Raw genomic sequence first — 63,006 nt, 5'->3', positions numbered from 1 at the left:
GTCAGGCTGGTCTTGAACTCCTGACCTCAGGTGATCTACCCGTCTCAGCCTCCCAAATTGCTGGGATTACAGGTGTAAGCCACCAAGCCCGGCTTTATTTTTTCTTTCTAGTTAACAATTATTTCCTTCATTTTGTTTTTATTATAGCATGTTTGCTTATTTTACAGCAAGCAGAAAAAACGCTTTGATCCAAACATTGATGTTTTAAAGGCTGTACACAATATTTCCTAAAAAAACACAAAAAAGTACTTTTTAGACGCTTCTATAAGAAAGAAAATACAAAGTTTAACCCCACAATTTTTCTCTTTGCTGTAACTTGAAACTACTGCTACGGTTTTAAATAGACTTTTTGTCGTTTAAACCATATGTCCAGGAAAATCTTAAAAAATTATAGAAATGTGAATATAAATGACTGCATAGTAGAACTTGAACATTAACTGCAAACAGTAAAGAAACGAAAGTTAGAAACACTATCAAATATATAAATGTTCTAGAACCAATCCTTTATAAACACATTCCACAAATAATATTTAAAAGCCACATTTTTGTTCTTTACAGGCAAAGTCCAGATCACTAAAACCAAAATTGAAGAAAGTAATCCTTTAAAAGGAATTGTTTTCCTAAGATAATTCTTACTTAAATACGTAAGCAAGCATCTGAGATTTTAAAAGATGCTAGCTTTCTATTCTGAAACAAGGTTGGACATGTCAGGTTGCTCTTGCCCCCAAAACAATCTTTCAGAGAAATACTAGAAATTATAAACGATACATTTGAATGAAGGGTATAATCAATGGGGGTATTACTCCATTTTTAGTAGGTACTACATTAATAATCAGAAACTCAGAGATGTGACTATTGCTGAAATTTGACTAATTTTTCCACAATTACTTTGAATTTCATGGCACCACAGAATCACCTAGAATGAAAGTGCTGTCTTTCATCCTGCCTCACATTAAATAAACTGAGGTGTGAAGGGTAAGCTTCCCTCATAAAAAAGTAGGCCAATTTTTATACAAACGCACACGCCACATACTGCAAGTATCAAAATTTAGTACATTTTATTTTTTACTTTTTTTTAAGAGGAAGTATCACTCTGTCACCCAGGGTGGAGTGCAGTGGTGTGATCTCAGCTCACTGTAACCTCTGCCTTCTGAGTTCAAGTGATTCTCCTGCCTCAACCTCCCAAGTAGCTGGGATTATAGGCATGTGCTACCTATGCCTGCTAATTTTTGTATTTTTAGTAGAGACAGGGTTTCACCATGTTGGCCAGGCTGGTCTTGAACCCCTGACCTTAGGTATCTACCCACCTTGGCCTCCCAAAGTGCTGGAATTACAGCTGTGAGCCACTGTGCCCGGCCTAAAATTCAATACTTTTACATATGCATGCAAAACCTACTTCGAAACAATATACTTGCTTCTAACAGCAGTATGAAAACAAAGCAATGGTCAATAGTGCTCCTTCAATTTTAGAATAACTGCATAAGAACATTCTTTTCCTCTTAAAATTATTTCTGCCATCACTGACCTGCTCAAATTTTAAGGTAACATTTTCTCATGTTTTCTATGTCTGAATCTTCACCGAAACCAAAAGAAGCAGTGAAGACTCCACGTTTCAGTCAAAACTCAATCTCCCTGAAAATATTGCATAATTCAGTTGGCTTCATTCCCTAAAACAGTGGGGTTACCAAAAGAACTATTCCCCATTGCCTGATAAACAATTATCACAGGCCTAGACACCTTGTCAAGACATACAGGCCCACCCTGAACCTAAATGTGTCTGAGCAGTAGTGTTCTGCTGTGGCTACAACTTCACTTTTGTATCATTCTATCTTATTAGCAAGCTACATTTCTAAGTTCACAGTTCTATCAAATAAGAATATGAAAGTTTATTTTTAATAAGACAATGTTAGGCCGGGCATGGTGGCTCCCACCTGTAATCCCAACACTTTGGAAAACCAAAGCGGGAGATTTGCCTGAGCCCAGGATTTTGAGACCAGTGTGGGCAACATGGTGAGACCCCATCTCTACAAAAAATTTTAAAATGAGCCAAGAACGGTGGTGTGCACCTGTAGTCAAGCTACTTGAGAGGTTGTGGTGGGAGGATCACTTGAGCCCAAAAATTAGAGGTTGCAATGCCCTGTGATTGCATCACTGCACTCCAGCCTGGGTGACAGAGCAAGACCCTGTCTTAAAAAAAAAAGACAATGTTGCAAATTATGGTCAACCAACATCTTTTAACCACAAACTTCAAACAGGAAAAAAAGAATCTTTACAAAAATATATAGAGACACCACAAATTGGTGGCTACCAATAACATTAAACAAACTGGACTCTTAAAAGTGGCTTCTCCACAGCATATCATTAGAATGATAACCATTGCCTGGTACAGTGTTTTTAAAGCGTCATTACAACATTGTATTCCTGATTTTTTTTTCCTTTGTGAGACAGTGTCTAACTTTGTCACCCAGGCTGGAGTGCAGTGGTATGATCTCAGCTCACTGTAGCCTTGATCTCCTGGGCTCAAGCAATACTCCCACAGCCCCCCAAGTAGCTGGGACTACAGGCGTGCACCACCATGCCTGGCTAATTTTTATATTTTTTGTAGAGATGGTGTTTTGCCACGTTGCCCAGGCTGGTCTCAAACTCCTGAGCTCGAGTGATCCTCCCGCCTCAGCCTCCCAGACTGCTGGAATTAAAGGTGTGAGTCACTGCACTCAGCCAGGAATCTGTTTTAGAAGTGCCTCTAGTTTTAGTGTGAGATGCAGACCTAGCCTTCATTTCTTCCTTGGGCTGCCTTGAATTAGATGTAGATCTTGAAAAAGACGGATTTTGGTGTTTGAATCCACCACTGTTGGAATGGCTTCTGCTACTCCATGGTTTTCCAGGTGGTCGATTTCTAGGACTGTAAGATCTTCTATAATTGTAATCAAAACACTGACTACTTGAACTCCTTTCATAACTTTGGCTTCTAGACCTTCTGTATCTGTTACAACCATCACGGCGTGAAGAACTGTACGCATTCCTCTGTTCCTTGGCTTTCATCTGATTTGGTGTCTTCTGATCCCCCTAAGCAAACTGTATTTCAACTTCACGACCACAAATCTATTTCCTGTCCAGATTATGTAAAGCAGCTTCAGCATCACCAACTTCCTCAAACTGAACATAAGCAAATCCTCTTGGATGACGAGTGTGGAAATCAAGTAGAACATAAACATCTCCTGTAGGACCATCATGACCAAATCCATCCTGTCCATTTGCAGACCTGGTGTCATTGGCCAGATTCCTGATGGACAGAGACATGTTTTGGAGGAGTGTGCAGGTAATGGGACATTATGGTGGCGTGAGTCCAGGCCTGAGTCCCTAACAGACCAGGCAAACTGTCTCTGGCTCTGCTGTTAGAAATTTGTATTTCAAACAAGTTCTTAGGTGATGCTGATGCTGATGGTCTGGGTACCACTGGTCTACAGAAATGACCACAGCCTGAATGAAGGCGAGCTGAAGGCAGTGAGGCCACCGCTGCCCTTGTCAACCTTCCTCACAGGTAGAGACAAGGCTCTTGGCTGAAGACCAATGATCTCTCCCCATAGCCTGCCACATGCCTGAAATTCACCCTCAGTGCTGGACTCCTTAAACATGGCTTTGCAACTGCCTCTAGAAACTAGAAAGTGTTAGCAAATGGTGAGCAGGGATGGGGAAGAGCAAGGGTTTGTGATCCCACCTACCAGCCTCACTGCCAAGGGCACAGGCTTGGAAGCCTCAGGCTCCAATGTCAGGGAGAGCTGAGCTGGATTCCCTGGGCAGCCACTTGCTGGCTTTTGATCTCAAATCTCAAGAAAAAAGACTTTGTTATTTCTAATTCTCTTGGTGCCTTCTAAGAAGGGTGGGTCTTCGTAGCAGAAGGCTCTTGTCTGCTGGGCTCAGCGCTGGTCGTGGGTGTGTAAGTGTGGAGGAGCTGGTAGCAGGAGCTGGGGAGTGGGAGGCTGCTGCGGAAAGGAAGGAGGAGGAAGCTGTGGCCAGTGAGAAAGCACTGGGGAGACCTACAAGAAGGAAGCTGTGAGCTGTGTGGGGTGTAGCCCACACTGTTCCTCTGGCCCTGCATGCTGCCATCATCCTTTATAGGGCAGGTCTCGGGAGGCTGAGTCCACATCCTGGTGGGTGTGAGGAAGGTCTGGTACAGAGGCCATGTGCCTGGTAGGGCAGAGTTGCAAGTAGATATCAGGACCTTCTCCATCCCCTGCTGCCCCAGGACTCCTTCCCCACATGCATCCACTTTCCTTTATTTTTTTGAGATGGAGTCTCACTCTGTTGCTCAACTCACTGCAAGCTCTGCCTCCTGGGTTCAAACGATTCTCCCGCCTCAGCCTCCTGAGTAGCTGGGATGACAGGACTGTGCCACGATGCCTGACTAATTTTTATATTTTCAGTAGAGATGGGGTTTTACCATGTTGGCCAGGCTGGTCTTGAACTCCTCACCTCAAGTGATCCACCTGCCTTAGCCTCCCAAAATGCTGGGATTACAGGCATGAGCCACCACATCCTGCCTCTTTATTTTTTAAATATGCATTTTTATAAGGGATTCCTGAAAAACAGAAGCAGTGACACACCAAGGGATGTGACGTTAATGAAAGGATTTCCCGCACAGCACAGGCCGCGAGAGTCAGTGTCCTTCAGGGTGGGCCAAGTTATATCCATACACATTCAGGCCACTTGCTTCTGCAGAAAGGCCTGTTGTGATACCAGGTTTCTGGACCTGCCCATGTTGGCCTTGGAATTCCAGCCTCTAGCTTGCAGGCTGTAGGGAGAAGGGAGCAAGCTCTGCGCAGCTCTGCAAAGTTCCAGCATAGCCTGCCTGTGCTTGGTGCTACTGGCTGGGGCTGGCACGGGGGAGCCTCTGAGCTCCCTCCTTTTTAGCGCGTCTCATGAACCATTTGCCTTTAGGGGTAATTCTGGAGCCTCCTTTACCTGTGTGAGTTAGTGCCTATAAAGGGCCGTTAAGAACTGTAAGAACTGTGTGGAGACAACAGGCCTCAGAGGGTCCAGCCCTCACCCTATCACTGGCCACTTGGGTGATCTTGAACGAGTTCCTCAATGTCACTGAGCTCCAGTCCCTTGCTCTGTAAAATAGGGTGATGAGGGTGCTGACTGCAGATGGCCATGAGGATGAAGTGAATGTGTGTGAAGCGCAAGGCCCAGTGGATGCTCCCTTGCGTCCTTACTATAGGCTCATCCAATTGGACTCAATTCTAAATTCTAAAAAACTCCGTGGGTTATGCCATTCAGCTAAGCTCAGGGAATCTTACCGTGGGATTTCTGGGGCACCTGAAGATTAATTCATTCATTCATCCAGCCAGCGAATGTATACTGAGTGCTGACAGCATGTCAGACAATAAGCTAGTAAATACCTAAGAACAGAAGCTTCTCTGGGAGAGCTACTCATGCAGTAGGACCTTGAGGCTCTGGCGGACCTCCCTGGAGACTAAGCTGCTGGGTGAGGTGAGAATGAGGCAGGCAGTGGGCACTGCCAGTGGATGGAAGCCCTTTTCCACCCCAGGCAAAGTGGCAGAAGACCAAGGAGGAACTGCCAGGTTGAAGGGCTCATAGTGAGACCAGGGGGAGTCTGAGGCTGCAGGGAGTGGCCAGCCTTTTCGGGCCATTAGTGCTCGGCTGCTCTTCATCCAGGTGGGAGGGTGGGAGGATGCTGGGCTCTACAGGAGCTGTTCTCTGCACACATGACCCGCTGGAGTCATCCCAGTGCACTGCAAGCTTTGGAAATCAGGGCTTTGGAGTCAGGCCTGGATGTAAACCCTGTTACCCTGCTCTGCCTCGAGAAAGTCAGTTTAGCTTCTGAGCCTTAGTTTCTCCATATGTAAAATGGTGGTAATTGCATCTTTTTATTTACTCTGCAGGAGAACCAAATGAGATAGTAAGAGGAAGTGTTTTCAAGATGATAGCACCTTATGCCAGTGTCTACCACGTGGCAGTCTCTAGCAACAGCCTCGTCCTCGAATGGTTTTTACACTTTAAAACAGAAACAAAATCCTCACATGTAACAGCAACATGGAACAATAAGCTTTCAGCCTCTTTATGATGAGGCAAAGATCCTAACAGACAGATGCGGGAGTTGGCGGAAAGGAGCTGAAGACTGGAGCAGCTGGGCTGCAATGTGTAGGAACATCTGGCTCATATCCTCAGCTGGACAGTGGGTCCGAATGGTTCCAATGAGTGCCCCAAATGCAGTGGCTGCACAGATGGTCCAGTGGGCAGCTGCTGCCTTATAGATGGGCTCAAGTTACAGCTTCAAGACAGCAGTGGCCACATTGCAGATGGTGATGACCTGTCTGCTCTTTCCACCTCCTGCTTAGGGTGCTTGGTGCCTTCCTGTTCACTCAGTTTTCTCACCCAATCTTTTCAATAGAACCTTTACCCGCGAAGCACAGCCAATGACCAAGGACACCTTAGAGCAAGGGTTAGTAAGCCACAGCCTTTGTACCAACGCGGCCCGAACCAAAGAATGGTTTTTGCATTTTTAAATGGTTGAAAAAAAACTCAGTAGAAGAACATTTTGTGACATATGGAAATCATATGAAACTCCAATGTCAGTGTCCATCAGTAATGTTTCATTCAGTTGTATGGTCTATGGCTGCTTTCGTGCTACCAAGGCAGGTTGCATACTTGCGACAGACTGTATGGCCTGCAAAACCTAAAATATTATCTGGTCCTTTGCAGAAAAGGTTGTCTGATCCCTGAGTTAAAGATACTTTCCTTCTAGGAGTTGCAATTTAATTCATATTCATGCAGTAAGCAAAACAGATGAAGCTCTAATGGTGGAATTTCAGGCGTTTATCTATGACAGGCTGACCTTCTAGGGGAGAGTATGAGGAAAATTAGAGCCAAGCAACCAAGAGGCAGCAGGATATAAAACAGAAATTTAAGTAGGCAGTAGGAATCCTGCTTTCCAATTCCACCTTCAACTAATGAATGTGATTTTGACCAAAGAGGCTTTTCATGTCCCAACCACTTTCCTTACTCAAAATCTCCCCTGCTGCCCTTAAAAAGGAAGACAATTACCAGTAGATAAGGCACTAAAAGAAAAGAAAAAAAAAAAAGACCTTAGCTGTGAAATGCTTTGAGACCTAAAAAAAAGACATTCAAATCAAAATTAGGAGGGGGAAAAAAAAGATTAGGCAATTCTAGAGCATTCTGATAAGGTGGTATCTGATATTTCCTTTTTTGATATCTGAAATATCTGATATTTATTCCCTTTTTAAAAACATTTTTTTTTGAGATAGGGTCTTCCTTTGTCACCCAGGCTGGAGTGCAGTGGCACGAACCTCTACCTCTACCTCCCAAGCTCAAGCGATCCTCTTGCCTCAGCCCCACAAGTAGCTGAGACTACAGGCATGCGCCGCCATGTCCGGCTAATTTTTGTATGTTTTGTAGAGATGGGGTTTGCCATGTTGCCCAGGCTGGTCTCAAACACCTGGGCTCAATACATCCACCCGCCTCAGCCTCCCAAACTGTTGGGATCACAGGTGTGGGCCACCATGCCCAGCCTTTCTTCCTTTTAAAGAAGGGAAACAAAATGTCTGTAGGTGTAGTGACCCTACGCTCCTCAAAACCCTTGGCTTGACCCCAAGTCTATTGTAGACCCTTGACATTTGTGCAACTGACACACAGTCATTCCCAGAAGGTCCCTGACCTGTATATTTGTTAACCTAGGCACAAATCTGAGTTACTCAGCCGCTACTGAGTGAACCCAGTGGATGTAGTGGATGGCCCAGTACCGACGACCCAGGATGGCTGGCTGTTCTTTCCTGGTTATGACAGACATAGTAACTAATAAAGTGATTTAAAACATTCTTTGTAAATAAATGCTCTGTATTCATGATGCTGACCCTCTCAAATGTCTAAGGAGGGACTCTCCATGAGTGACATGTTTTATGTTAAAAGTATTTATTTGCAATCAGGGACTTTGGTCTGTGGTAGCCATTTCTAAAAGTTGTCTAACATGTCTTTAAATACCATGCCCGGAAGTGGCCTCCTTTTATGGAAGTCTCAGTTTCTGGTTCCTGGAAGTTGCTGATTCCAACAGCACCTGATGCCTACAAGTCATCTGAGGGACGTGTGGCCAAGAATGGATGACAGCCACATTTTATTCGGACACCAACGCAAGTTGCAGTCTGAACTGCAGCCACACCCTGCAATGGCCCCAAAGCATGCAACAGAAACAGAATTTGCACTTGGTATGTTTATTTCTGTTGCTCTTAAAAATGCAAACCCACACTACAGCCCATGCCAAAGACGGTTGGAACAAATTGCATCACCTGGATTTTTGGGTTTGTAATAGCTAGCCTATGTTGGTGTGCAAATTGGCCAGTTGTGTGTTATTTTAAACCCTTCCTGCTCCCTTTTCCCATTTCTTGCCAAGGGCACACAAAGCTGCCCAGAAGGAAGGAATTCAATCAGCATCAGAAGAATGCATTGAAGTCCTGTTTCCTAAACCCCAGGGGAGAGCTGAGTGGGAGGGAAGGACCCAGCTAGTTGAGGACAGAGTCCTTTTTATGAGTCTGTTTCCCCAGGCCTAATGCTGCGCCCAGCTGATGAATGTTAGTGGGAGGGAACAATGGAGGAGGGTGGCTGGATGGCAACAGAGAGGCCTGGGAAGGGCCTGGGGATGAGGAGGGGGTGGAAGCACTTCCTGAGGATCCATCCGGGCCCAGAGTTTTCAGCCGCCACCTCCAGAGCTCCGCCTGCCTGCTTGGCTAGGTCCAGTTGGCCCTGGCAGAAGGTCATCACCCTGTCCTTGCCAGCACTCCATCCCTGGCCATAAGTCTTACCTGGCCAAGCTACTGTCTGTATTGAACGCTCCAGTCAAGTATCTAGACTGCTGGGCTGATAGTCACCTTTTTTCTCTGATGTTTCTCCCTGGTCAGTCTCAGAATTAATACATATTTTCTCTGCTAGTTCCCTCTCTTCTGAAATGGCACGCAGATTCTGTCTAGTCTAAACTCACCCAGGGAATGGGCTGGGCTGGGCCGGATGCCCTGCATGCTGACACCTCCGTGTGGCCAGCCCACGCCCTGGGCTGTTTGCCAACCTGCCTCCCATTTTTGCACAGTGCCATACCTCAGGTGCCCTCTCATGTCAGCTAGTCGGAATGGAGTGTCCTCCTCTAGGACCCAGCGATAGTTTAGAGGTTGAAGTCCATCTTAAGGCCTCTAGGGTGTCAAAGCATAGGACATCTCATGGAGGCATTGGTGTGGGATCAAGTCCACCCTAAAAAAAGTCCTATGCTGTATTATATCTGCTAAGGGGCAAGGCTACACCCCCCCCCACCCCAGTAGCAGGATATCATATGTAAGCCCCTAGCACAGTGTCACCTGCATGTTCTAGTGGCTAGGTAATGTAGAGTAACAAATACTTGAGTGACCAGGGCAGTCCAATTACTATGAACAACACAGGGGCAGGTGTTTTTTTATGAATGAAATATTTCCCACCCAGGGGACTTTATCATTGTTAATATAAACAGTGAATTTAGAGAGCTTTTTTATTTTTTATATGGAGTGACAAATCAATCGTGGAGCTTTGCTGGATCAAACCAGGTGACACCAAATCTCTACAGAGGTCCACTGGGGTTAGCTCCAAATGGTCTTAGCACTGCCCTTAGCACACCCTTACAGACTGGATCCAGATCTGGCAAAGAGGACCCAGGACTCATTAGGTGTCTTTCTACCTTGTTAATGGAGTAAACTAAGGATGTCCCTCTAAGCCCTTTCAGGACTAAGCCAAGAGGAGTCTCTCAAAGCCCTGCAAGACAGCATTCCCACAACCCTTTCTAAGGCCTGAAGGTGATGGTTCTGAAGTCCTCTGGTTCCTTCCTGGAACAAGGGTCAAATGAGAAAACCACAGAAAAATGGGACTTCCTAGAAAAGTGTAGGCATCCTAAGTTTTCAAATAAAATCTTACTTGAAGCCTAAGAAAATGGATTCAGGCAGCTTAGTTCTTGTGTGTTCCACACACAACCTATCTTTCACCAAATAGAGTCTGAGGCAACCTGATGGTGCTTCCAGGAATGGGCAGAGTGTGAGGTGGGAAGTGCAGCAGACCTGGGCCTGGATGACTGTAAAGCAGGCCCTCAGGGCACACTGGTCTTGTTGCGTGGCAGCAAGATCTCTAGAGAGAATCTGGGAAGTGCAAGGGACAGCTTTGTAAAGCGGTACTCAGGCTTAGGAACCCTGACTGTGGCATTTAACTGCAATGTAAGCTGCTGGAGGTAAGGAAGCAGAACACCACAGGGGTAAGAACATGCACATCAGAATGCCACTCCCTGGCCGAATGTCATTGTGTGACCCTGGGCAAGTTCATTCATCTCTGAGATGAGGCTCTCAACTCTAGGAGGGGGTACTACTTAAACTACTCTATTTACTCCTTAGAGTTTAAGGATTAAATGTTATTGTAGATAAAACATTTAGGAGCATGCTTAAATCAAGTACTCAACCTAGAACTTGCTTAAGCTGACTGGCTAATGAGGGTGTGCCTTTCAATGTCAGAAGGCATTTTTGATGGTCACAACTGTGTGCGTACTATTGACAGCTAGTGGGGCAGCAGGGATGCTGGTAAACACCCCACAATGCACAGGACAGCCCCATACCCTTATCTGTGCCTTAACTAGCTCAAGCCCTTCTTGGTCATGACAGTGAGGATATGAATTAATCCTATCACATTAAAAAGAGCTACTGAAATCTTTTGATTGGCATGCCCAGGAATCAGAGAACCAGAGTTAAATGAAAAATGCTCACATTTGCAAGTAACTGAGGCATTTTCCACGGAATCTCCTGAAAATGCCTTTAGACTTGGGAATTTTTACCTTAAGCCTGTTCCTTTTTTTTTTTTTTAACTCTTTACTAATTTTCACTCTTAAGCCTCAGCTTTATTCTCTGCAAAATGGAGATAATACTTTCACCCCTAGGGTTATGGTAAAGATTAAGTAAAATTATGCACCTGAGTTCACTTTGTACCATCTGGGTAATACAAGTAAAGGTAGTGTTTTAAACCCCAAGAGCTTTTCACTTTTACTTTACACACTGCTCTTCAAGAGCATTTCAACAGTATTTTTCAGGGTCATGCTGGATTTTTAAAAGAATCAGAAGAGGATGCTGCCTATGAAAGTAAATTAGGTACTGCATAGCAAGCATTTCTAAGCCTTAGTTTCAGACTTAGGTTTCATGCAGTTCTTAGAGGCAATTATTTCCATTTTACAAATAAGGAAAATGAGATTCAAAATACTCATCTGCAAAAATGGGATTAAATGCCTTCTAACAAAGCCAAAAAATAAGGGAACGTGAAATGGAAGCCCAATGGAGACTTAAATGAAATTCCGCAACTCCCATGCCTTGACACCTTTGTAGGGCTAGCCCATAAGTTTCTAGGTGAAATGACCAGGATTTGTAAAGTGTAGGAAATGACTGAAAAATCAGATGTACTCTGAAAGGTGACACACTAAATTTCCTTCATTGGTCTACTTGGATTTTAAGATCCCAGGGAGAGAGAACAGTGGAGTGAAGAATTATAGAACACTACAATAACTGAGCAGCTAGCCAAACCTAATGTTTTCAGCTTAGCATTTGTCTGTCCAGGTTGTGAAAATGGAAAAATGTAAAGGTCTCCCAATAGGTTTGCCTAATTCTTGGTTATTCACGTTGCAGATTATCCAGTGTGGTGTGGCTATTTCCTGTAACACAGGTCCAGAGTTCCCAAAGCCTCTCTTCCCCAATACTTTGATAAGCAAGAAAATTAACACAGGGACACAGGAAAAGGCAGATCCAGACTTAGAACCAGAGTAAGTACTTATCAGTTTTGCTAACATTAGTTCCATACAAGTTTTGGCTTACTCCGAGACAAGGAAAGCTTCTAAAAGAGACATTATTTTCGAGGCCCCCTGAAAGATCTTGACCTTACAGTAGATAAAAGTTAATTCATTTCACAAGTCATCCAATCTAAACAGTAATTGTACAAATACTATAACATACTAGAATAATTAGACTATTAATACTTCTGGAGGCTAATCCTAAAATTGACAAAGTAATTCTGCCCAATTCTAGAATGATGATCCTGCCCGTCATTGAATCTATGTTTGCAAGGCTACATAATTTGTCTAAGAATTTGTCCAAAATCCGCCTTGGTATAAATGAAGCCTTGGTATAGATATGTGATACCTCTTAAGAATAGAGGTGAGGCGAAGTGGTTCATGCCTGTAATCCCAGCACTTTGGGAAGCCAAGGTGGGCGGATCACTTCAGGTCAGGAGGTCTGAGATCAGCTTGGCCAATATGGTGAAATACCGTTTCTACTAAAAATACAGATTATTAGCTGGATGTGGTGGAATGCTCCTGTAATCACAGCTACTTGGGAGGCTAAGGGAGGAGAACTGCTTGAACTTGAAGGGTAGAGATTGTAGTGAGCCGGGATAGTGCCACTGCACTCCAGCCTGAGTGACAGAGCAAGACTCTGTCTCAAAAAAAAAAAAAAAAAAATAGAATTTTAGTTTCTTTAAAATGATCTTTCTTAAAAATGTCTTTATTCTTGCTTAAAAAAAATGGCAATTGTTTATTCCAATCTGTATCAAATGAATACCATAAATGGAGAAATATTTTTGTCAACCTTTCAGAGGTACTTTTACCTGAAAGGTAAACTCGAGCTTTTGTATTAGAAAAGAATTTGGTTTACAGATTTGGTGATAAAGAGACAAAAATCCATAAACAAAGGATGCAAACCAAGTAGAATTTAAGTTGAATTCAGGATTTCAAGTAACAATGTATAAAAAAAGTCATTTACTATTTACAATTAGATCAGTAGTAGTTTGTGGTCAACTACACAAACATGCAGCTACATCTACCACCAGCCAAATCTCCAATTTACTATAATGTAACACTCTAAGAAAAAAGTAAACTTGGACAGGAACGTAAGTGACACATTCAAAACCAAGAGCACACACACACACCAAATAACTACAAGAGTGAGCACAGATAGCTGGCTGGGGAACAGAGAGTCTATAAAAGGAAATTTTAAATTCAGTTAAATAACTAATCTTCTAAACTGCTGATGATTACATGAAAAACACCAAGGAGAATACATTCAAGTTAATGGAAACAAGTCTTTATTAAGTAACTTTTAATATCAGAAAAATAAAACTCTTATAATTCTCTTTACAGCAAATATATAATATCAGTGCTTTGGCCATCTTAAGTTAAAGGCCCTTTATCATAAAATATATGGTTTTAAATTTTACTCAAATTGAATTTATAATCCCTATGACTTCCCTACATATACATAACAAAAGAGTGTAGTAAAATTAGCAAATACTAAACTATATCGATAATTTATCATTCTTAGTTTGTGGTTTTTAGAAACAGTACACGCACCTAATATATGTCGATTCCTTGGCTTATTAGTTGCAGTGTACAATGCAACAAAATACAAAATACATGCTTGGTGAACATTCGTTCATATCTACAAGACGGCAGCTAGAGATTAAGTTTCAATACTGACATTTACTATCCTACAAGCAATTAGCATTACATCATAATATGCCATCAAGGCAACTTTTTTTATACTGAAAAAATCAAAATAAAAACCGTTATTTGTAAACTTTTATACGAAATGTAACTCTTCAAGTGGAAATAAAAAATAAAATTTGTCTATTTACTATTGAATACACATAGGATTTCAATTTTCATTATACTGAGAAAAAAAGCTCTTTTGTGTTGGGAAAATAATGCTTCAAAAAATAATTAGTAGAAAAATCCACCAGTATAATGTTTTGTCCTTTCAATGCCAGCACAGATTTGGGAACATACTGAGGATGAAGTTATAGACATCCACAGGTGAAATGTACAAGTGTATTTTAAAGAAATCTTTCCTTGTGATTGGAAATAGTTTTGAAATGAAGTAAACTGATTGGAGGTTGTCACAGCTGCTTTTGTGAATTATGCCAAGGGCATCATTATCCCTTTCTCCCTCCTCCCTCCCCTAAATTACTAAAAAATAAAAATATATTTATAATGTGCAAGACAAATATGGATTGAACATAAAATGTTTCACATTTTGATCTATAGTCTAAAAATTAACAGCTCAATCAGACTAATGAATGGAATGTTCGCATCCTCAATTATTAGCCAATATAGGTGCCATCCCAAAGCCCTTCCTGATATGGGAAAACCCAGGTGGCCATTTCCACATTCATCAAGAGAGGCAATGGGCAGGAATTCACAACTGCATTCCTGATCCACTGATCACACCAGCCTTGAGCACTCTGGGCGAGATGAAAGTCGATGTAGCAGTTTTTGTCCCAAATTATAACCAGTGATCTAGTAAACTGCCATCAGCCCTATTATTACCAATAAGTAATTACAATGCATTAAAAAGTTACTTGCAATCCTGCAGAATTAGGCATAAGTTGTTGTAAAATAAAAAACAAACAAACCTGTTTTGTCAAAACTGGCAGTGTAAAGAAGGCAGCACTGGAAGTGTGTGAGTCGTCTGTAATGCCAAGTACCCTCCATAAACTCTTAAAGTGGTTAGGCTTTGGGAACCATTGTTTTGAAATCTTAAACATATACACTTTTCTCATAGGCTCACACAACCTATGATTATCTCCACTCAGCCAAGTTGAACTTCAGCTTTAGCAATCTTATATAAGCTATGTCTCTGGGTCTACAGGATATTATTAATAATTCAAACCAAACTAATAGACAAGAGACCACTTAGGTTTAGTGTTACCATAGCAGCCTTTTATAAGTTTACTAACAACTTTAGCCTAATCCCAATAAAGCCTGATAACAGTCATAAGAATTCATTAGGAAGTTTACTGGGGGGTACCATTATACCCATGCCTTTACGAGTCCATATAGAGATATAGTATTTATGTAATATATATATAGTTAAGAGTGAATTTGGATTGCCTGAGTAACAGCTGTCTGGCAAACTGGACATGATGGCGTTCTCTTTTCACAGATCTTGTTGGCACATTCCATGCAGAAAAGGTTGTGCCCACATGGAACTAGGGCAGCAATAACCTCATTCTCAAAGCAAATCACACAGTCGTGCTTTCGTCTTGATTCTGGAGGTGAGCTAGAGGTGGAACCACCATTGGAAGAGGAGTAACTATTGGTACCATTAGAAAAAGCAGGGATGTATATTGGAAGGCCAACATGGTTGCCTGTACTAGGTGGGTCGCTCCTAACCCTCCGAGCAAGTGGGTGTTCTATGCTCTCAGGAAATGTAGGAGACAGACGAGGAGTTGATGGCTGACTTCCTCTGCGCTGAGTCTTCATGTTACCAGAAGGATCACTCCCAAAGCCAGAGAGTGGGTTAACTGGTTCAAATGGAGTCCAGATAGTTTGAGCAGATGTTGGTAAAGAGTCAAAGGCAGGAGAGTCAACTGCAAGATCTTCTGAGCCTACAGATGGTAGTGTATCTCCAAACCAGAAGTTTCCTGTGCTAAATGGGCTTGTTGGGCTAAAGTCAGCCAGCCTATTGCTTCCAAAGTAGGAATCTGTGGAGCCACTTCCTAGAGAACTGGAACTATCATTTCTGTAATTGGATATCATTCTTGCGCGGCTAGGGGGAACAGGATTGGAGGAGAGCCACGCAGAGCCAAGAGTGCCACCTTCAAAGCTTACATCGGTACCATTGTAATGGAAATCATTCTCTTCATTGAGCTCTATAAAGTTTCCTGTACGCATGGCAATATGCATTTCTATTTCTTCCCGTGCTCGGTCAACATTTTCAGGCATCCCTGTCACTTCAAAGACAGGTTCCTTATCTCTGCTTGGAGTTACTATGTAGGTGTGGGTCTGCTGCTGAATTCTTTTAATAGTTGCTCCTTTGGGTCCAACCACTAATCCTACCACACGATAAGGGACCCTGACTTGGACGGTGGTTTGACCGGGAAGATTAGGACTACATGACAATCCTCCCAGGGCAGGCCCGTTTTTGTTTCGAGATGCACGAATCATGGAGAAGTGTTCTGCAGCTGAGAGGATCTCTCTTTTGGCCATGGCAACATCTTCTTTTCTTCCAGTGACCACAAAAATGGGCTCTTCACCACGAACAGGAGTCTTGATATACGTGTTTGTCTTGGCTCTCAGTGCTTTAATTTTACAACCTGTTAGAAAGAAAACATTTCATATGAATCAACATCTACTTCAATAATATTTATAAAGACAAATCACAGAATGCACCTCTTTAGCTAAATATCTGATTATGGGTAAGTTTTAGAGTTTTTCACACAGCTAAGAAGTGGCAGAGCCAAAGGTAAATCTAGTTTGACTTAAAATCTATGGTCTTTCTGCTAGTCCAAGAACCCCAATTTTCACAATTATCTGAGAGAAGTTCTTAAAATGAATTCCACCTAATTATCTAATCACTTTAAGTTAACATTACTCTTTCCTCTGTAAAACTCAGTTGATGACAAAAACACAGTACTTGTGGTTAGCAGGTCATCTCACTTCTGCTCCCACCAGTTAAATTCTATGCCTGCTATGATTCAGTTTTGTTTATTCCCATGTTGTTTACACTAGGTGTACTCATGCCAATAACTAAATTATCTAAATTATTGCATAAACTAGTGAAACATGAATGCAAAAAAGAGGAGTATCTTAAAGAAAAAAGCTGTTATTGAATTATGAATAGGAGAGACAGCTGTAAAGGGCTGGGATAAAAAAAGTAATATAGAATGATGTTGTAATCATTGTATAGCTCTGCTGCATTTAAAAGAAATAGATACTGGAGATTGTATGGAATGTGGGTGCTGGGTGTGGTTTTATTCAAGGACTGCTCTGATTGACAGACACAAACTCAAATAAAAGGCCATGACCCCAAATCCTAAGTATATTTAAGTTAAAATAAAACATCTAAGAGACATACGCGTAACTTTTCATAATTCTCCATTTTAACCAACTTTTTTTTGATTAATTACAGATTACTATATGCCAACTATGTTAAAATTAGAGGGCTTCAAACTGTAACTTAAAATGTCAAATACACAAGGCATAAAACTCTGGGGTTACACTTTTCAAAGACCCTAACTTGAGCTTGCCAGCATAGATCTGTTCTCATGAATATATCATGCTATTCTTGGCTCGTCAAAATAAAGCAGCTAGGTGCTACTGAAGGTTAAGTGTCACAATCTGAGCATGTCTTTTTCTCAAACTTTCCCTTGCTTTTTTGTCCCCAATAAATTAGTATTCTCTATTATGACTTTAGTCATATGATGCTTTCTAAATAAAGCACGTGACCTGATTGCTTTTTTGCACAACATGGGACTGGTTTGTTTGCCCTTCCTAAACATTCCCAAAGCACTAGGTGTTGACTACACAGGTTGAGTTATCCCCTATCCAAAAACAATGGGACCAGCAATGTTTGAGATTTCGGAGTATTTGCATTATACCTGCCAGCTGGGCATCCCTAATCTGAAAATCTGAAATGCTCCAGTGAGTATTGTCTTTGAGCATTATGCTGGTGCTCAAAAAGCTCCAAAACAAAATCTGAGGCTTTTTGAGCATTTAGGATTTCAGATTTTCAGATTAGGTGTGTTCAACCTATATCTGCTTTTGTTCCACGATAGAAAATCAGTTAGAAGGCCAGAGTGCGCAACACTTCCACATCTACTTATCATTTATACAGGCTAAATGTCCAGGAGATTCTCTCATTCAGCACAGCAGGTGTGGTTTGGTGTGGAGAATTGAGATCACTTTCTATTGGCCAATATGTGACTGAGGGAGAGATGCTTAAGAAATTCTGAAAGGGGTGTATAAACACAGAACTGGTCATACTCTATACTCAGGGGAGTTGTAAGTTTACAGTGGGCTACAACTTGACAAGGTGGCAAGGTGGCAATCAGCCAGAATTATGTTCCTAACAAGAGATAAGACAATATCCTGCAGAAAAACACTGGGCAAATTGTATTAAGGACAAAGGGGGAATTCGTCTAAGGGTTTGGGTTGGTCCCTTTCATCCCTTACTAATATTAACCCATTAGAAAACAATAAATAAATAAATAAATAAATAAAAGAAAAATAAAATTAAAAAACTATGTAAAAATCCCTCTCAATACATACTTTGGGTACTATAAGCAAATGTCAGATACTATAAGTAGAATATTTTTTGTTAAATACCTAATAGGTATATTACTAACTGAGGAAATATTTGTGAAGGTCCACAGAACACTATCTAGCCTATGGTTGGTATTAATAAATAGGTGTTTAATGCATGGTTCACTGGGTAGAGAGAAGACAAATGGTTTGAGCAAAGGCCACCCTTGAGACAGGGGAGAAAGGCCTGGTCTACACCCCAAAGGGTCATGTACTTATTTGATTTCGCAGATCAGGGAAAAAAGTAACAGGAAGACAGCAAAGCCAACCCTGTTTTTGTTTTTGAGACAGAGTCTCACTCTGTTGCCCAGGCTGGAGTGCAGTGGCACCATGTTGGCTCACTGTAACCTCCATCTCCTGGGTTCAAGCAATTCTCCTGGCTAAGCGTCCCGAGTAGCTGGGATTACAGGTGTCCACCACCAAGCCTGACTAATTTTTAAAAATATTTTTAGTAGAGACAAGGGTTTCACCATGTTGGCCAGTCTGGTCTTGAACTCCTGACCTCAGATGATCCACCTGCCTTGTCCTCCCAAAGTGATGGGATTACAGGCATGAGCCACCGTGCCCGGCCACCAACCCTGCTTAAGCCACTGCCAATAAAGATAGAAAAAAATATTTCTTCACTTCCCTAAATCTTTTGATTACAGTACCCTAAACGCAGATTAAGGATTATAGGAAACCTCACCAATTGTAACATTACTTCTATAGGAACACATATTCTGAGTTCTAAACAACTAACATCATTTCTAGACTACAAATACATTCTAATGGGGACTACTCAAATAGGTAGTTTTTAAAAGGTGAAACAAACTAAAGGAGAAAAAACAATCTTGTTTTGTAATTTTGCAGATGACAAGGGTATAAGCATTTTTGTTTTTATTTTAAAACTCAAAATATGTTTTTAAAAACCACAGAATTTATAATCTCAGAGTGACATACAATTCAGAAGCCATATTACAACATATTAGACTATTTTTTAAGTTGCTACATGGCACAAGTCACCAAAAACAAATTTAAAAAATCTGAAGTATTTATAATATCATTAAAAATGGCTAATTTCTCTCACTTTCTTACATACTCACGCTCCCTTACAAATAAAAACAACAGAAACCCAATAAGGGTGAAAGAAACAGCTAACATCCAAGTAAAATATACAAATGGCTCTGAAGATGGAAAATCCCATTTTCATGGAAACTGACCTATTATTTTCCACCTATAAGATTGTCAAATAACAAAAATCTTGTAACAATGCTAGTAAGAGTGGGGGAAAGGACCCTCATATTTAGCTGTCAGAGTATAAACTGCCCTCTTTAGAGGTTTGGTACTCTCTGTGGTTCAGGCATCCACTTAAGGTCTTGGGAAGGCATCCCTGTTCGATAAGTGGGGACTACTGTGCACAAACAGCAGAGTAAATGATTTCGTAGCCTCAAAGCTGAACAAAGTTTTGAAATTTTAAAATATGAGGAATATGCTTCTTACAGCTACAGATAAAAACCCATACATGGCAAGCTGTATTCAAGGTAATCAATGGGCAGAAACCTAGACTTGACCGTTACGAGGTCGAGAACTAATTTTATCTTGATCTGGAAGTAAATTCCCTAAGAAAAAGTCTCCAGCTTACCTCACATTTTCCCTTCCTAAATCACTGGTGCTGGGGCTATGTTTCACTTTAAAACCCTTTGGCTGCAGCCAGAACTCTGGTCTTCTCATTCCCTGATATAGCAAAGGATTCTGCCTTGCCTACCCAGGGTAAAGACAGCTTTTCCTAGCCTTAGCAATTAAAAGGGGGAGGTCCTCTGTTGCTGGGAGAGGGGTTAAAGAAAAGAAATTGAAACGAAGGTAATCTTCAGTGTTTTTCAAAACCATGGGTTGCAATATCAATTCAGTGGGTTGCAATCAGCATTTAAAAAAAGAACTATGTTCTGAATGTTTCAGTGAAATATATAGTGGGCTGCAATGTCAAATGTTCTTTTTGCTGTCAGGAAAGTTTAAAATCAGACAACATAATCTTTAAGGCCACTTTCTAGTTCTATAACACATGTGAAATGATGTACTTGCAACTAAGAACCAGTATAGTGATAGTGAAGAGGAGGGAGTGTGGTGTTATTGAGAAAACCTGGGTTTAAGATCTGACTTTACAGATGAAATTTCCATACAGTTGAAAATGGTAATACTGTAGTTCTGCTCTATGGTCACCTAAAGTAGCTTGTGGAGGCCAGAGAGCCCAGATATATTGATAACATTGAATTTTTTAAAACCTATTATTTTTCTAGCCACCAGCAACATATGTTGAACACTTAGAGCAGGATTTTTCAAGTTTTTTGTTTTTGTTTTTAAACCACGGTACCTTTAGATGGTAGCAAAAAGACCACATGGCCTACCTATACCATTTGTTCCCACTTCCCAATAGAAAAAGCACCATGTGATAAAGGATTGAGTTAACATTTAGGTCATCAGTAGTGTACAATTAAGCAGAAAATAAAAGTCCATGGAGCTGTTCATCATTCACCACTAAATCCTTTAAAAAGCTTCAGTTGACAGTATGATAGGCAGAATCCTAAAGATGGCGCCCCAAGATTACTGGCCTTAGTGTACACATACTTTCAGTTAAACAAACACTAACGTAGGTGGCCTCTGTGAAGAGATTTTGCAAATACAATTACAATCCAAATCAATTTACCTTAAAATAGTGAAATTGTACAGATTATCTGGGTTAGCTTGACTTAATCATAAGTCTTAAAAGCAGAGTTTTTGACTGATTGTGGTGGCTCATGTCTGTAATCCTAGCACTTTGGGAGGCTAACGCAAGAGGACTGCTTGAGGCCAGGAGTTCATGATCAGGCTGAGTAACATAGCTGGACCTTGTTTCTACAAAAATGGAAAAATAAAAATAAAAAAAGAAAGCCATGTATGGTGGTATGTCCCTGGAGTCCTAGCTACATGGGAGGCTAATAAGGAGGTGAAGGCTGCAGTGGGTTATGATCACACCAATGCACTCCAGCCTGGGCAACAGAGACCCTGTCTCTTAAAACAAATTTTTTTCTAGCTTGACTCAGAAATCAGAGAGATGTGCTCTAGTTAAACTGGAAGAAGAAAGCAAACAATGTATGTTGTAAATTGCCTGTGGTGATCCCAAGACAAGGAACTTTAGGTGTCTTCTAGGAGCTGTGAGCCAGAAGGAAAATGGAGGTCATCATCCTGCAATCCTCCCTCAAAATGAATTTTACCAACAACCATCAAGTTTGGGTAAGGACATGAGCCCCAGGTAAGCATGGCAGTCCTGGCCAATAACTTGATTTGAACCCAGTGAGACCATGAAGAGATACACCATGCCTAGACTTCTGACCTACAGAAATGGAGTTAATAAATGTGTTGTTTTAAGCTACTAAATTAGCAGTAACTGTTATAAAGCAATAAAAACTACTAGAGAGTTCTCAGAGCCCTTAAAAACACCACAATCACTGCCCCAAGAGAACAGAGACTAAAATCTTAGATTATTACATTCTTATTCAATACCCTAAAAGATACTTCTAGCAAGCTCTCAAGAATTATTATAAGTAGCTTGTAGCTCTCTGTGATGCCTCAAGCTTGTCATCTCAATGCTTTGGGAGGCTGAAGTGGGAGGATTGCTTGAATTCAGGAGTTTGAAACCGGCCTGGGCAATGTGGTGAAACCCTGTCTACAAAAAACATAAAAAACTAGCTTGGTGTGGTGGTGTGCACCTGTGGTCCCAGCTACTTGGGAGGCTGAGATGGGAGGATCACCTAAGCCCAGGATGTTGAGGCTGCAGAGAGCTGAGATCATATCACTACACTGAAGTCCGGGAAACACAGTGAGACCCTGCCTCAAAATTAAAAGAATTAAGAAGCAGCTTTCAACATAAAATACTATATTAAGGTGTTATAGTAAATATGGAATTGCCATTAGTTCAATTAAAGTCCAAAAATATGTCTCTATCCTTTAATTCCCCATTACCCGCTTTAGTTTCCTAACACTGTCATAACAAGTTACCACAGTGGCTTTAATGACATGAATTTATTATTTTTACATATGTGTTATTTTTTACAGTTCCGTGGGTCAGAAGTCTGATATGGGTCTCAATAGGGCTAAAATCAAGATGTTTGCAAGGGCTGTGTTTCTTGCAAGAAGCTTGAGGGATCTAGTTCCTTGCACATCCAGGTTGTTGGCAGAATTTGATTGCTTGCAGTGAGAGGACTGAGTTTCCTTGCTGGGTGTCAGCTGAGGGCCATTCCCAGCTTCTAGAGGCAATCTACATTCCCTGACTTGTGACTCCTTTCATTTTCAGAGCCAGCAATGGAGGCCAAATCCTTCTCATGCTTCACATCTCTCTTTCTCAGATCTCAGGCCCAACTGGGAAAAATTTTCTGCTTTTAGGGACTCATGTGATTGATTATACCAAGATGACCATCCAGATGATCTCAACCTCCCCATAGTAAGGTCCATACCCTCAATCACATCTGCATAAATACCTGCAACATCCCTTTTGCCAATTGGGGTGACATATTCACAGTTCTTGGGGGATTAGGATATGGACTTCTTTGGGTGGGTGGGATTACTCTGCCAACGACATTACCTTTCTCCTTTCCTTCAATGATTTTCCTTTTTCTTCTAAGTACCTAGCTTTTAAATCCCAATTCAGGATTAGTAATCCAAAGTCCAGGGCAGTGAACAGATATAACATAGGGTCAGGAAAGGTTTAGGGAATCACAGGCATTGGAAGAGGTGAAGGGAAAAAGCTAAAAATCAAATAAGTGCCAGATGTGGTGGCTCATGTCTGTAATCCCAACACTTTGGGAGGCAGAGGCGGGAGAACTGCTTGAGGCCAGAAGTTCAAGCCAGCCTGGGCAACATAGTGAGACCCCATCTCTATAATAAACAAATAATTAAACATTAAAATAAGAATATCAAATAGGGAAAAATATATATAAGCCAAGCGTTGACAATGACTCTTACTAGGTGATTATGCTTATGTTGGGAGATGAGTGGTTTCGTACATGATACACAAGAAAAAGTGGCTTCTACTTACCCCAGGTGTTCCCAACAAAATCATTGCTGGGGTGAACTCTAAGAGCATTTTATCAATTGTGAGATAAAGTTCAGCCTAATGCCTGAACTTACCCAATCACATGTTAAATTCCCTATAAAAATGCTAGTGCCACTTCCAGGTGGTATAAAGGAAATAGCATCATTTCTGCTATGAAGCTCAGTCTAGAGGGAAAAGAGTAAAGCAATACTGAATAAGACAACTGGTTTAAAGGTACCTACAAAGCAGTAAGTACATATAAAAGGAGATGACTTTACTACTTACAGTAAATAAAAGAAAACTTTAAAGTCATTTGAACTGAGGCTTAAAGAAGGTGGTTTTGACAGATGGGAAGGAGAGCAGAGGGAATTGCAAGTGCAAAAGCAGAGAATCAAAAGTCAGACAACTGGGTTCAGTAGTGTGAGAGCTTCAAGTGACTGGAGGGTGGAATGGTGGGGATAAAGCTGCATGCAGAGACAGACATCTTCAATGGCAGGCAAGGAAATTTCAACTTTATCTTATAGTAGAAAAATTTAGGGGTAGAGGTAACATGATCAGATATGCATGTTAAGACTGGTGGGAACATAAAAGATGCAAGAGACAAGACAGGGAGAATCACCTCAAAGCCTATCACAATGATAAACGGAAAATGCTGAGAACGAAGGACAGAATGCAAGGCTGGGGCTACGTGTGATTACTATTATGAACATCAAGTACTTGTGTTGCAGATTTTTGCAAAAAGGAATTTGTTTTCTAGAAATTAAATTCATTATGTTTTCCATTCATTTTATACATTAGCTACAAATATAAAGTGACTGAAGAAAGCTCAAACCCTTACAAGCAAACATCAAAACTGCATTATGCGCATATTTTCACTTTTGGCAGTCCTTGGGGTTTAATTTCCTTCAAAAATTTCCCAAGAGGTTTTTATTTTAAAGGGTAAAGAGAGAGTGGAGTTAAACATCTTGAGTAGCTCTTTTTACCTTCAAGAAAAAGAAAACTCTGGCCTGAAATTAAATCCCCAGCCCTTCTACACATTTAGTGGCCATAACCTACCTTCTGCCAGACTTCATCCCCCAAACATGCCTTGTTCCTCTTCTGTCTCTGCTCAGGTATTTCCTTACATAACCCGGAAAACCCTCCTAGTATTTCTTTTCCTCCCTAAGTTATCTGAATAACAAACATGGCAATTTGGAAAAGATAAAACTGTATGTGTGAAAAGCTCCGTGAACTCAAGAATAATACAAACATAGGCACAACTCATTATTATATACAATGCTATCATATATGAATCCACTAAGGTCCAGTTCAAGGGAAACAATACAATAAGCAAAAAAATGGAGTAGCTGCAGGACTGGGAAACTGCTGTTTCAACGTTAGGTCAAACTATGATTAAAGATACTTCCCTCATTTGCTTTTTGCAAAGATTATATGAAATAACGTATGCTTACTACAATGCCTGTTATTCAGTTAAGTGCTCAGCCCAAGTTAATTCCACAATCCTTTCATCACACTATTTTCCCCTAAAAACACATCATTTCCACACATTCCATGATATATAATGAATGAGGGGGTTGTATTAATGATTACAAAATAAGGTCCCTTTCCCCTTGGAATGGTCTAGACAAAATATTCAAAAGCTCCTTTCATTTTACAGAACATAAAATGCTGTATTAAGCTGTTACAGTAAATATGGAATTGCCATTAGTTCAATTAATCAATTCCAGTATTCTATCTTCAAAGACTGATGAATATCAGCTAAACCCCAAAAAGCATGTTTCTTGTGTATACAACATTAATTCAACATTTTAAGTAATAAATAATTTAAGAATGCAATGTATTCCTAAATGCACAATATAAAACTAACAGCTTTCCTTTTAGGGTTCAAGTGTCTTCCCTGTAGTTCTTCTAAAGTCAAGAATATTGTTTGTCTCCCTTTAGGGATCACTATGACAGTATTTCAAACAGCTTCATTTAAGTGATTTTGGTTTCATTATTAGTATTCATATAAACATTTAATGCCTTCAGTCAAGTAACATCTATTGTACTTCAAACAAAAATGCCAAACAACTTGAGGTTGACTATGTCCTTAAATAAAAAGCTGTTAGGTTGGGTGTGACTTATGCCAGTAATCCTAGCACTTTGGGAGGTCAAGGTGGGTGGACTGCTTGAGCTCAGCTTCAGCTCAGAAGTTTGAGGCCAGCCTGAGCAACATAGTAAAACCACGTCTCTAACAAAAATACAAAAAAAAATTAGCCAGGTGTGGTGGTGTGCATTTGTGGTCCCAGTGACTGGGGAGGCTCTGAAGGTAGGAGGGCCACTTTAGCCTGGGAGGCGGAGGATGCAGTGAGATGAGATTGCACCACTGCACTCCAGCCTGGGCTGCACCACCGCACTCTAGCCTGGGGACAGGGTGAGAATCTGTCTCAAAAAAAAAAAAAAGGTGGGAATAAAGGCAAGAGGTAAGAAAACCCCAATTAACATAATATGGAAAGTACGATGATACACAATAAAATGGCAAGTTTATAATAAAAAAAATTCAGCTCAATTAAATAAACAGGAAGTATTCTACTTTGTTTTAGGTACTTTAACCAATATTAGGAATGCAAAGATGACTAAGATTCCATTCTACCTTCGCTGACTTCTATTAACTTCAAGCACTAAAAGTATTTATTGATAAATGTTCACGTACAGATATTGACCTATTTTCTTTTCTTATACTGTTGGTTGTTCATTTACGTGATTTTGGTTCATCAGTAGTCAGATCTTCTACAATATCCTCACTGATTTTTGTCTACTTGTTCTTTTGCCAATTACCGACGTAGGCATGTTGAAGTCTCAAACAGTAACAGCATGAGACCTTGGGTAACTTGTTTATACCTCCATAAACCTGTTTATCTGTTTGGTGGAATTAAGAATGGATTAAATGATATGATACATGTAGTTTTTGCACAGTGCCTGACACGTTTGTTGTTACTAAAAGGGAGTTAAAAACATTTAAAGAAACTCCTAAAGATAAAACATATTTATAAACTTTGCAAAACTGAGAAGTTTAACTTCTCAATCTAACTGGCAATATGAAATATGGTTTACTTTTACATAATTTTAGGGACTCTCTTTGGACAAAAATCAGAATATAAGAACTGTGACAGATCACCTAGTCAAATCCCATTTTAGACATGAAGAAAACTGAAGCCTAAAATTGTCAAGTTATAAACTAGTGACCCGTAAACCAATGTTCTCACCAAGCTGCCTTATTTTCCTAAATCCCAATAAGAATATTTCTTGTGTATTTTTAGGAGTGGAGAAGAATCTAAACTCCCTTTTTCACTTATTTTAGACAAGACAATCAAAAATATTTAATGAAAAGGTTTATTACTTGGCCCTTTAGTAAACCTGAAAGACAAAACCAGAAGAGGGTGTAAATTAAGAAAGGAATAACAGTTTTCCTAACTGGGGAGCCTGAAATTACATTCATGCTCTTTAGAGAATGTTAACAGAAACCTTATAATTATCTGTTTGGGTGTCATATAATGGAATCAGATTCATTTGTAAATGAGTCTCTTCCAGACTAGCTTAATTCTTTGCCAGGAAATACATTTCCAACGCTCTGATTTTAAATACATTTTAAGATATATTGTAAACTTAAAAAATATAATTTACCTAAGTTACTGGTACAGCCTAGGAAAACTTACTAAAATGACTTTTTTTTTGGCTTTAACTAGCATTTGTTCAGAGTATAAAAGAAATTTAGCAGTAAACATTTACCTTATCTGGTATATAAATTTATCATCTCTGTACTTTCAATTGTACCATGGATCTCTATTAATGCTATCTTCTCAAACTTGATCCTTACAACAAATGAGGGAAAAAGGACAGAAGGACCTTGGAAGAACAAGTAGATGAAGTAGGTTTCTTCCAGAAGAGGAAACTGAGGCTCAGAGAGGTTGTGATTTGTCCAAGGTCACAGTCAGCAAGTGGCAAAACACAAGGTTTCTAACTCCAAGTTCAATGTCCTTTCCGGCATTATACTAAATGGCACTGGCAGAAAGGCAGAAGAGAAAGCAAAGGGAAAGGGAGGCACAGAGAAGGGAAATAATAAAAAGGTCAGCCCCAAATGCAAATATATACTTTTACACTGGTAACCATTTTAGGAGATTTTTTTCTAGCCGTTTGAAGCCATTCCCTCCCCACTTCCCCTTCAATCATGTTCAAGACCAATTCTTTACGCTTACCTTCAACTACATCTGCAGTTTTCATTAAAGGATTTTCTTTATTATTTTAAGACTTAGTCTTATTATTCCATGATACAACTTTACTTGTGACCAAACCAGGCTTCTCTGCATGCAATGATGAATTGTAGTCTGTGCTTACTGGACAAGGGCAACAAACACTTGAATTGTCCTTAAATCTCAAACACTGGCACCGGAAAGGTCCTATAGTTAGTGTAACTTAAAATTCTCAAAACCAGTTTAGAATAAAGACTTGAACTACTCAAACAGTATTAGGCTATGCATACATTCAGTTTAGTATATCTGGGTTTGTTAATAGAACGTTATTTTCAAGGCTTAAACATCCGATTTAATCTTTGTAATTCTCTAGATAGTAAGTAATGGTAGCATGGAAAAATGTTAAAAGTAAATCCACAAATTATGGTATATAAGCCACTTGGGAAGCATTAAGAATGAAGTTTAATAAAAAACATATCACTTAAGGATCACCTGAATATTAATGGAGTTTTAAACATAATTACCCACAATCTATTTGGAGCTTCTTAAAAAGCTTTTTTTTTTAAGTGCAAATATACATTTAGTATCTTATGAACATTATCTACTTTTTCATTTTGAGTTTGGTTACAAATTCTACATGGCAGAAATGACACTGTTTAGAATTCCATAACAATCCCATAAATTATAAAATAGTACTGTGGTAGTCATCATGGCTCTCTGGCTCTCCTTGTGGGCACACAGTTGTAATGTACTTTCTCACCATTTGAAGTTAGGTGTGGCCAGATGATTTGTTTTAATTAAATATGAGCAGATGTGGTAAGTATTACTTTCGGATCTGTCTAACATTTTAAGACCAGTGTGTGCTATGTCATAGTCTTTCATGTTTTGGCACAATGGAAGATCATTAACACTGGAGATGGTGGCTGCTGTTGGCCTGTGTCCCTGAATGCCTAAAATGAGCAGGGTGAGCAGAACTCCTCTGAACAAGAAATAAACTGTGGTTAACAATGAGGTCTTGGGGTTCTTTGTTAACCACAGCATAACAAGTCTATCTTGACCAAAGTGCCAAGTATCTAAAAGGCATTCAGACAACCGTTGGTTCTAGTTCTATTACATTAGAGAATATAATGAGTGAAACTATCTGCTAAAGCCAAAGAAGATGAACATGATTAAACACTGGTTCCAAATTAATTTCAGATTTACCGTAACAAAAGTAAAGTTGTTTACCACTTATAGTTTCATATACGTAGATTTATTATTTGTGTATCTTCCAGAGTCTCTACAGGAATTGTAGATATGATTACGCCCAGTTCCAAAAGAGGACTGACTCTGAAGCCTAGGGAGTTTAAGTGACTTGTTCAAGATTACAATGAGTTATTGGCATAGGAATATCTATTTCTGATTGTTGGCTCTTTCCAATATATCACAGTTGAACAGAGACTGTTACAGGCAGTTTGGTGTAGTAGTTTACAATATGTAGTTTCATATTAAAATACACACACTACAACATTTTTATAATCAGTTTAAGGCAAAAGTACCCAAAACCAAATTAGTAATATATTAAGTGCTATCTTGTAACTAAATACTACCTTTCCTTAAAAACTTAAACTGTGAAGAACCACCTAGAATTCCAACCCATAAACATTTTTTGAAAATTTTCTAGGTAGAAATCTCTAACACAGTAACAGAACTACTTGGTTCCCTGGATCATTTTCAGGTTGTTGGTAACCAAGGGGTACAAAATATACCCTTCAATTACCACTTCATTTCCCATTTCCTCCCTAGTGAATCAGAACAGTTCATTAGCTGAATAAGGCAGGAAGAAAAGGCAGTAGATTCCCCACCCATTTGCAAAAACAATTTCAATAACTGAACCCTTCTCAAGGGTCCCAGAGCTAATACAAACCATTATTAACAAAATTTAAATTTTAAAGCCTAGAAAAATTACATTTAATTTTTAAAGCTAGTGTCTATATATACACATATTTTCATATATTTCAGAACTACAAATGACAGTGAATTTTTAGCTAGACACATTAGAACTATATTACAATTATAACTGTGCCTTGTGTGTAGTAGACATAAAAATTTTATCAAGAAAACTGATTTGGATAGTGATATTTTAAATCATGCATACCAGAAATTCAGTATCCTACGATTAGGGCACAAGTTAATCCAAAATATTAACCTTCCCGAGCAGCATGCTTCAATACTGAGGTGGCAATGTAGAGTGCAAAGAATTTTATTTCTGATGTCAAACTATGCTAAATCCAAACTCCACTATTTGAGCAAGTTAGCTCTCAGAACCTCAGTTTCTACCTCTCTAAATGGCAGTAATCACACCTAGCAGGGTTAAACGGTACTGGTGAAGCATCTAAAATAGTACCAAGAAAAGAGAAGGCCAACAATGAACCCTCATCCCCATAAAAGAAAAAGACACTGTGCTATAGTATCATTCTGAAACTATTTATTCTCATGAAATATGTATTTCTCCTTTAAGAAAATTTATGTACAGCAAGACCAAGCTTTCTTTTTTTCTCCTGTTCACAGACGTATACACCTTATTTCAGTTGTTAGAGCTTGTAGGGTGGTTCCACCCTAAGAAACTGAGAAGACAACTTGAAACATTGTAAAGTATTAATTGTTATAAGGAATTTTATGTTTTATAATGTGTAATATATTAAGCACACTTACTATTCACATATAAATATCCAGATATTGGGGGTATGCACATTTTTTTGGGGCAGAGCATACAATAAAAAGAAGCTAGAGATGACTTTTCTAGACTATGTTGGCTAGAGAACACACATACCATCAATTAAAGTCTAATGAAAATAATGAAAGATACATATTTATCCTAAATAATAATATAAAATATTGGGTTACAAGTCTTTAAACAACTGAATTTATGACATTTAGTATTAATTTGTAATGTAGTGAACAATGAGTATGGAGTTCTATTCTAATTCACTTTTTAGTCTAAACAGATATAAATGACTATACAAATTGGAACAAAACCTGCTGACTTAAATTAGACCTGTTAATCACTGTAATGTGTCTTGCAGGTACTACACTTAAAAACAGAGACGTTCTAAGTTTACAAAATTAGGTCTTAAAATCTGTTGTCAGGTTTATTTCTGATGTCCATAGTCTAAAACTTCTTTGATTATATCAACAAGCTTCTTCAGTTCCTGGCTTCATTTTACAGTATTGTTGTTTCACAATAGATGCAATGCTTTAAAAAACGAGGCCAATTTAACATTTACAAATGACCATATACTACTGGGGAGTATAAATCTGAGGTCAAACACTCTGCCAACTTTCATCAGTATCAAAAGCGGTAATTTGTTTTTTAGAAATACACTGGAACTCGGAAGCCATCCACATGAGTTGCTAGTCTATGTGACTCAGAATTCCATTTGTCCTGCTCTTTGCTGCAGAACTGAAGTCATAAATGTCTCCATCTGTGACATAATTATTTCCAAAACCAATTAAGAGATCTCAAACAGAAAATTATAGCTTCAGGTAATAAATAAAATGGCAGAAATGGATAATTTAATCTTAAGGATGAAAATTTAGCTCCTTCAAAGCAAACAAGAAAATGAAATGATTTGCCCTGTTTTTTATTCACTCAGGACAGGTTCTCTCCCATGGGGAAATGACCACACCATAAAAGGATGTGAACATTAGAAATCACTTCGTTCTCCATTTGAGTGAGCAAATACTTTACAGGTTTTATGACTATGCTGCTGGGACATGGGGGTGGCAAAGGAGTCAGTGATCGAAAAGTTGAATGGTTCAAAATAGCAAACGGACCAGATTTTCTGCTTTTAAGATAAAGGATGATGACACACTTTTTACAGTATTGTCAACTCTGGGAAAATATTAGATGCAAATGGAATAGCCAGCAATTTGTCTCATGTCCTAAGACATAATTAAATTCAATAATTTCCTTATTATCAAATAAGCACAGATTTCAAAAGAAAAACTAAGGCTTTATCTCATTTCCTATCATGTAATATAGATGGTATGAAATAAAAACTTGGAATTCACTTCACTTTTAAAAAATTGATTTGTGTAAAGACAACAATGTACACAAATAAGGACAATTCTGCAGTACTTTAAGGGGTGTTTAATATAGTGAAGCACAAAAGTTTGCATTAAACTAAATCTATAAAATATGTTATCTTGTCCCTAAGTAAAACTGGCATGTAAATATTCTTTTCCTTTGTCACTCTAGAGTGTTATCATAAGCACACTGAAGCAACTTGTCCTGAGAAGTGGCATTTTCATATGGCATTCAGGCTTCTTCACGTTCTGGCGTGATCGCCTGCCTTCCCCCTTTTCCATCACTCCCCTCTACAGACCTCAAGCATCAAAACAACACTACTTGCCACTTATACCTTGAGGTTAGTCCTCCACACCATTCCTCACATTGTTCCTTCACTGTTTTTCAATCTCCATTTGTTAAACTTTGCTACCCATTTTCCAAGGCCCTCAGGGTAGATGTTCTTTTACCTGAGACTGTCACACTAAATATACTATAGTTAGTGCCATTCTACTGTTTATTATACTGTTATCTTCTTAAGGGCAGAAAGTCTGAATTAACTTCACATTCTCAACTCAATACCACAAACTCAATACGTGGCAAAATACAAGCCTGGTACATAGCTATTCCTCAATGCTCTTACATGAATGGTCAACTCATTCTGATCCAAATTGAGATGTTGTCATTTTATCCCATGTAAGTAAGTTTTCTCCTGGATTATTACCCTAAGTATGGCCAAAACCAAACAAACCAGGTATCTGAAAACTCATTAACCAGAAGAGCGACAGGCATAAACCTTTCAATGGAAAGGTCCTGCTTTGAACAGTGTCTTTTAAGTGCCAATCATCAGGCAGTCTGAAATAAGCTATCTCCTTTTTCCAGATTTCAGATGAGTTTTTATTAAAATCCTACAGATAAGAAAGAAATGAGCCAACTCTGATATGTGAAACCACCATTTCGACAGACCTCTCTTATTTATGTGTACTTTAGACCACTTGGGAAAGATGAGATCATTTAAGCAGCAGCGCCATCATCTCTATTTGACCCCAACAATGCTCTCAACCTAACAGTAAAGAGGTATGCAGCAACCCGGCTAAACCATATTGTCATGAGGTGGCAGCAGGTAACATCTGCCCCTTTCATAAAAGAGAAAAAGCTACCATAAAGAGCTTAGGACCTTCCCTAAAAATCTCGGACACAGAGGTACCCCAGGCATCCCCTTCCCCCACCTTCACAAATCTACTCCTGGAATCTGAGACATAGGTCCTTTGTCTGAACAATGTGGGAGGAGTCTGTCTGCAGTACTGGTGTGCTGGCAAGAAGAGAATTAACTGAAAACTGTATAAACGCATAAAGTTTCTTAATTACCTTACTGTCCAATTTTTCTTCATCCTGCACACTGAACGGTTCTAAAAGATAGTCAGTGTGTCTTTCCGAGGGTTAAAACGTTATCGAGAGGAATACAGTAAGACCGGCGGCAGAGAGTTGGGCTGCTTTTCCAAAGCTAAGTTTCTGAACAGCGGAGGAGCGCGGGGGATGGCGCCGATACCAACCATTTAAACATCCCTTCCCTCCTCGGTGAGCTCTGTCTACAGGCCTCCATTTCTGTCCTTTTTTCCATCTGAACAAGCTCTCGTAAGGGAGGCTGAGCGCTTTTAGAAGACATTCGGCGGCGCAAACTTGCAATCTCGAAGCTTTCCGTACCCAACAGCGAGCCCACAACTCCTAGGGCCCGTCCTTTTACCACCTCACTGAGGTTTCTGGTGCCACGCCAGTCTGGTGTTCCACGAATACAGCCCAAGTAACGTGACCACCACCGGGCTGGGTGGCCGAGAAACTTCACACTTTTTACCCCACGAAACAAGAGGAAAAGCGTGGGTTTTCGCAAGGTGACCCATCTTCACATCTGGTCAACCCTCGGCTCCTCCCAGACCCCTACGCCGTGGACTTGGGGGGCCTCGCCGGGTTCGCCTTTTCCGCCCCACGCTCGTTTCCCTCGCCTCCCCACCCACACCCGGGGCCATGCCCAGCTGGACCTCCCCACCCCTGCACTCACCCTGACGGCCGACGATCTCGGCGACGTGCTCGGAGCTGGGCACCGGGACACACTCGGTGGTGTTGACGCTCTTCCTCCGGAGCAGGGCCGCCTGCTCCCCGTTCAGGGCGGCCGCCGCCGCCCCGCAGCCGCCGGGACCGTAGGCGTGGGATAGCATCGCCGCCATCATGCCCTGGGCATCGTCCCCTCCGTACAGCACCCCCGCCGCCGCGGCCGCGGCCGCCGCTTCCCGAGCATCGAAGCCCGCGGCTGGCAGCAGCACGGACCCCAGGGACCCGCCCGGGATCGGCTGGGTCTGAGAGGAGGTGGCCGCGGGGGGCGACAGCAGCAGCAGCGACGACCGGTCCTCCTCCTCGGCTTCCTCCAGCTCCTCCTCCTCCAGCAGGTCTCCGTCCAGCTCCGCTTCCTCCCCCTCCTCCTCGTCCTCCTCCAGCTCCAGCTCGGCCGCCTCCGGGGCCCCGGGCCGGCCGGGCGGAGCCCGCTCCTCTGGAGACAGCCCGGCCGCCCGCCGGGCCTGGCCCTGCGCCGCCGCCGCCGCCGCCGCCGCCGCAGTCCGAAGCGCCGGGGCGCCGGGCTCAGCCGGGCTGGGGTCGTCGAGGCCTAGCGCGGCCAGGCGCTCCCTCAGCAGGAGCCCGTCCCCCTCGAGTTCCGGGCTGCCCGAAGGCGGCGGCAGCGGCGGCGGCGGCGGCGGGGGCGGCTGCGGCAGGGGGGCCGGGGCCGCCGCCAGGGCCAGGGCCGCGGAGCTGCCGCTCGGCATCGCGGCGGCGCGCTGTCAATGGTGGCGGCGGCGGCGGCGGCGGCCAGGTCAGGCGCGGCGGGCGGCGAGCCCCATGGCGGACAGGGCCCGGGCCCTGCTCAGCGCGCAAACACCTTTCCTCTGGGGAGGCGGCGGGGCTGGGCACCCGGGCCGAGGAGCGCCAGAGCCGCCCGGAGACCGGAGAGGGCGGGGTGGAGGGGCAGGGGAAGGAGGCAGAGGTAGGTAACTAGGTGGGTGGGTGGGGACGGCGGCGGGGCGGGCTGGTGGAGGTGGCAGCGGCTCCCCTCTCAGGGTTTCTTTTGTTTCATGGCCTTAACCAGCCCACTGCGCGCGCGGCGGCGGCGGCGACGCCCCACGCCGCTCTCCGAAGGAAGCCGGCGCGCTTTGATTGGCTGCTTTTAATCACTGGGAGCCCGCCTTCTCCTCCTTCAGCCTTCCAACTCCGTTCCCCAGCCCCACCCCCCACCCTCCTTCGGGCCCCGCCCTTCCCCTCCCCAGAACTCTCTGATTGGGTGACCGGGACCAGCCAGTTCCCGAAGCCTACTCCTTTCGTCTCTCCCCGCCCACCTCCCTCTCCAGTCCCGCCTGGCACACGCGGAGAGGGACTGTGATTGTTCGATTTACATGTCACTCTTTGTGACGTCCCTGGCGGGGGCGGGAAAAAGGAGGGGGACGAAGGCGCTGTTGCAGAGGCTAAAACTAGGGGCTGAGCGGGGTTTTGGCTAAGGCACGTGCGGTTGAAGCGCACACCTGGATTTCTTTCCTCCCAACACTGTAGCCCACCTGGCTGCGTTCTTTTAGAAAAGTCACTGTGTGAGCGCCCTGGAGCAGAGCCGTAGGCGCAGGCTTTAGGGCATTGTTTCCCCGGGTTGAGGAAGAGATCGCGCCCTTCTGAGAAAGGGCCTAAGGAGAGTCATGGAAGGAGGGGCCGCGCAGTATCTTCCTATCCCCTCGCGGGGGAGGTTTCCTGAGCCGCGTGGCTCCCGGGCCTTCCCTCTCGGACCCAGGAATGCTCCTCCCACGGGGCCCGGCCCTCCCACGCCCCGCTGGTCCGGCTTCCCTGCCAGCAGGGTGGTTACATCAGCAGCCTGGAGGTGCTGAACTTCAGTCCTTTGGGGCTTTTTTTTTTTTGAAAAGGAGTCTCGCTCTGAAGCCCAGGCTGAAGTGCAGTGGCGCGATCTTGGCTCACTGCAACCTCCGCCTGCCGGGTTTCAGTAATTCTCTTGCTTCAGCCTCCCGAGTTGCTGGGACTACAGGCACACGCCACCACGCCCACCCAGTTTTTGTATTTTTAGTAGAGATGGGATTTCATTATGTTGGCCAGGCTGGTCTCGATCTCCTGACCTCAAGTGATCCACCCGCCTCGGCCTCCCAGTGTTGGCATTACAGGCGTGAGCCACCGCGCCGGGACCTTTGGGGCTTTTAAAGGAAGTGAATCCCGTTTCCTCCTCACTAGACACTCTTCCTCACAGTATTGTTTGGGTAATCTCACGCAGTGGCTATCATTTCTAGAGGTTATTATTTTTGTTGTTGAGACGAGAGTCTCCCTCTGTCGCCCAGGCTGGAGTTCAGTGACACTATCATGGCTCACTACAGCCTCGACTTAATAGGCTCAGGAGATCCTACCACCTTCCTAGTAGCCGGGACGACAGGCGCGCATCACCACGCCTTGCTAATTTTGTTTATCTTTTGTAGAGACTGGGTTCTCACCCTGTTGCCCAGGCTGCTCTCAAACTCCTGGGCTCAAACAATCCTCCCGCCTGGGCCTCCCAAAGTGCTGGGATCACAGGTGTGAGCCACCGTGCCTGGCCTTTAGGAGATGTTTTTAAATGGCTTGTTAAAAATTACGCCTATTACTTTCTTATATCTTAGGATGTGACCAGCCCAATATCCCTTTAGTACCAAGTCTTGTCAGATGAATCTTAGCCAGCAGCATGATCCTGTATCTACAGATACAATGTAAGAATGCAATTTAAAAATTTCTAAATGATCCCTTTAAAGCAGGAAGAAACATAATTTTAATAAATACATTTAGTTCATTATGTCCAAAATCGTATTTCAACATGTAAGCAGTATAAAATTACTGATAACATTTTACGGTTCTTTTGCACTAAGCCTTTGAAACCAGGGTGTGTTTTACACTTCCAGCAGTTTTTTTTCACACTGATCATATTTCAAGTACAACTCAGTAAGTACTCTAAATTTCTTGATTTTGAAATTATAACAGGACACTTTATATATTGGATTAATTTATTATATCTAATTGTCTTAAACTCGTTTCTTAGGAGTCAGGTTTAATTGAACACATACTTTCCTAAATAGTCTAGACTGTTACAAAGACTGAGAAGACTAAACTGTGACTTGCATTTCTTATTTTGTGCCCATAGGCCATTTGCACAGTCCTACCCCACCCCTCTGATCAAAGGCCTAAGAGACTTTTACCTAACACTAAACCTTTTCTGTTACTCCTAGGTTTCCCCAGCCCTCCTAGAACCTTATGTCTTGCTTCTCTAACAACACATTTGTAGCAGTAAGCTCTGGAGGAGGTTGGTTTATTTATTTTTATTTATTTTTGAGATAAAGTCTTACTCTGTCACCCAGGCCAGAGTGCCGTTGCGCAAGCTTGACTCATTGCAACCTTTGCCACCTGGTTCAAGTGATTCCCCTGCCTCAGCCTCCTGAGTAGCTGGGTTTACAGGCGCCTGCCACCACGTCTGGCTAATTTTTTGCATTTTTTTAGTTTCACCATCTTGGCTAGGCTGGTCTTAAACTCCTGACCTTGTGATATAGAGATGGGTTTATAGAAGAAATCTTGCTATTACCCATACTGAAAAGTGATCTTTTCCTTCCCTACCTCCCCAATTAGGCACAATTTTCAGTGATTTACTACTGACACCCTTTTAGAGACATGCCGTAAGGACTCATTTCGTGATATTTTGTTAAAAGCTACGAAATCTTGTTTAATGCACCAGTGAACAGCTTGTACAACTAAACATTTACTTACAGAATATACAAAAATATTCGCTGTCTGATATTTAAGTTTAAACAATAACTATTATTTGAAGGGAAGAACTTCTAAAAAAAAAAAAAATCCAATCAAGGGAGAAAGCGAAAACATGCAGCAGCCACTCCCAGGATATGTTTGTCATTGGAATGAAATACAAATGAAACCCTTGAAAGTCCTCGCCACCTCTTTTAATGAGTTATCATATAATGTTCACTCCTTAGTCTGAAATTATCTTCCCAAGAACCCAAAGCAAAAGCTGTAGCAGGAGTGAAGTTTACCACACATTTTTCTTTTGAGAGGGGGAGATGTAAGAAATAGATACATGTAGATAAGTTGCACAAAGATCCACTTGACTAAGATTTTTAAAAATGCTAAATGCTTTAATTTAGGTGTTTATAATATAAAATTGCTTTCTACTGCATTCTCACATAATAAATGAGGTTTCATGAGTTCCTATACACAAATATACATATTCATACATTAATTTATATTTGATCAATGTTGTGATTTATGAATAAGGCAGGAGATATTGAAGGTCACAGACCTTCCCATTTGGGTCTAAATTTATTGTCTTGTATTAAATCTTGCTTATGAAGCAACTTTGAGATCTGCTTTTGCTCTAAATATAATGACTGGGATTCTTTCCTTTAAATATATCAAACCTCCCGATCTCTTCTATCTCCCTCAGTTGCCCCATGCACTAATTTACACTTGAAGTGAGTTTCCCTTTTATTCCTATGGTGCTGTTTATGACACAATTTGACATGTGGAGCGTGGCAGGGAAGAAGAATTTTAAGGATCTTAGGACAAAAAACCAACAGCATTGGCACTGCCCTTTATCAAATCGCGGATTGACTGCTGAACTAGCCTTTTAAATGTATCCAATTGTAATATTAAGGTTGGAATAATTGCAAAGTAAATAAAGCTTAACCAGATGTTTGTCCTAGCAAGAAAGTTGAGATAATTAGACAATAATTTTAATGCAATGCTGTAAAGACTGCCAGGAAAACATGGTGAAAGATTCTGCTGAGACCCTCAACCGGAAGCCAGAACTAAGCACATGCTTCCTTTTTAAAGCAGGATGAGTTTCTTTAGGGTGGGATGTCCCTCAGAAGTAGTAATACCCAGTTCCACCATATTTCTTCCTCTCCAGGACCATGCACATGCCATCTCTTGCCTCGAATGGCTCATTGCCTTGGAACAAAGTCTTCTACATAGAATTCCAGGTCTTCCACACTTTGGTATCATTCTTTCAGATGCACAAAACTGTCACATAAACATACTCAAATCTCTCCCATGTTAACAGAAACTCTTCCTTGATAGCACATCCCCCTCTTGTTACCACCCTCTTTACTTTCAATCAACTTCTCCATTCTGCTGTCTGCAGCCACTGCCCATTTCTTTTCCAAGCACTGCAGTGCAGCCGTGGCTTTTGCTGCTTCACTGAAATTATTCTCACCTTGTCAGTAAATCCATTGAGCACTTTTTATCCTTATCCAGCTTAACCTTTCCATGGCAGGATTTGACACTATTGACTGCTCCTTAAAGCAATCTCTTCCTTTCCCTTCCTTGAGCCCTGCTTTTCTTCTTACTTCCATGGTCATGCCCCAGTCTCCTTAGCAGGCTCTGTGTTCCTATCACTCACATTTCGTATCCATCAGAGTCTGTCTCAGGCCTGCTTTTGCTTATTCTATACTCTCCACCTAAAACTCTTATCCATTTCCAAGGCTTCTATTACCTTGTTAACAATTTCCAAATATATATTGCTATTTCTTATCTCTCCATTGAGTTCCAGACTCACAAATCCCACTGTTTTATGGTTACCTGCATTTGGCAATTCAAGTTCAACCTAGTTTAAACTCATCTTCCCAAACAAATCTTCTCTGGTAAAATTGATTTTCAGCTTAACAGTGTGCTAGATAGCGCCATTAGCTACTCCATTCTTTTGACAGAAGCCTTGTAGACATTCTTGACTTCTCCTTTAACTCCCATAGCCAGCCAACGATTAGGTTATAAGGGTCATACCAATTCTCAAATCCATCTCTTTCTGTATCTCTCCACTGTGATAGAATAAAAAATGTATATTTAATCTTCATCCCTAATTTGTGGCACAGAGCTCCTAAAACTTCTGTAATTTCCTGAGTAATTGGTGGTGATAGGAGCATCTTTTGCTATAATATTTGGTCTTCATCCCCAGTTCCTGACACAGAGCTTGTAAATCCCTTGGAATTTTATGAGTGATAGACGCATCCTTTGTTCTAATGAGGCAATTCTTGGTGGGTGGTGGACCTCTAGATAGCTTCAGGATGGGAGCTGGTCACCAGAAAGACCAAAACTTGATTAGAAATTTGGAACTTCCAGCCCCATCCTCCAACTTCTGGGGAGGAGGATGGGGATAGAGATTAAGTTAATAAACATGCATGTGTGATAAAACTTCTGTAGAAAAAACCCCTACATGATGGGACTTGGAGAGCTTCTGGATTAGTGAAGGCACACATGTACCGGGAGGGTAGTGCGCTCCAACTCTGCTAGGACAGGAGCTCCTGAGCACAGGATCCTTCCAGATCTCACCCTGTGTACCTCTTCATCTGGCTGTTCATTTGGATCCTTTATACCCAACCAATAATAGTAAGATGCTTTGCTGTGTTCTGTGAACCACTCTAGCAAATATTTGCATCTGTGGGAACTCCTGACTTTGTAGCCAAATTGGATAGAAGGTTAGGTACCCTGGATATTCAATACTTGTGTTGGCATCTGAAGTGGGGCAGTCTTGTGGGGCTGAGCCCTTAACCTATGGGATCTATGTTAACTCCAGGTAGTTAGTCCCAGAATTGAATTGAATTTTAAGACACCCACTTGATGTCTGGAAAGTTGGAGCATTGTTTGATTTGGAGACAAAACCCCACACATTTGGTGTTAGAAGTGCTGAGAGTAAAAACTGTTCAGAACCATCATGACCACTGTCTAGAAGGGAAGGACTAGCTCAGATTCTGTTGGCTAGAAATGTAGGTTGGAAGAAATCAAATTTAAGCTGAGGCTAAAAAATATGTTGAGATGGGGAGGATGGGATAGAAGGTAAGGGCAATCTGAGCAGAAAAGCACCACCGGCAAAGGCACAAAGATGGGATAGTACAATGCGTATTTCAAAAACGGCCAAAGGCTCGGATTAGCTGTAGTACTGAGTTTATTTGAAAGAATATCCATCTAGTTGGTCAGTCAGCAAGGACATACTGGCCCCTCCTAGGTACCAAGCACTAGGTACCAGCTTTACCAGCTGGCTTGATCAAGATGAGAGAAAGAGATAAAATTCAGTAACAACGATAAGTGTTGCTAGGGTAGTAGAGGTTGGCATGAGAGCCGATTACGGGACATCCACCTTCCCTAAAAGGTTAGGGAAGCCATCCTAGAGGAAGTGATGTTGAAACTGAGCCCCGAAGGACAACTTGTATTAACGTTAGCTAAGCTAAGAGTGAAGGGAGAGGCTGGGTGTGGTGGCCTGTAACCCCAGGACTTTGGGAGGCCAACGTGGGAGGATCACCTGACATCAGGAGTTCGAGACCAGCCTGCCCAACATAGTGAAACCCCGTCTCTACTAAAAAATACAAAAGTTAGCCTGGTGTGGTGCTGGTGCCTGTAATCTCAGCTACTCGGGAGGCTGAGGCAGGAAAACTGCTTAAACTTGGGAGGCGGAGGTTGCAGTGAGCTGAGACTGTGCCACTGCACTCCAGCCTGGGCGACAGAGCAACAAGACACCATCTCAAAAAAAATAATAATAATAATAATAGTGAAGGGAAAAGAGCCATATTGCCAACCTGGAGGCATAAGAAGAGTATGTAGAATATATGAACAATTGCCAGAAGCCTTGCATTAAGCAAAAGGAAGACTGGCATGAACGAGGCTAAGAGGTAGACATAGCTTAGATGCAGAAGACTTTATATGTTAGGAAATTTGGATGTTATCCTAAGGATAACAAAAAGGGTTTTAAGGGAAGGAGAAGAAGTAATCCTGAATTAAAATCATTCCAGCTGCAGCAGCGCAAGGAGTAGATGTAAGACTGTTTGTCTTGGGGACCCTGTACATCATCTAGCCAAGTGTATACAATTTCTAAACCTGGCCCTCGAGAGTCCTTTATATTATCATCCTTGCTCCTTCTCTATCTGTGAATGTAAATGATTATGATGAACTTGGAAGCCACATGTTAAAGAAGACAGAGCTGCAAGATAAAAGGAGCTTGAGTCACCACATGGAGCACAGATGCCCTCCAATCAGATGTACCTGTTTCAGACTTTATGTGAGTGAAAAAAAAAAAAAGATTTTTAAGGAGTTTGAAATATATTTTTATCTACATTTATTACAGCAGTTAGCCTATCTTTTTCTTTTATAATTTTATTTATTTTTGCTGAGGGAGGTACAGGTCCACACTGAGGCCTAGCCATCCTAGTTAGCCTGTCTTAACTAATATAAAACACCAAGTTAAAAACCCCTGGTTTGTAAGGAGAGAGTAAAAAGATTAGTGGTTGCCAGGTGTTAGAGGAAGGGAGGAATGGATAGGTGGGGATTAGAGAATTTTTAGGGCAGTGAAACTACTATTTATAGTACTATTATGGTAGATACACGTCTTTATACATTTGTCAAAATCTGTAAAGTGTACAACACCAAGACTGAATCCTAATGTAGACTATGGACTTTGGGTGGTAATGATGTGTCAGTGTAGGTTCATGAATTGTAACAAATGTTCCACTGTAGTGCTGGATGTTGATAACAGGGGTAGCTGTGTATCTGTGTGGAGAAGGGGTACATGGAAACTCTCTGTACTTTCTGCTTAATTTTACTGTGAACCTAAAACTGCTTTAGAAAATAGGCCGGGCGCGGTGGCTCAAGCCTGTAATCCCAGCACTTTGGGAGGCCGAGGCGGGTGGATCATGAGGTCAAGAGATCGAGACCATCCTGATCAACATGGTGTAACCCCATCTCTACTAAAAATACAAAAAATTAGCTGGGCATGGTGGCGCGTGCCTGTAGTCCAAGCTACTCAGGAAGCTGAGGCAGGAGAATTGCCCGAACCCAGGAGGCAGAGGTTGCGGTGAGCCGAGATTGCGCCATTGCACTCCAGCCTGGGTAACAAGAGCGAAACTCCGTTTCAAAAAAAAAAAAAGAAAATAAAGTCTACTGAAAACAAAACAAAACTCTGGTTTACACATTTATAATGTTTTTGTTTTGTTTTGTAAAGACGGGGTCTCACTATGTTGCCCAGAGGGGTCTCAAACTCATGGCCTCCCCAAGTGCTGGGATTATAGACACAAGCCACCATACCTGGCCAGTGCATTTAAAATACATAGTTTAAACTACTTATATGCTCTGATCACAAACTGCCCAAGACTATTTCACTTCATAGCACAGAGCCTGATAATAAATATTTATTTAGATGAGGATCCAGATAACATAGCATCTCTAAGTGTGTATGCATTCAACAATAGAGCTTCAAAATACATGGAAAAAAGGCCACGCATGGTGGCTCATGCCTGTAATCCCAGCACTTTGGGAGGCTGAGTTGGATGGATCACCTGAGGTCAGGAGTTCAAAACCAGCCTGGCCAACATAGAGAAATCCCATCTCGAATAAAAATACAAAAATTAGCTGGACATCATGGCATAAGCCTGTAGTCCCAGCTACTCATGAGGTTGAGACAGGAAAATTGCTTGAATCCAGGAGCTGAGATCATGCCACTGAACTCCAGCCTGGGCCAGAGAGCAAGACTCCGTCTCAGCAAGAAGAAAAAAGAAAAAAAAATAATCAGCGTGAAATGCTTGTTTTCTTAACTTCTGAGATTCATCAATGTAGAACTGAGCTTCTCTGCCACTGTATTCTAACACTGACACAAATATCAATTTGCCATTATAACCTAACCTACAGAATATATCTTCCAGAGACCATGGGGGACATGCACTAAAGGAGAGTTGGCTGCTTTTTAGCTTAACAGATCACTTATCCTGTTAGTGCCTCATTTTCTTCACAGATAAAGCGTGGATTCATTAGTTTATTTATCTAACAGATAATTACCTAGCCTCTACTATGTCCCAGGTGCTGTTCTAAGTATCTGGAATACATTCGTGAACAGTAACAAAAAAGATCCCTTCTTCTGTGGAACCTACACATTCTGTAAGGTGGGAGGGGCACAAAAGTTAAACAAGAAATACAACAAAATAAGTAAATTGTACAGCATGTTAGAGGTGATAATGCTATATAACAAAACAAACAAAAAATAAAGTCCGGGAGCAGTAGCTCACACCTGTAATCCCAGTCATATAGACCGAGGAAGCTACATCACTTGAGATCAGGAGTTTGAGACCAGCCTGGCCAACAAAGCGAAACCCGATCTCTGCAAAAATTAGGCCAGCCACAGTGGCCTAATCCCAGCCTATAATCCCAGCACTTTGGGAGGCCAATGTGGGAGAATCATGAGATCATGAGTTTGAGACCAGCCTGACCAACATGGTGAAACACCAGCTCTACTAAAAATACAAAGATTAGCTGGGTATGGTGGTGCACACCTGTAATCCCAGCTACTCAGGAGGCTGAGACAGGAGAATCCCTTGAACCCTGGAGGCGGAGTTTGCAGTGAGCCGAGATTATGCCACTGCACTCCAGCCTGGGTGACAGAGTGAGACTCTGTCTCAGAAAAAACCCCAAAAACCAAAAAACAAAAATTAACTGGGTGTGGTGGCGTGTGCCTGTAGTCCAGCTCCTCAGGAAGCTGAAGCAGGAGAATCACTTGAACCCAGGAGGCAGAGCTTGCAGTAAACTGAGATTGTGCCACTGCACTCCAGCCTGCCTGAGCAACAGAGCGAGATTCCATATAAAAAAGTATATATATGTAAGGATAAGGAGGATATCAACTACAGGAACTACAGGGGCCTGGGGCAGGATCTTGACCCACAATGGTGGGTCTGGGTAGACCTGATTGAGAGGGTGATGTCTGAGCAAAGATTTGGAGGTTACGGAGTTAGCCAAGTGACTATTTTGGGGAAAAGTGTTCCAGGAAGGGCTACACATCTAGAGCAAAGGCTAAGTCAGGAGTGGAGCATGCAGAACTTTGTAGACCATTTAAAGGACTTCATTAGCTAGGCCTGGTGGTGCACACCTATAGTCAGAGCTACTGGGGAGGCTGAGGTGGGAGGGTTGCTTGAGCCCAGCACTGCAGTGAGCTGAGGTGGTGCTACTGCACTACAGCCTGGGAGACAGAATGAGACCCTGTCTCTGTTTAAAAAAAGTAAAAAATTGGATTTTACCTTTACTCTGTGGGAAATGAGAAGCCATTGCTGAGTTTTAAGGAAGGAAGTGGCACTATAATGGAAAAAGAGTGATACTTATACATAAAGGTGTTGAGAATTGAGTGTAGGTGACACAAAGGGAAGCAGGGTGACAAGAAGTACTGGGATTTGGGACACACTTTTGAAGACAGTGCCAGCAAACTCCAGGGTTTTTGGCCTGTGCAAGTAGAAGGATGCCCTTGCTCTTAGTGGCGAAGGCTGCAGGCAGAGTGAGTCTGGGGTAAATATTTCTAGAGTTTCAAGGGTTTCATGAGCATCGGTGGCCTCTGTTGTAGCTTGAATCCAAAGGTCACTTCTCTGATTTAGTATTTCTCACCATCTCTCCTGCCAATCCTCCTCTTTTTCTTTGCAACCCTCTAAGTCTTAGCTTTAGAGGTGGAAAGTCAACCTAATTCCCTAGACAGGCATCGGCTGGTTCCCTTTACCTGGAGCTTCTAAATATAAATCTCTCTGCTAAAAGCTCTCCCTCGGCACTGGCTCTTAGGGAAGGTGATGACTTATTTATTTTGGGTCAGGTGTAAGACTTGTTGAGTTTACGGTGGATAGAATGAGTTTTAAAATATGTCAAACATTAGCCCAGAAGTTTGAGACCAGCCTGGGCAATATGGTGAAACCCCATCTCTTCCAAAAATGAAAAAAACTAGGACCGGAGTTGAAGCTATTAACTTATTAACTCAGGTCCTTTCGTAATTGTGATAGAGGCTTCGGTCCCTCTGGTCAGGTTTGCACTAAAGTGATTGCACAGCATAACTTCCCAAAGGCTACATTTTTACGTTTCATTTTCAGACTGTTGGTGCCACAGGAGCAATTAAAATTTGTGAATAATGTTTTTTCCCCCTAGATAAATAATGTGGATGGCCTGCAGTCTGCTCATATTCGTGCCAAGGGGTTTAACAGGCTTATTGTGTTGGTAACAATGTGGATGCAAATTGTAAACATTTATCATCTCCCAAGTTTCGTGCAATTTTCAAAGCGATGCTAGTTAAAACAGGCGCTGTAATCCTCCAATATATCTTTAGATGATTTTCCACATTCTCCAAAAATATTTTGTTTTCCAGTAACTTCTATTTATTACATAGAGTAACATTGTAAAATCTGGTGGAAAGTAAATGATAATGTTTAATAAGTTTAAGGTCCTCTAACGTTGATTTCGTGTCTCTTTAGATGTTATGAACTACTATTAAGGTATATCAATAAAACATCCCACATAGTGGTATTTAGTAGTAAATTCCCTATGTATGTTTATTAGCATGTTTATTAGGAAGTAAGCTACTGTAAATTTCCCTATAATTTATCTATACTCTCAGCATTTTACAATTGTTATGATCTTGACTCTTGAAAATCACTAATGTAATAGGAAAGTCCAAATATTTGAGTCTTACCATCAAATATTTTACCAAGGGGGAAAAGCTTTTTTTTTTTTTTTTTTTGAGATGGAGTCTCTCTCTGTCAATAGGCTGGAGTGCAGTGGTGCAATCTTCGCTTACTGCAACCTCCACCTCCCGGGTTCAAGTGATTCTCCTGCCTCAGCCTCCTGAGTAGCTGGGATTACAGGTGTGCACCACCACGCCCAGCTAATTTTTGTATTTTTAGCAGAGATGGGGTTTCATCATGTTGGTCTGGATGGTCTCCATCTCTTGACCTCGTGATCTGCCTGCCCTGGCCTCCCAAAGTGTTGGGATTATAGGCATGAGCCACTGCACCTGGCCAGGGGGAAAAGCTTTTTAAGAATTACTATGACTTGGCATGGTGTGGTGGTGCACACCTGTAATCCCAGATCTTTGGGAGGCCAAGGTTGGCAGATCGCTTGAGCCTAGAAGTTTGAGACCAGCCTGGGCAATATGGTGAAACCCCATCTCTTCCAAAAATTAAAAAAAATTAGCTGGTCATGGCGGTGTGTGCCTGTATTCCCAGCTACTTGGGGGCTGAGGCAGGAGGATTGCTTGAGCCCAGGAGGTTAAAGCTGCTGTAAGCTGTGTTCACATCATCACACTCCAGCCTGGGTGACAGAGTGAGACACCGTCGCTAATACAGCACGTTGGAGGACAAAGCACAGATCAACAAATATTGACTAACTTCTTACAAGTTATTGTACCGAGCATATGAAGAATAAAAGGAAATAGAAGTCATGGACTAGATCACAAGAGACTCAAAATCTAGTTGGCAGAATGGTCAAATGCTAGAATGCATGAGGCATTGGAAGACAATGATCTAATAATTCAGTGGATGCCAGGGAAGCGTATTGTAGGCATTTCAAGAAGACATATATGTGTGTGTGTGTATATATATATATATATATATTTTAATCAGGAAAGACCTGATGGAAGTAGTGAAATTAAGTAGACATTTAGGAGAGGTGAACTCCAAACGGGTAAAAAGGAGGGGGAAAGGCAGCTTCTTGGTGAGAACTACCACAAGTAAAGACACAAAGGCAAAAGAGAAGCCCACAGACTTGGGAGCCCCAGGAGTGGGATTGGGAGGTGAGTAGACACATTTGATTACAATGAGGGATTGATATATGGCAGTAAGAGGAAGCAAAACCTGGACATTTGAAAAGGCTAAGGGGGTTTACACTTTGCTTGGAGGCCCATCTACTGTGGATGGGTTGGTTTCTTGTGTAAAGATTCAGAAAGAGTAGTGGTTAAGTCCCAACCTTACTACATATGAACGAGTGCTACTTAATGATTTAACTTCTTTGAACTTCAGTTTCCCTTCTGTACAAGGGAGATTATATCAGTGAGCAGAGTTGTGAAAGCTGTGTGAAATAACAGTTCATTGTGATCTAGCCAAGTGAGTGGTCATGACATTAGTGGTCATTTCCTTTCTGTGGTAAATGGGTGCGGCTGGGAGGCCACACTAAGGGCTTGTGAAGAGGAAAATGACATCACTGAAGGGATAGATGTGGGTTTGGGAAATATTAATTTTGGGATGGTGTGCATAATGAACTGAAGAAAGACAGTGTGTGTGTATTGGAGGTGAGGGGAACATTAGACCACACAGGAAAACCTGGGGCCGGAACTGGCTGTACCAGCTATGACCAAGCCAGTAGAAATGATGAAGCCCACTGGGCATGGTGACTCACACCTATAATTCCAAGTACTCAAGAGGCCAAGGCTGGAGGACTGACTGCTTGAGCCTAGGAGTTCAAGCCTGCAGTCAACTATGTTGGTGCCATTGCACTCCAGCCTGGGTGACAGAGACCCTACCTCAAAAAACAAAACAAACAAACAAAACTCAAAAGCAAAAATAAAAAAAATAAAGTGAACCTCAGAGGATAGGAATGAAGGGATTTGGAGAAGATAAGGCTAGATATAAAAAATAGAATCCAGGAGAAAAATAGATTAATTTTGGGCTGAAGAAAGAAGTATCATGCTAGTAGAAGGAAATACTAAGGAAAGACCTATATTAGCATTTGTGTTTGTTTTTGTTTTGTTTTTCTTTGTCTGCACAGTTTATCCAGCTCTCTCCTTTGATTAAGGGCTCTCGTCTCACTTTGACAACATGCCTTAATCTGGCAAATCAGAGCACTTTCTTTTCTTGGCACCAGTGATTGGTGTGGGGGTGAGCATGTCATAAAGCTGAGCCAGTCAGTCTTTCCTGAGTTTTTCTACCTGAAGTTAAATCTTCTTGCCCTCCCTGGATATAGAAACTAGAAGGTTGTCAATCCAAAGAAAGCTACTGGCAGAAGCATATGAAGCCAAATGGAGACCACAAGAGATTAAAGGAGAAGCAGAAAGACAGATTTAGAAGCTTGGTAATGTTGATGATAATTTTATTTCCTAAGACCCACAGCATTGCCCTGATTACTGCAAAATCAAGTCAAACAAATTGGGAAACATCTGCAACAAAGACAATATAAAAAAGTTAACTATTCTTATTACATGAAGAGAGTTTATACATCAATAAGAAAATATTAACATTCCAAGAGAAAAGTAAGCAGAGGCCATGAACAGACCATTTACGGAAGAAAAAACACAGAGTAAATAAGAGTCTACTTCAGCAACAAAGAAAGATAAACCATGACAGGAAAGTATGATACTTCACTAATCAAATTGTAAGTGTAAAAAATATGGTAATGAAGTTTGGGTACAATGTGCATGTTATTCCAGACATTGAGTGGTTATTCCACTTTTCTTGAGGGTTTTTCTTGTGATATCAAGAGCCTTAAAAATGTCCATAACCTTTTATTGAAACATTTTACTTCTAGAAATTATCCTAAGAATATAAACAAAGATGTGCACAAAGATTTGCAAACAAGGATATTTATTGCAATGCCATTTTTATTAGCAAAATTATAAATGTGTAATTGGATGATGGTTGAATAGATAATGAGAAATGAACAGTCATACAATGAAAAATTGTGAGCCAATGAAAATCATGTTTTTGTACTGTATTTTCACAATGGTTGTCGCATGACTTTTCCACCCCCTTTTTGTACTCCATATCTGTCTTCCAGAAACATCCTCTGCCTTTACTCCTGTTGTCTGTTAATCCAATAATTGTATTACTGCCATTACAGAATGTAGTTATTTAAAAAAAAAAAAAAAGAAAAGAAAAACAATCATGTTTTTGGAAAATAGTTTTGTGACACAGGAAATGCTCACTATATAATGCTAGTGATATATACTTATATAATACATATATAGAACTATGATGCAAATGATGTGGTCTCAATTATTATTACTATAATTTCTTTTTTTTCCTAAAAAAGGAGATGGGGTCTCACTATGTTGGCCAGGCTGGCCTCAAACTCCTGGCTTCAAGCGGTCCTCCCATTTTGACCTCCCAAAGTGTTGAGATTACAGGCATGAGGCATTGTGCATGGCCTAATCATTATTATTTTATATGTGTGTGTGTGCTTGTCTATGTATATATATATATGTATTAGGATGTGAATTAGGACTTTTTCAATTGTCTTGAACTTTTGACAAAAGCCCAAAGCTAAGAATAATTGATAACAAATATTGGCATACTCTCAAAAAAGGGTTTAGACAGAGCTTCACAATATTTACCGTAAATTAAAGAAAGAAAAGCCTAGTTAGTGCTCACCATTATCACCAGCAGCAGCCTATATAAGAGATTTCTCAGAAAGGACAATTGAAGTGAACTTACAGGGGTAGAGAGTGCTTTGTGGCATAGACCCCGGTGCCTGAGATAGCACTGGCAATATCCAAAGGTGGGAATTTGGCCAGAGTAGTCCACAGTCAGGGTAAAGAAAGAGTGGGCAGCAGTGGGCACAGGCCTCACTTCCACCCTTGGGGTAGGGGTATGTGGATTTTCTCACAGTGTAAGTAGGTTGGGGTGAAAAGAAGGAAAGGGCAGACCATGACCTGCTCCACTCCAAGCCCCTAAGCTGCAGATTCTGAGCTGAGGGAAGGCAGAAATATTGGCTTGACTTGAGAAATATGGACTTTTAATGCCTGCACGTGACCCAGTGCCGATACCTGAAAACAATGGGAAAGCTCTGGGATCCTGCTGAACCATGGCTCAGGGCAGAGAATGGGGAACTAATGAAGTGCGCTCCAAGGCCATGGTGGGAAGGAAGCCATCAGGCTGCTTCATCTGTGCACTCCACCAAGCACATCTTGTTTAATAATCACTCCTAAATGCATCAATCAAGGTTGGAAAAAAAATGTTACCTGAAACCAGAGTGGTGAGAGTACAGGTGCCTTTTAATATCTTTATACTCTTCCTGTATATTTTTCAAAATTTCCAAAACTAATATGTATGCTTGTATAATTTTAAATACAAATTTTAAAAAATTAAAAAAAAATTAAACCCAACCACCACTACCACCAACAAAACAAGACATAAAAACAAAAAAGGAAATGGGTCCAGAAAAAAGGAAAGAACCAAGATAAAAATTTAGAAAGGAGCAAGAATTGTCTCCTACTCTAATGATGCACATGTTGTATCTATATTTCTGCTGAAATGTCTTTTGCCTTTCTCTGTTTTCATTCTCATACGTCCATGCTAGTGCTAACTCTGGCCACATTCCCTTAGAAGACTGCAGTGACCTCATAATTGATGTATTTTCTTCTTATGCACCTTCACATCCACTGACAAGCCCATCTTCTCAAAACACGTTCTCCTCTTTCTTATCTCTCCCCAGTTGTTCCAAAATAACTTTCCCACTTCAGGCCAGTTTTTCTTCTCTTTTCTTTTTCTTTCTTTTTTTTTTATTTTGAGACAGGATCTCACTCTGTCATCCAGGCTGCCGTGCAGTGGGTGTGATCATGGCTCACTGTAACCTTGACCTCCCTGGGCTCAGGTGATCCTCCCACCTCAGCCTTCCTGGTAGCTGAGACTACAGGCAAGCACCACCACACCCAGCTAATTTCTTTTATTTTTCATCGAGACAGGGTTTTGCCATGTTGCCCAAGCTGGTCTCAAACCCCTAGGCTCAAGCAATCTGTCCACCTCAGCCTCCCAAAGTGCTGGGATTACAGGCATGAGCCACTGTGCCTAGCACAGTTTTTTCATACTCTCTCTCTCTCTTTATTTTTTTTTTGAGATGGAGTTTTGCTCTGTCACCCAGGCTGGAGCACCATGGCGCAATCTCGGCTCACTGCAACCTCTGCCTCCCAGGTTCAAACAATTCTCCTATCTCAGTCTCCTGAATAGCTGGGGTTACAGGTGCGTGCCACTGCACCCAGCTAATTTTTGTATTTCTAGTGGAGATGGGGTTTCACTATGTTGGCCAGGCTGGTGTCGAACTCTCGACCTCAGGTGATCCACCTGCCTTGGCCTCCCCAAAATGCTGGGTTTACAGGTGTGAGCCGTTACGCGCGGCCCATACTCTCTTATAAAAGGCCAAGCTTAACCCTACTTGGGCTTTTGTTAATTTCCAACATCCAAAGGACTTGCCAGTCTGCTTAAATTGTAACTTGTTCCCTGGAGCTACCTGGGGTCCCACATCTTCTCTTATTTAAGAAAGCAATAGGTACTGGGTTTAGTAGTTGGTTACATGTTAAACACAGCTCTCTGCTTTTTCACATATGTAAATAATTATAAGTTCCACCAATGAAAGTACTATGCTGTGTGATTTTTGTGTGTAGATCCTCATGTGACACACTACAATGCATTGTTTAGCACATAATAGTTTCAGAAAATACTGTTGAATTGACTGTACCTAAATAATTCTCATGGAACTATTTAATCCATTAATTCATCACCAAAGCCACCAGAATTGTGAAATTTAAAATAGCTCTTCAGTTCCTTTCCTGATTCTGGTAAACTTTCTAAATCATCATTTCCCTGTTTTCACTTCAAGTATGTGTTCATATGAAAGTAATTTGACACTATAATGTCTTAAAATGAAAGGATAGACTTAGATGAGAGCAGAATAAGACAGTAGACTTAGATAAAAGAAAACTCATTTAAATCCATTTATACTTGCAACGAAGAGAAACATTTTCATATCACTATTGTCATTTTAAAAATTACTTTTTGGGTCTCTGAACAAAGGTTATTAAAAATATAGAAAAATTTTTCATACTTCTTCCTACTCCATCATCTAGAAAAAATATATATGTATATATATAGTCTTCCTGAACAGACCCAGGGAAATAAAATAGAGGCTCATACTTGTTTTCTCTACATTTAGCTTTTTAAACTTACAAGTAAGTTTATCTTGACTCTACATAAGCCAAGTATTAAAGTGCAAATAAGAGAGAGAGATTAGATATAGACAAAGGCCGAGGGTTCTCTCAAATCTACAAAAGGGCTGTATGTAACAGGATTGACAAATATTCAGTATTTGTGAGCTGCATATTTCAGAATTCCATAATATAGTGTATTAAATTGGATTTGACCTCATTAAGTACAATACCGATCAAATACTGATCTAACTTTAGTTGTTAATCATTTCTTAAAAATTCCTTATTTGACCTCACCCAGAAACCTGACAGACTTTCTTAGTTCCCACCTTCTCTTCCATTAGAATCCCCAAATCCATTGCTGTCCTCAGCATCAGTGCGATAGCGTAGACTGTGTCTGTGATGGGAGTCCTATTCGGGCTCAACATGGCACCAAGGCCTGTCTTCTGGGTTGACACACAGGGCAGCAGCCTGAGTCTCTGGAGGAGCCCCAAACCCTGAGGCAGCCCCTCTGAACTCCCTTGCCTGCACAGCCTGCTTCATTTCGCAAAGTCACACCTTTCTGTTCCCCTCATCCCTTTTTACTTCATTTTTGTTTTTTGGTGTTTTTTTTTTTCCCGGAGACAAAGTCTTGCTCTGTCGCAGAGTTGGAGTGCAGTGGCCCAATCTTGGCTCACTGCAGCCTCTGCCTCCCAGGTTCAAGCAGTTCTCCTGTCTCAGCCTCCCCGGTAGCTGGGATTACAGCTAATTTTTGTATTTTTAGTAGAGACAGGGTTTCACCATATTAGCCAGGCTGGTCTCGAACTCTTGACCTCAGGTTATCCACCCGCCTCGGCCTCCCGAAGTGCTAGGATTACAGGTGTGGACTATTGCGTCTGGCCTTATTTCATTTTTGAAACAGTGTTTCTCTCTGTAGCTCAGACTAGAGTGTAGTGGCATGATGATGGCTCACTGCAGCCTCTACCTCTTGGGCTCAAGTGCTCCTCTCACCTTAGCCCTCAAAGTCGCTGCTTCTGTCCCTTAAAAAAAAAAATAAAACTAAGTTTCAGGTGATTCCCTACCTTTGAGTTGGCAAGCACTGGAAGGTGAAAGCTGGGCTGTTCTTGCTGATGGCAGTGGCAGAGTTGTGATCCTGACTGGACCTTAGAACTCACTTCCCCAGGGCAACCATAGAATTGTAGGCTATTGTTAGGTAGGTTCTATCATGTGTGTAGAACTCCAGAGGAGGTCTGTGGGTCAAATGGAGTTTTGTGAGTTCTCCTGAGCACCTACCCACCACTTTTTAGGTTGGTTAGGGAGGAAAATGACTCTGAGTTCCAAATAACTGACCATAAATCATTTTTGTGTAGAGGGAGCCCCAGGGGCATAGGTCTAGGTTGTTTCTCTGCTATGGTCTCTGACAGGTGTGGGCCTCTTTGAGAGGCTTCACTCACATGAAGGTCTGATACCAGAGCTGTTAGGGAAAAAAAGAGCCCCCTCTGAGTGAGTACCCGGAAGGGAGATATAGACATGAGAGAGGAAAGGATGTTCATGAACTTGATGCAAGACCTTGGCTGAGGGCAGGAAGAACAGGAGGCTCAGGGCTGGTGGGGGTGGAAGTTTCCAGAAGGCCTTTTGGCCTAACCGCTAGAGATGTTAAGTGTTACATTGTTAAGAGAGTTCCTATAGACTTGTGCCAGGGTTGTTGGCAGGAGGGTTGTAGCAGAAAGAGAGCAGAGCGAAGAACTGTATCTTTAGAGTTCTCTAAGAAATGGAGGCCAGGGTAGAGTTATCTTGTGATGAGTAATGGAATACATCACAGGGTTGTGTGTGTGTGCATGTGCACGTGTGTGGACACATGCACACCCTATCTCCAAGTACCATCACATCGGGGGTTAAGGCTTCAACATATGAAATTGGGTGTGGAGTGGGGTATGGAATTCAGTTTATGGCATCCCCAAGGTCAGAAATCTGTGGGTCAGTTTAGAAATCCTTCCTTCTCATCACCCCACTCAATAGATACGTAGATTGTTTAGCTGGAACAAATAAATGTTCCTTGGTGATGACAGGGCTGTGACAGTGGCAGCAGGGAAAATGATGAAAGAACCGGGGGTCACCAACAAGGCAGGATAAAGAATGGTCATGACCACTTTTGGGTCTGCATGGTGTCCCATAGGATCAGAAGAAAGAGGTTTCTGGGGTCTGGGACCCACAGATTGAGAAGGAGGGGTCTAATCTAGTAGATAATGTTCTTGCTACTCTTTCGATTGTGTCCTGGGGAAACTTAGCTGCTTATCTTTCCCTTGGTACACAGTACAGGGTATGAGGTATCCCTCAATAAATGTTACTGGCAGCCTAAATAAATAAAACAAAACAAAATAAAATATAATTAGTATATAGTAAAATTAAGTATATTGAGGTTCAGACAACAGGCAAAAAATATCATGTGCTGCAATACGGAAGATGCACTGTGCAGCTTTGAAAACTGATTTTAGTCTTTGTCATTGATGAATATCGCTGTCAAATGTGCCCATCTGATCTTTGTCTTCAGTGGAGCTCAGTAGAATTATGAAGAGAAACCAGTGTTCACTGTGATAGTGTAAAGCTGGTTTTATAGTCTTTAGAAGTTGTCTGCTAGGGATCAGAGCCTCCTCTCCTAGTACATGGTGCAGTGGGTAATGCTGTGTTGGTGAATTGGTGGCAAAATTTAAATGCTGTGACGGTGGTGGGTGGGGATAGGGAGATATTTTTTATGCGAGGTGTAATGTGTTTTCCAGCTCTTGCCTCCCATCCCCAGGAGGTGCTTGCTCTCCCAGGAGTTTTGAGTGAAGTGTGACTGCTCTTCTGTCAAAAAAACTTCAACCTACTTATTACAGTTTGACATATGAGTTGGGGCCAGGGGTGAAGGACAGACTCTAAATAGATGAAAATGTATGCCATGAAGGTACCTGATAAATGCCAAATGATCTTATGGAAAGTGTCCATTCATTGTCCTTTGATTTAATATTTATCTTACCTATTACATGCCAGGAATTGTGGTCTGCTCTTAGGAAATATCAGAGATATCTTCAAGTTTTTGTGCTTTTATGACTATAATTCCTCAAAAGAAAGGACTTAGACTATCTCATTCATTTTTTTTGATTCCTGTGGGATGTCTTTCCAGGAAGTTTTCAAAGTTGCAGGGAAGGAGTAGCTTTCTTCTTGGATTCCAGAACTGCTGGTGGAATATCCCCTGCTACTTGGAGTGCCTTGAGAGAATAAGCCCAAATACAGTGGAGCCAAACGCAGAGGGAGAGAGATAGAGGTCAGGACAGAGACCTAATCCTGGTGCTTTTAGAGTTCAGTCTTGAAGAAGTTTTCTCTACCTCTACTTCCCACCATTTGATGAATGTATGAAGTTCCCTAAAGTAGTTTGATATGGGTTTCCATGACTTGGCAGCCAAAGAATCCTGATTTACACAATATTTAACACTGAACTCACCATCTTCCTCTCCCAAAAGAACCTCCTTCTGTATCCTGGTTAATAGTACTCTCTACCTAGTCCCTTGCATTAGTCAGCTCCAGCTGTCAAACAAAATACTGGAGACTGGGTGGGTTAAACAGGAGGAATTTATTTACTACAGTTCTGCAGGCTGCGAAGTTCAAGATCAAGGCATCAGCCAATTCTGTTCTCTAGTAAGAGCCTTCTTCCTGGTTTGGAGATAGCCACTTTCTTCCTGTGCCCTCACAAGGTGAAGAGAGAGAGAGAGAGAGGAAGCAAACTCTGGTGTCTCTTCTTATAAGGGCACTAATTACATCATGAGGGCCTCTCTCTTATGACCTCTTCTAAATTTTATTAACTTCCTAACTCAGGAATGGGAAAGCAAACACTGTATATTCTCACTCATAAGTGGGAGCTAAGCTAAGAGGATGCAAAGGCATAATGACACAATGAACTTTGGGGACTCAGGGGAGAAGGGTGGGAAGTGGGTGAGAGATAAAATACTACAAATTGGGTGCAGTGTACACTGCTCGGGTGATGGGTGCACCAAAATCTCACAAATCACCACTAAAGAACTTACCCATGAAACCAAACACCACCTGTTCCCCAGTAACCTATTGAAATAAAAAAAATTAAATAAATCTAATTTCCAAACACCCCGTCTCCAAATACCATCACATTGGGGGTTAAAGCTTCAACATATGAAATTGGGTAGGGAGTGGGGAAAGAGAGAGGCAAGTAGCATGTCTCAGTCTAAGTTCAAACCCCTCAAAACCAGGAAGGCTGACAGTGCAGATTTCAGTCTGTGGCCCAAGGCCTGAGAGCCTCTAGGAGGCAGCTGATGCAGATCCCAGAGTCTAAAGGCTGAAGAATCTAGAGTTTGATGTCCAAGGATAGGAGGAGAGGAAGCAAGCACCTGGCATGAGAAGAGAGAGCTAAAAGACTCAGCCAGCAAACGTATCCCAACTTCTTCCACCTGCTTTGTTCTGGCCATGCTGGCAGTCAATCGGATAGTACTCACCCATATTGAGGGTGGATCTGTCTCTCCCAGTCCTCTGACTCAAATGTCAGTCTCCTCTGGCAACACCCTTACAGACACACCCAGGAACAATGCTTCCCCAGCCATCCAGGAATCCCTCAATCCAGTCAAGTTGGCACCTGTATTAGCCATCACAAGCCTACCCCTTGTCAACACGGCACCCATATATGTCTCCTTACATCATACTTACTTATCTCCAAGAAAGACCAAAATAAGGTCATAATTATGCCTAACTATGATACAACTATTCTTAGTACAATCAAACATGCACCAATCCTTAACTTAAATATTATTACATAAAATTAACACTTAAATGCTGATATGAAGTCAATAAATTTTATATGATAAAGGAGTAAGAAAGGAAATATAGAGAGCTGCTTATTACAGCTGTATATTTGCACAAATGTATTCTTAACAGAGTAAGAAGGAAATACTCATGACAATTATAGTCCTCATTTCTGTAACTGGTCACATGGTGGTAGCTGATATTGAAAACTACCTTCTTCTACTACCCATTCTATGTTTCCTTTGTCTTCAGCAAGCACCTCAGTTGGTCAAGGTTTTTTTAACCTGGTGGAATGAGCCAAGCCTTCACTTCTGAAGGATGGGGTCATTCGTTGTCCTGCCTGGATTGGGTTGTTGTAGTTTCCCATTGACCTTTATTATAGGGCAGAGTGAAATTAAGGGATGCTCTCGGGGATCTCCTAAATTCCAGACATTCTTCCTTACCTGCACTGTGGAGTAGTAGTCTGATTTCATCTTGACAGTCCGGGTCAATCACCCAAGCCAACACTGTAACGCTCTCTCTCTCTCTTTTTTTTAAAATTGCATTTTAGGTTTTGGGGTACATGTGAAGAACATGCAAGACTGTTGCATAGGTACACAAGTGGCAGTGTGATTTGCTGCCTTCCTCCCCGTCACCTATATCTGGCATTTCTCCCCATGCTATCTTTCCCCAATTCCCCACTCCCTGCTGTCCCTCCCCTATTTCCCCCCAACAGACCCCAGTGTGTAGTGCCCCCTCCCTGTGTCCATGTGTTCCCATTATTCAACACCCATTGTTCAACATGAGTGAGAACATGCAGTGTTTGATTTTCTGCTCTTGTGTCAGTTTGCTGAGAATGATGGTTTCCAGGTTCATCCATGTCCCTACAAAGGACACGAACCCATCGTTTTCGATGGCTGCATAATATTCCATGGTGCATATGTGCCACATTGCTTACAATAGCCAAGACCTGGAACCAACCCAAATGCCCATCGATGATAGACTGGACAGGGAAAATGTAACTCTCTTTTTAACCTGTTGACTCAGAGGCATGAGGAGCCAAGGTAGTCAGTGGCAGTCTTAACTTCCAGTTCAACAGAATTGTATTGTGTCTCCTGGTGGCAGCATTCCGCTCTCTGGAACTAAGACATCTAGGCAGCAGAACATAATGTCACAGGAACAGGAAGCAAAAATTTTGCTAGTGGGTGACTAGGGGTGATGATGAGTGGTGCCATTTCTACTTCCACCCCTTGGTTCCTGGATCTGTGAATCCTGGCTATGGGAAAAACAGTACTCTATAGATTCAGAGCATATACAGATTCAGAGCATACATAGCCTTCTGGATAACTTTGCCCTGGTCCTGAAAAGTATTGTCATTGGCATTATAAATGCAACTTCAAAAGGCTATTCGACTGTTCTATCAAGCCAGCTACTTCAGGATGATGGGGAATATGGAAAGACCAGTGAATGCCATGAATGTGAGCCCACTGCTGTACTTCTTTGGCTGTGAAGTGAGTTCCTTGGTCGGAAGCAGTGCTGTGTGGAATGCCATGGCTGTGGATAAGGCATTCTATGAGTCCAGGCTTAGCAGAAGCATTGTGTGCAGGAAAGGCAAATCCATATCGGAAGTAAGAGTCTATTCCAATAAGGAGAAACCACTGCCTCTTCCATGATAGGAGTGGTCCAATGTAAACAACTTGCCACCAGGTAGCTGACGGATCGCCCTGAAGAATGGTGCCATATCAAGGGCTCAGTGTTGGTCTCTGCTGCTGATGATTAGGGGCTCAGTAGTGGTCATAGCCAGGTCAGCCTTGGTGAGTGGAAGTTCATGTGCTGAGCCCATGCTGAGCCAATGTCCATCACTGCCACCATGGCCACTTTGTTCATGAGCCTATTGGGCGATAACAGGGGTGGCTGAGGAAAGAGGCTGAGTGGTGTCCACAGAATGGGTCATCCTATCCACTTGATTATTCAAATCTTCCTCTTCTGAGGGCACCTGTTAGTGAGCATCTATGTGGGACACAAGTATCCTCAGTTTTTGACCACTCAGCAAGGTCTATTCACATATCTCTTCCCCAAATTTGTCACCAGTTTTCCAATTATGATCCTTCCAAGTCCCTGAAAATCCAGCCAACATTGTCTACAGCCCATTAATAATTATGTAAAGACACATTTGGCCATTTCTCCTTCCATACAAAGTGCACAACCGGGTGCACTGTTAGAAGTTCTGCCCACTGGGGAGATTTCCCTTCATCACTGTCCTTCAGGGATGTTCCAGAAAGGGGCCGTAGTGCTGCAGCTGTCCACTTTCAGGTGGTATCATGCACCATCTGCAAACCAGGTCATCTCTTTCTCTGTCAACTGATCATAGGGAACTCCCTATGAAGCCATAGATACAGCCTGGGAGAGAGAAGGCAGGGTAACAGGAGTGAGGATCATGGTATGTGGGCCACTTCTTCATGTAAGTTACTTGTGCCATCAGAACCTGTTTGAGCCCACTGATGGGTACACCACTTCCATTTGATGATGGAATGCTGCTGTGCAGGCCCAACTTTATGGCTAAATGGATCAGAAAGCACCCAGGTCATGATGGGCAGTTCAGATTGCCTGATAACTTGGTGACTCACAGACAAATGTTCAGTTTCCACCAAGGCCCAGTAGCGGGCTAAGAGCTATCTCTCAAAAGGAGAGTAGTTATCTGCAGAAGATGGTAAGACCATGCTTCAAAATCCTAGAGGCCTCCACTGTAATTCACTTATGATGGCCTGCCAAAGGTTCCAGACAGCATCTCTATCTGGAGCCAGGGACATCTCAAGCTGGATGACATCTCAAGTCAGTGACATCTCACCACTGGATCTGCTGGATCACACAGTCTAAGTGGCAGAGCAGCTTTCACAGCATCCTGGAACTGTTGCAGAGTTTTATCCTGTCCTGGGTCCCACTCAAAACTAGCAGCCTTTCAGGTCACTCTGTAAATGGGCTGGAGTATAACATACCCAAATGTGGAATGTGTTGCCTTGGAAATCCAAATAGGCTCACTAGATGTTAGTCTGTTCTCCTGCTGCTAATAAAGACATAACCAAGACTGGGAAATTTATACAGGAAAGAGGTTTAATTGACTCACAGTTCCACATGGCTGAGCAGGCCTCATAATCATGGCAGAAGGCAAGTGAGGAGCAAAGTCACATCTTATATGGTAGCAGGCAAGAGAACATGTGCAGGGAAACTCCCATTTATACAACCATCAGATCTCGTGAGACTTATTCACTACTGCAAGAGCAGTATGGGAGAAGCCATCCCTGTGATCCAATTATCTCCACCTGGCCCCGCCACTGACTTATGGGGATTATTACAATTCAAGGTGAGATTTGGGTAGGGACACAGCCAAACAATATTAGCCTCTTTCTTGGTTGTAGGAAGGGCCAGATGCAACAACTTATCCTTCACCTTAGATGGACTATCTCGGCAGGTCCCACACCATTGGATCCCTAGAAATTTTGAAGTAGAAGCCCCCTGAATTTTAGTCAGATTTATTTCCCATCCCCTGACATGCAAATATCTCACCAATAAGTCCAGAATGCTTGCTGCTTCTTACTCACTGCATCCAATCAGCATAATGTCATCAATGTAATGGACCAGTGTGATAGCTTGTGGAAGGGAAATGCTCTCAAGATTTCTGAGAACAAGATAATGACACAAAGTTGGAGAGTTGGGATACCCCTGAGGTAGAACAGTGAAGGTGTACTGCTGGCCTTGCCAGATGAAGGCAAATTGCGGCTGGTGGGGCTTATGGACTGAAATGGAGAAAAAGGCATTTGCCAGATCAACAGCTGCATACCAGGTAACAGGAGATGTTTTAAGTTGCTCAAGCAATGAAACCACGTCTAGTACAACAGTTGAAACTGGAGTTACCATTTGGTTAAGATAATGATAATTACTGTTATTCTCCAAGATCTATGTCTCCTGCACAGGCCAAATAGGAGAGCTGACGGGAGATGTGGTGGGAATCACCACTCCTGTATCTTTCAAGTCCTCGATGGTGGCACTAGTCTCTGTAATTTCTCTAGGGATGCAATATTGTATTAGACAGAGGCAGTTCTAACGGCTTCCATTTGGCCTTTCCCACCAGTGTAGTCCTCACCCTACAGGCCAGAAAACCAATGTGGGGATCCCGACAGCTGTTAAGTGTGTCTATGCTGATTATGCATTCCAGCACTGGAGAAATGACCACAAGACGGATCTAGGACCCACTGGACCCACTGCAAGTCAGACCCAAAATAAAACTCCATTAATTACCTGACATCTATAAGCCCCTACTCTAACTGGAGGGCCACAATGATATTTTGGGTCCCCTGGAATCAACGTCAGCTCAGAGGCAGTGTCCAGTAGTCCCCAGAAGTTCTGATTAATTCCCTTTCCTCCATGCACAGTTACCTTGCTAAAAGGCCAGAGGTCTCCTTGAGGAAGGTTGGGAGAATGATTTACAGTATGAATTTTCAGTAGTGTAGCCGGGTCGGTCCTTCCTCAAGAGGACCCAGCCTCCCCTTCATTCAAGGGGTTTTGGTCTGTAAACTGGCTCCAGTCTGGAAATTGATTGAAGGGCCATGATTCTATGTTTTTGTAATTCAGATTGGACTTTTGTTCACTTGATCTGGAAGTTTTCTGCTTATATAGATCAAGTAAGAAGGTGGTAGTCTTCTTGTCGATTTTACTTCTAGGAACACCATGATTAATTAGCCAAAACTAGAGCTCTACAGGTGTCAGACTATTCTGATTGCTGCTTTGCCTCTGTCCATTACTAACTATACCCACCTTGCCTTTAATGGTTGAGTGCGGCCACTTGGCCTCTGCCATCTCAGGAGCCAATTATTGTCATTGCATTTAAGTCTTCTAATTGAGTGACTGCAATTCCCACTGTCAGATCTGGCATGCAGAGAAGAGCAATCACAGAGCTCTTCAAGGATGCTGGTTTTCCCTTCACAAATCTATTTTGCAAGGTACTGGTGAAAGGTGTGTCTTTCGGACCCTCCCAGTTGGGATGAGTAGGTCTTCACTGACAAATTCACTCTAGCATTCCAATCTCCCTAAGCCTTTGGACCCTTCATCTATATTAAACCAAGGGAAATCAGGCAGTGTGGGCCATCTTTTGATCCATGTTTCAGCTAGCCAGGAAAGTAAATAAACTATTAGAGCCTTTTTAAACTCCCCGAGCTGCAACATTAAATGCAGTCTCGGCTTAGTGGGCCCATAGCGATATATTCAGCAATATATTCAGGACCATAAAATTGGATTGCTATTTCTGTGATATCTATCCTTCCTCTGTTATCCCACACCCTTAATATCCATTTCCATACCTGTTCCCTGAATTTATGCTTATATAAATTAGAAAACCCAGTAGATCTTTTGTAGTGTAGCATGCTTCTTCATGGGTCACACGGTGAACCTCTCACCTCTAAGGGCATGCTGGGACTGGAGTCCAGTTAGGGTCTAGAGGCAAACAGGGGTGTGGGGAGAACCAGCATTGTCTTTCCTGGCACCTGCCTTAGGGGAGGCCATCGCTGTTTCCCTGGGCAATGCAAGGCTAATCTCAAAGATGGAAAGGCTGGTACTGCAGTGGATGGGCAAGGGCATGTTGCTACCACTAGGGGTTGGGAGGCCATTCCCTCTGGCTAAGAAACTCATCAGAATTTAGGAGCTCAGTATTCCTAGCTTCATTAGGCCCCCCAACATATCCCCATATTAGCTTTCAGGGTCCCACTCTTTTCCAATCAATGTCTCCCTTTAACAGCAGACACCTGGTGAGGCTGAGCATGCACCTTTTGTTGCAGGTCAGCCACTTGCGTAAGAGCTTGTGTCTGATTTTCAGCAATTTCAGCTCTTTGTCTACAGAAGAGCAGACTCTCACCCAGGCAATCTTAGAAGATTTGAGGCTCAGTGCATGCTTCTGGAGCCTGGAGATAGAATCCCTGAGCTTATCCTTTTCTTTCATCACTTTGCCCAGGGAACTTGGGACCAGCCAAC

General features: G+C 42.0%; 1 protein-coding gene and 1 pseudogene across 1 annotated transcript; both read right to left on the bottom strand.

Moving 5' to 3' along the window:
• Positions 1 to 2,658: 2,658 nt before the first annotated feature.
• Positions 2,659 to 4,249, bottom strand: LOC108305080 (annotated as a pseudogene).
• An 8,883-nt stretch (positions 4,250 to 13,132) lies between these two features.
• MEX3C (mex-3 RNA binding family member C) lies at positions 13,133 to 34,654 on the bottom strand. The gene is made up of 2 exons (XM_017529567.2): positions 33,529 to 34,654; positions 13,133 to 16,164 (listed from the first exon to the last, which is right to left on the bottom strand). The coding sequence occupies exons 1-2, from the start codon at positions 34,283 to 34,285 to the stop codon at positions 14,939 to 14,941; spliced, it is 1,983 nt and encodes a 660-aa protein (XP_017385056.1). The 5' UTR covers positions 34,286 to 34,654; the 3' UTR covers positions 13,133 to 14,938.
• Positions 34,655 to 63,006: the final 28,352 nt, after the last annotated feature.

This window comes from Cebus imitator, unplaced genomic scaffold, assembly GCF_001604975.1.
Source record: "Cebus imitator isolate Cc_AM_T3 unplaced genomic scaffold, Cebus_imitator-1.0 Scaffold60, whole genome shotgun sequence".
NCBI classification, from domain to species: domain Eukaryota; kingdom Metazoa; phylum Chordata; class Mammalia; order Primates; family Cebidae; genus Cebus; species Cebus imitator.
Note: the sequence above shows the minus strand (reverse complement) of the source record. Positions and strands in the feature narration are given on the sequence as shown.

Excerpts from the sequence above, each read along its gene's own strand:
- MEX3C (XM_017529567.2), bottom strand. The coding sequence starts at position 34,285 with ATGCCGAGCGGCAGCTCCGCGGCCCTGGCCCTGGCGGCGGCCCCGGCC. Across the intron at positions 16,165-33,528 it reads CGAGATCGTCGGCCGTCAGG|GTTGTAAAATTAAAGCACTG; the intron begins GTGAGTGCAGGG and ends TCTTTCTAACAG.